We start from the raw sequence: 70709 nt of genomic DNA, 5'->3' as shown, positions 1-70709 counted from the left end.
AAATAAAGGTAAGGCGCCTGTCCGAGCGCAGTCTGGGCATGCAGTGCCAAAATGCTTGTATGACGGAGAGCAGGCAGGACCCTTACCTGCGACGCTGCCACCGTAAACATTCAAAATGCATTCGGATCGTTGTTCATCACACGTGTGGGTGATCCTGGGTGAGATTACTGGCCGGGTGCAAGAAGAGTACGGTGTACGCGGAAAGGGCCTTCGACGTTGGCAGCCGAGTAGCACCGCCCGCATGCCCCTCCAAGGCGCTGGAGTAAGGGTCCGCCACGACCCCCAGCCGTCCGGGTATACACGAATGACGGAAAGAGGCTGGCAACAGTAGATGCTGACCCATCCTTTGCCGGAGCAAAGTCGATGGCCGTCCCAGCGGCTGGATTCAGTGTCAGCCAAGACACTGGGCACGCACGTCTGGCCTGGCGTTAACACCCGAGATTTTACCGGCGTACATCGAAGGAAGGCATAGTGGGCCATCCAGAACAGGAGGCCATTACGTGTAGAACGAAGCACTGCAGCCCAACCGCGTTTATAACTGAAACGCCTTCGGTGGTATAGGGGAGGGAAAGTAGAAGGATGACAGAATGAGTGTGAGAAGCGCGGGGCAGAGAGCGCGACTTACGACGCATCCACCCGCGGGCTGCCGCGCGGATAATCCGGCAACGAAGCGCAAATAAGGTGGGCCATTCGAATAAGGATTGCCCGGTTGTGCTTGGGCCCCAAGAGAAGGTGGTACGCGGTCCCGCCAAGACGGCCCCCCGGCACGCCCGAGAGCTGCCTCGCGAGCGCGGCCGTAATATGGCATTCTGTCAGGTAATGTTCAAAAGAATCGCAGACCAGCCCACAGCTGCACAAATTATGGGGAGCGAGATTGAAGCGTTTAAGGTAATATGGGAAACGACCATGGCCAGTAATAATATGGGCGATGGATTTATGATGGGGGAAAAAGGCTGGGATAGATTTGATTGTAGGTATCAACAAAAATGTTGCCGTACTGGCATGCTCAGTGGCCCATTCGCGTTGCCAATCACTTTCCATCTGTCTATAGAATTTGGTCCTGATAGAACGGATAGAGAGAGGAGCACGGCGCGATACGCCGTATCTTGCGGCACTCGCTGCCGCCTCATCAGCCAATTCATTGCCTAGGACGCCTGAATGACCCCGTACGTGGTATAATTTAATATCTGTAAAAGCTGATAAGTGACTGAGCACTTTCTTAATGTTGACTACACGGGTATCAACGGACCGCAGTACCGCGATCGCTGAGAACAACGAGAGGCAATCAGAATACATCCGAACAGGCCTTATGCCTCGAAACTGTCACATAATTAAGTGCCTCGAGGAACGCAATGGCCTCCGCGCAGTACGCGCCAGCATCTTGTTCCACTTTAAATTTACCGATTTTTAAAAGTCTATTTCTAGGAGCCATTGCGACGTACGCAGCCCCTGCAGAAGTCTCGGAATATGAGCCGTCGGTGTAAATATGTAAAGCCTATTCAGTCGCAAGCCTGGCCACCTCCGCGCTGCTGAGTCGTTCAAAGGGACAGCGGTATCTATCGGCTGGGTGATCGAGCCAAGGATTGTAAGGAAAATCAACCATTTGAGGCACATAATATTCAGGACCATAGCAGGTGGGCCGTCGAAGCAGAAATAGGTGGAACTCGGCACGAAGCCGCTCCAACTCCAGAGGTGCCGCTCGCAATAAGACCTGTAAAGCCGATGTACGCGTTGTACGGTATGCGCCGGTCAGACTAATGAGGGGAACGCGGTGTAACGATATAATTTTGGCCTTTAAGAGGCTGTCAGGAAATTCTGGCCACCAGACCGGGGCCGCGTAGGTGATGACCGGAAGCACGACTTGTTTGTACAGAGTTCGAAGCGCTGTGGGAGTTATAGAATGATGCATGTGTATGTATGTCGTAATTTTAGGAGCCATTAGTTCCAATTTCTCACGGATATAATCCGCATGTTCTTTGAAGCCTAATCGTAAATCGAATACAATGCCAAGAATTTTGAGCTTTTCTTTCCGCTGCAACCGGTCATCACCCACAGCCACGCGAAGAGCACCCGTACTCATGGAGTTGCAGCCGTGGGGAAACGCTATGAAGAATGATTTGGCCGTGTTAACGTGGACGCGTGTCTCCCGCGCCCAGACACTTACGGAAGTCAGAACCGCCTCCGCCAATCTTTCGATTACCGCCCTGTTCTTATCCGGAATGGTGATTACGATGTCATCCGCATAGGCCTGTATTACGGCACCCTGTGGAACTGGAACGTCCAACAGGCCACGCACTACGATATTCCATAAGAGAGGGCTCAACGGGAAACCCTGAGGACTACACTGTAAACGGAAAGAACTCCGAGGTGGGAGTATAACGCTTGTCCTATAGCGACCCCCCGGTTAGGAGTTTATTATGCTCCGTATGATCGGAGTAGAATTTTTACTCAGTGCGAGCGGAATTTTAACGTGAAATTATGGGAGTTATGTTTTCTACCTTTTCTATCTTTCTTGCTTTGCAATGGACGGAGTTTTTTCGAGGTGCAACGGGAGTATAAAAGGAGGCATCACGTGACTTTGCGCGAACATCTTTACATACAGAGGCTGCTGGTCAAATTTCGAAATATGCAAACGAGACCGCGTCAAATTCGACGAAACAAGTCAATGAAAGCACATATATCATGACATACATAAACATTTCAGAAACGCCCAATGCAGAAATTTGAAACACATCCCACGTACACGCGATACTCAAGAAGCGACGGTGCCAGTTTATATAGCCACGATACTGTGTGCCTCGTAACCGCCTAGGGAGCAGCCGTGCTGTTTTGTTCATACGAGATGTGCGTCTCTGATATTAACAGAATACCCTAATCAACACAAAACTGTTAATTCAGAATAGCGAGAGAAAAAAGTTACTGGCGTAAATTTTCACAAATAGCAAGCCATTCTTTTAGTGCTGGAGCGACTTCGCACACTGCATGCGTTCGCGGCCAAAAAGTAGTGCGTTAGTTACAGTAAGCAAGAAAAATGTAAGTGCTTCAGCTTCATAGCAAAACTAAATTTTTGCGATATTTTGGTAGCGTAGCAACAAATTATTACGTGTGAGCATGACCCGCAGCAGCCGACGTAACACCGAAAAATGCGCAGTCATACATTTTATACACCGCACTACTTGCTCCGCGTCCGAGCAATATCTCTCGGTTGTGAAAAGGAGCTACATCGCTGATCTGTCGAGTGAATCCTTAAACTCGGAGCCAGCAGGCATGCGTCTAAATCAGTGTCTAGGATAGAGCGTAATGTTAATGCAATATCGGAAGCAACGACGTGACCAAAACCTACATGCGCGATAACAATTCGATGCACATCGCTCAATAAGAAGCTTTATTTACAGTACGCATACTGATGTCCTACCGTTTTTCTTCGGGTGAGAATATCCGTTCGCAGATACATAAAAACAGTTGCTTGCACTCCGATCTTTCTCACTGGCAACACAGCACCGCAACGAACTTCGGCTACGCCATTCATGTGCGACTAGCACGGATGTCGTCGCTCGAGCAGTGGCTGCTGTTGCCATTGCTACGCGGTCCTTTCAAACATTGCACCGGACGTTGTCAGCATGTACCCAAAAGGGCATAAAATTCGTATTTCGCGTAGTGAAGAACACAAGCCAGGGTCACGCAGCACGAAAACACAGTCAGAACTTGAGCCGACATCATGAGCCAGTGAGCAGCTTCGAGGTATACATAAGCCTTTTTCTGCACTTGAAAACGTTGCTCTTGCATTCATCGTTGTCAGCAAAGTGATCCACGCTAACGTACTTGAAGCTGAAAATGAGCGAGCTGCAGGCATGCCTATAACACTTTCTGGAAGGAAATACGGCAAACAAATTGACGAAACGCTGTCACGGAACGACACTTCGCACATGTAAACAAACCGTCAGCCATGAGCACTGCCGACTCCGCCGAATGCGCCCGGTCGCTGGCGAGGCGCACAGCCTCATGGGAAGCGCCACGTGACCAAATTCTTTCGGCGGAGGGGAGTTTTTTAAAACTCCCTGTCGGAGTTTTACGGGAGAACAAGATTTTTAAGCGGAGTAAAATCGCGTCATGTCGCCCTAATACTCCCGCAGCTAGCCAGCGGAGTGAAATGAGGGAATGGCGCTGTTTTGCTCCGATACATCGGAGTAAATAGTGGAGGAGGGGAGGTTTTAGGGCACATCACCTGTTAAAAACTCCCAGGTGGGTTTATTTTCGTTTACAGTGTACCGAGCGTATGCGGCGTAGACACCTCGCCAGAGCGTGAGCGATAAACCACGAATCTATCGTGAAGGAAACTCTTTAACAAACTAAAAAGGTTACGTGGACATCCATGTTTTTGTAAAAAATAAAGCACCAGCGGATGCCACACTGAGTCAAAAGCGCCCCTGAAACCACGATCAGAGCGGGTGCCTTCTGCAGTTTAAGGTGTAAGAGCCGCTCTTTCAGGGCATACAGGGCCAAGACGGCACTCCTCCCATGTGTGAAACCGAATTGATTAGGATGGATGAGGTCGTGGGAATAGAGGAAAAAATAAATGCGAGAATTGAGGAGCCGTTCTAGAATTTTGCCAAGAAGGGAATTCATGACGATGGGTCTGTAAGAGGAGGTCTGGTCGGGGGGCCGACCGGGTTTAGGAAGAAAGATAATACGGCCCTTCTTCCAAGAGTAAGGGAAATGACCCAATTGCAGAGCCGAATTAAAGAGAAACAGGAAGAAAGTTGGATGAAATTGAAAAATATTTTTGATCATGGGAAGAGTGACGCCATCAAGACCGGGGGCGGAACCGTCCCTGCCCTGCGCAATCGCGTGTTCGATTTCAGGAAGAGTAAAGGCCCTGTCCTCCGTGCGACTAACCGCGGCGCCGCTGGCGACCAGTCGAATGGCCGCGTGGAGAGGATTATCCTGTAGCGTGTCGTCCGCCGGGAACTGGGCTTGGAGGAGCAGAGCCGCTGACTGAAGTGTGTCCGTGGTCTTCGCACCGCTCGGGAGGGTAAGCGCAGGTAGATGTATTGGCGGCCGAAGTTTACGAAATGCGGTCTGAAAAGGTATGCCAAAGATATTCCTTTTCGAGCACTCTTGGCAATATCGCTTAACCGCACTCTCCTGTGCCTGGGCGATGTGTTTCCTGTATGTGCCCCGCGCCCGAGCAAACAGGGTCCGTAAATGGGCGCGCATGACCGGGTCACGTGCCTGCTGATAACGACGGCGCATGGCACGTACCTTATTTCTTTCCACACCAAGTTCCGAGGTCCATCAGGAGTGGGCCCCGGAACCAAACTTACCAAATCCGTGGGCCGGATTTGGTAAATCGAGAGTTACGGCGGATCAGATTGTTGTAGATAGTATAACATTTATTGATAATGAGCTCGAGGGCATCACCGGTGCGGAGGGCGGCGCACTGAACCTGCGAGAACCATATCATGTCCTGAAGGACCTGGAGGACACGGACGCGGCCTGCAAGCGTCAAACGCTTCAACGGAGGCGGCTGTTGCAAACTAAATCCTAATTCAATATGTTTGTGTTCTGCAAGGCTTTCTTCGGTACTAACGTCCCACTCAAAGTCTAAAGGTGCCATCGAAGAAGTCACCATGGTAAGGTAAATGCAACTGGCATTATAATGATTTTCAAATGTAGCTGCGGAGGTGGGGTCGTTTAATAGCTGTAACCCGTGCTGACACATCAGCTGAACCACGGCTGCGCCCCTACTGTCGCACCCGCCGCGGCCCTAGAGGGTATGTTTCGCATTAAAATCACCAGCTATTATTGCCATGCCCGAGCCAATCCGGACCAGGCATTCAGTGATGCTAAGTAGGGATCGATGTCGGTTTGCGGTGGTGCGTAGACTACGATAACTGTAAACGCGACGGAGTTACAGGAAAAGGTGACCGCTAGTACGTGCGTGGAAATAGTTACTGGGAAATAGTTAATAGCCGTGTGCAGCGCATAATATAGTCATTTTAGGGTTATGGGTTGCCTTGATTTGAAGAGTACTAGGAGGGACCCCAATAATTTCGTGCGCTCGTACATATGGGTCGCTAATTATTGCAAATGAGATATTCTTGGTTTCCATTGTCCGAATTAAAACCGCCATGGCGTGCTTTGTATGGTCCAGATTCGCCTGTATGAATTTGAGAGTTGGATTGAGGGCCATCATGAAAGGCGAAAGAAAACGCCGTGAACCTGTACAGGCGACAGCATGCACCCGCTGGAATTCCGGCGCGGTTCACCTCCCACACGTAGGCTGCCAACTCCTCTAAGATCCCATCGCCTCGACTGCAAAACGCAACCACCACACACTTGCCTTGGCATTGGACGGTTCCCCACGCACCGCCCCGCGGTGCGGTGCGCCCGGGAATAGCAATACGTTGCATCGCACAGGAGGGACGCGCAACGGGGCTCACGGAGGATGGTAAAGCATGCAGCTAGCTGAGCGAGAAACACGAGCGTACCACGTGCACCCCGCTCACACCCGGTAATAATGAATGAAACCTTTTGCAGACCGCGCCGACGGAGCGCGACCTGGGACGAAAGAAGCATATATAGACCGTGAACACCGCCGCGCCGCGAGCCATGCCCTCCCGTGCCGCCAACCCGGCTACGAGCCATAGTCTGTACCCGCGGTAATGCGCGCCACCCTCTCAGCCAGCGAGGGACAGCCGCGATCGCCGGCCGGATGTCCCGCCGATTCCCGGCCCGCGTTCCGACATACCGCGCAGCGCACCGCGGCGTCCCCCATGGGCACAGTGCATGCCTGGGCCAGGTGTGGCTCAGCACACTTTGTACAGAGGGCTTTCGAAGCGTCCAGTTTGTCAGGGCAAAACCGCCGAGAATGCCCATATGTAGCGCAATGTGTGCACAGGGATGCATGTAGATCCTCGACCACGCGTGCTGACGTCCAGCCAATATTAACACGGCCGCGACGCATGAATATGTGGAAAAGCGCAGGGGAACATTCAAGAACATGCGACTTGTTACCACTACGGTCCGTGAAAGTAGTTTTAAGAGTGCACGTGGCTGGATCAATGTTTAGGTCCGGGTTACGGTCTTTCATTTCCTGAATAAGCTGGTCTGGCGCAATCTCAGGGTCCGAGCCAATGAGTTTGATATGAGGTTTTCTTTTCTCAGGAATACGCATTAGTATGCTTGATCTGGTGACCGTGCCCTGATCAATCGCCTGCCGAAGATTCTCAATGGAAGCTCTGTCTTTAGCGATCACCGTAACACCGAAGCGTGTATTGCGCAGGGTAACTGCCCCGATACCCGCTGCGCCCGGCTCCGAAGTACATCCTTTGCAGGCGTGCGAGACTCACAAACAGGCGATAGGAAGGCGATGTGTCCACGCAAGTATGGGTCCTCCGCGACCACCTCACCGCCAGTCGAGTCCAGCGTGGAGGACGGGACGGCGGCCGCGCGGACACCGCCGCCTCCCGCCAACGGCCCCCGACCAGCGGGAACCTCCGCTCGCAGCAAAGGATCGCGGCAGATCCCCCGGCAACGCCGAGGACGCCACCCGGAGCCGGAGATCAGCAGCCTCTCGCCTCGCCAGGTCCAACTGCCGACGTACACTCTAAGAAAAAAAAGGACTAAAAGGGGTAGGGAGGTTAGTCCTTTTGGGGACGAACTGACGTCGGATGAACTGTTGCTCCCCATGCGCTTACTCCTTCGGGGACTAACAGTTGCCCCTGCCCGATGGTCCTCAAGGGAGTAACTGTAATTCGTTCCGATCTTCCGCAAAGGTGGAATTAATTAAATTCGGCATTTAAACCCTAATAAAAAAATTAGACCTGGAAAAAAAACGTGCCCGAGCAGGATTCGAACTCGCGTCCTCTCGGTCACAAGTCAGGTACTCTAACCACTGCACCACGCCGCTTGTTTTTTTTTTCTTTATTACATGGAAAAGAAAACTGAAGGTGTATTACAAAGTGGACACAACTACAGGCTTAAAACTCAGGCAAACACACACATGCATCCAACAAGTGCATCCAGTCTCGCGGAGGTTCCTGCACAGCGTACACACTTCTTACATACGCAGCACTTTCGCGAAAAAAGGATTTTGTAGTTCGCGGGCTTTCGGCATGGCGATCGCAGAGTCTACTTCTCCACAGGCTATATAAACCAAGTACAATGAACACCACGCCGCTTGCTTGAGAATGCAGGATATTTAGACAAGGTTAAGCATGGGAACGCAAGTGCGGCAATATAAAAGTGCCTCCGTATTTTGTGCAAGCTATGCAGTGAGAGTCTAACGTTGAGTGTATTTGCAACCATAAGCGACTGCGAAAAGAAATCATCCCGATTAATTTTAGGGTGATTTCAACAGGCATTACGCCATGTATACGTGTAGCGAGCTGAAACGGGGCACCGAAGACGACAGACAAGAGCAATTTCTCTGTCGCTTAGCGTGTGCCGTTTAAGCTACACATCGTTTCAGTTCGTAACCTCCTTGGAACGGAAGGAACTTAGGTACTGTTGACCAAGAAAATCTAGCCGTCTATCAATGACTTGCGCGTTTAATGTGTATCGCTCACTTATGGGGTGGGGTGCACACGAAGGGCATGCCTCTTCACATTCCCGTTTTAAGTTTCACGTAATCTTCTCACGAAGAGGCAAGGTGCTGCTTTGCGTGTAGTTCAATAGACAATGCACGAACTTCGAACCATTCACGATTTATAAACAATACCGTTTTCGCCGCATCGCTCCATGACACGGACGAAAACAGCGAAGTGCCTGGGGAGTAACTGTTGCCGTTCGTCCTCCCATTGCTCTCTTTCCGAGCAGAGACTAAGCACTTACTCTCCGAAATTTGCACACGGCACGCACATTCATGCAGTTAGTCCTTTGAGGGACGAAAGCGCCCTTTTTAGGACTAACGGCGCAGTTACTCCCGTTTTCCCCGGGATTTTTCTTAGAGCTATAGCTCCTCAACGACACCATCATTCTTCGCCACCGCTGCATGGAGCTCTGCACAAATCTGGACCATGCTATTAACCTCTGTGATGAGTTGCGCCCGTATGGGATTTGAAACTTTGGATTTTGCATGGAGAATGATTTCCTCAATGCGCCGCTGGTGCGTGGCCATTGCATCTAGACAAGAAAACCGTCTGTTTACATGTCCCGAGGTATGCGGGCTCATACCCGATTCTGCTGCCGCACCCATCGGCAATGAAGTGCCCGGTTCACCAGCCTTCAGTTCTTTGCCCCTCTCGTGCTTCTCCAAATCAATAACAACCTCCTCAAGAACCCTGTCTCCCAGAAGGGAGAAGCCTTCGGCCGCCGATTGGGGCGAGCCCCCCGAAACGGGGGCCCCGCCCTCGGCGAGCATGTCCTCGCCCAACGCTTGCGGCCGCGCCATCACCCGCTAGCAAAAGCGGGTATGAGCCATGGCCCAGTAAACTTTATTTCTGTTGGCGTCTAGTGAGCCACATACGGCGAACTGGACGTGGCAACCCTTTTGACGCCTTAGTCCGGTCACGCACTCTAATAAAAGGCCATACAAAAATTATTTTTGGAACCCGTCCTCGCGTTTACCTCAGCCCCTTCAAACGAGAAAAATATCCAGGACTGAAGTTTCCGCCTTCTTTGTTGCGCCGAGCTTGCGCTGGCGCTATCGAGTTATCATGTGGCGGGTGTACCGCCCCGGCCGACTGCTTCCCCGCTTATTCCCGAAAGCAAAAACAAAAATAAATGGTGGGGACCTGTACCTGCAGAAATGCATACCAGGTTTAAAGCCAATTAAAAGATAAATTAATAGGGGTTTTAAACCATATTCAACCCTATCCCTTTTAAACCGAAAGCGCATATTTTTGTGAAGAAAAGCCAATTAGAAAAATAAAATTGTGGGCAAAGGTAACGCGTTTGTGTCCTGAGGTGTCTCAGCGAGGGCAGAAGCCCTCGCGTCGGGCGTTTTAATGATTATGAATAAAGAGGCGGAGACGAGGTGGAAGTGACATGCCGTAAACGAAGAAAGAAAAGAGCCCCCCGTTTCCCCAACACAATGCAAGAAAGTGTTCAAAATGAAAAAGAAAGAGGAAAAAGGGGGAGGAAAGTACAGTCAGTATGGGATGTCACAGACATGAAAGTAAAAGAAAGAGGCAAGAAAGAAAAGGAATGGAAACAAAAAAGGAGCCGTAATACAGACGCGGCAGGCGGCGCGAAACACAAATGCCGTGACAGGTCCAAGTGTTCACAGCATACACAGTCTTACACGCGTTCAATTTCTACTGAGGGACAGTTCGATTCGGGACCCGCCCGTAAGGCACTCGCCGAGCGAACGCGCGCGACCGTACAGGGAAAGAAAACAAAAGAAAAGAAAGAAAAGCAGAAGAAGAATAAGTGAACACGAAAGTCGCGATTCACACAGAGTCTGCGTGACGGCACACTGTGTCCTTGTAACGGCCAACGCCTCGTGTGATCAAACGTGGACCCACCGACGGGCGGGCGACCTCTGGAATTGCGATGGGACCGGGAGCCGCGTCCGTGTAATGTGCAGGCGGGTCGCGAGCCTCTACTCGATGGCTGGCCAGAGTCCATTTCTCCATGAGGCCAAGCGAACGTACACGCAGTAATGCGCCACGTGATGGGCGGCCTCGGGATGGGCGACCGGGCCGGGAGCCGCGTAAGTCCACTGATCAGGCGGGCCGCAGAGAACTAGAAGGCAGGGCACAGTCTGTTCTTCCACGAGGCCGAGCGGAAGGAGACAGCAAGGCGCGACGTGATGCGACCTGATGACCGGCCCCGGGATAAGCGACCGGGCCGGGAGCCGCGTACGTCCAGAGTGCAGGCGGACCGCTGGTCTCTACTGCAGGCTGGGCACTGTCTGGTCCTCCACGAGGCCGATCGGACTTAAACACGAGAAGTATTAAACAGAAAAAGAATAAAGAGAAAAGCGGACAAAGAAAACACCGAAAGCACAGAAGACACTAAAAGAGAAAAGGAAATAAAACAACTACAGTCACGCGAGACGCATTGCACTCACAAAGCGTGCGCGCATTTGCCTTTCAGCCGGGGTCAAAGTGCACCAAGGAACACTGTTCACACGGCGCAGGCGACTCCAGGGACGACGGTCGTCGTCTTCAGTCTTGTGCCGGCAGCGTCGTACGCCTCACCCGCCCCTCGACCGGCGTCTTCGGGACGGGCTGACCGCATTTAGCTACGCGCGCACTCAGCCGCGTCGGGCGCGCCCCATCGCGTGCCAACGCGCGGGGGGAAAGCATTCCCGACGGCTGCAACGACTACTACAAGCGAAGACGTGGTAGACAACACCTGTGGCGCGCCCCAACAGCAGCCTGGAGCAGCAGACGCTGGAGGCGTTCCGCATGGCACAAACGGTGCGAGTGAGCCAATACGCCGCTGTCTACGTATGTGGCGTGATTGGACGCCACCTACCGCGCGGTGGACCCAATGGTGAAGCCGCCAGTGTGCCGGGGCGTGTCACGAGTCCCGAGAGGAGCGATTGAGCCAACACAGATTTGACCTCGTGCAAGGCGCGCCTCTGTGCCGTCTGCTACGTCGCTGAGCGAGTCAGCAGTGGGAGAAGACGTGGGAAGGCGTCGCCGAAAGCCCCTGCAAGTCGAAAGGGCGGATGCGCGCTCGGTACCCGGTTGGGCTCACTTTGATGCCGCCTGCGACTCGGTGAGGGCAAATAGCAGTGCCGCAGAACTCCAAAAAACACGGCGGAAGCGGCCGAAGCACGCAGGGGGTGCGGCGCAGAGGCGAGGAAGTGTCGTGGTATGCCCATGGTTAGCCGCTCGTCACCTGCGTGCGACGTCAGGCATGTGAGCGCTTATGATGTCGACGATCTGTTCCAACAGTGCCCGCATTCGTGCATTTTGTAACAACAGAGGCGTGAGTTGTTGTGCGGCACGCTGCGTCATCTCCCCTGTCGCCTCGCGCGTTAATGAACACTCGTTGAAGAAGTGTGCGGCGCTGTCGCACGCCTTCCCGCAGGGGCAGGTCGGTGTGCTCTGCAAGCCGAAGCGGGCTAAGTAGGAAGGGAACCTTCCGTGCGCTGTTAATAAAGTGGTCAGTTTGCGCGATGGCGGAAAAAACCGCGGGATGCAGAACGTCGTCGGGACCCACTTGTATAATTCGGTGTCCTTGTGGTCAGTCGACCAACGAGCGTGCCATCGCGCCATCGTCTCCTTGTGGAACGAGGCACGCACGACGCGAAACGTGAGATGCGTGCTTCTTAAAACCCCTCGTGCTGCCGCCGCATTCGCCGCCATGTCTGCCAATTCATTTCCGTACACGCCCTTGTGGGCGGGAACGTGATGGATAAGAAAAGGGGCGCTGTTCTCGAGGCGTTGTAGCTTCTCTTTAATGGCTTGAATTCGGGTGTCATTGGTGGTAGGGCGCGCAAGTGCCGTGAGCAGGGACAAGCTGTCAGAGTAAATATATAACGGTGGCGCTAGATCGTGCGAGAGCACGATCTAGCGAGCGTTTCTGCACAATATGCGCTTGACGCAACGCTCAGACGGTACCGCCGCACTGCAACTATCCGCTCACGCTGCGTCAACACCACCGCGGCTCCAGCCGAGCGAGATGTGAACGAGCCGTCTGTGTAGATGTGGGTGCCCGGACGTCTGGCGGCGCGCTCCGCCTCGTGTACTTGCAAGCGCTCAAAACCAAAGCCCCACGCCTCCGACGGATGTTCGCGCCAAACATCTCGCGGGAATAGTACATCAGCCGCCGCGTAGCTTGAACTTCCCAAAGTAACGGATCGTCGCCGTTAGAAGAGGTCGAACTCGGCGTTGAGGCGATCAAGTTCGAACTCCAGTGGCGGTTGGTCTAGTAGAACCTGCAGCGCCTCCGTGCGCGTGGTGCGGTACGCCCCGGTGAGCGCCAGTAGGAGCGTGCGCTGCACCGTGTTTATGCGCGCTCGAAGTCGACAGTCGGGTCGCGCACTCCACCACACGGGCGAAGCATACGCGATGGCCGGCAGCAGGACATGGCAATAGAGTTGCCTGCGGATCTTGGCATCGAGGGTCGCGTGCATGCGGACGAAAGTGATGGACTTCACAGCAAGCGTCACGGCCTTTCGTTGTAGATGTTCCGCGTGGTCAAAGAACGATAACCTTCTGTCGATCATAACGCCGAGAATTTTAACGGAATTCTTGAATGTTAGGCCTGTCTTGCTGTCATCGATCTTGATGGTCGGTTAACTTTTTTCCATGCCCCCCCTGCCGAAGGAAAAAACGACGCATTCAGTTTTGTCGTGGTTAAGACGGACCTTGGTGGTGGTGGTCCACGCCTTTATTTCAGTCAGGGCGGCCGTGGCTCTCGCCATGGTGTCGAGGCGATGTTTCCCCGGGATCAGAACCACCGTGTCGTCGGCGTACGCCTGAATGCGGACTCCCTCCGGCATTTCTACGCGCACCAGACCATCAATGACAACATTCCAAAGCAGGGGGGACAGAGGCGACCCCTGGGGGCTGCCTAATGTCGCTTCCGTCATAACGACGCCCGAGTGGCAGTGGAATTCGACCGTGCGGTCGTCGAGGAAAGTCCGCAGGAGGTCCACCAGGTTGCAGGGGCACTGGCGCTCCTTAACATAATTTAAAACAAGGGGGTGCCAAACACTGTCGAATGCTCCCTGGAAATCCAGGGAGATCAGCGTGACCGGCGTGCCCCGCGCTCTGTAATCGCTGATGTAGTGGCACAGAGACGTGAGTGCCTGGACTGCACTCTTACCGTGCACGAAGCCGAATTGGTTTTGGTAGACGTAATTCCCCGTGAGTAGGAAGTACAACGTGGCCGTTGTATGGTTGTTGTATGGCCGTGAGTCGGCCATACAACAAGCACTCCAGCACCTTTCCAAGGATTGAGGTCATGCAAATGGGCCGGTAACTCTGCGGCGAGTCTAGGGGTTTGCCGGGTTTTGCAATGAAAATGCCCCTGCCTTTCCGCCACGCCTTGGGGAAGTTCGCCGTATATGGCTAGCTAGAGACCAACAGAAATAAAGTTTACTGGGGCCCAGTTTACTGGGGCCCAGCCCCCAGAAGCGTTCCCGTCCCTGGGGGCTGCCTAATGTCACTTCCGTCATAACCACGCCCGAGTGGAATACAGCCCAGGGTGAGTGCTGTATTAAAAATGAAATACGAAACGCTGGTGGCACGTGCAGAGGGCGACCACAACGTCAGTCGTGAGTCCGTCCGGACCTGGGGCCGAGCTGTTTACAAGCTTGGCGAGCGTCGCCGCCAGCTCTCCGGCGGTGAATGGACGGTCTCGCACACGTGATTCGCAGGGCCGCGCGCTCTGCTCCCGTAACGCTTTGTGTTCTGGCAGGTCCGTGCGAGCGTCACCTTTGGCTATTAGGACATTTAAGAGCAGTGCGGCCGACTGTAGGACGCTTTCCGTCCGGCCGCCGTCCGGTGTTGTCAACGGCGGCAAAGGCGGTCGCCCTCTTTCCCTGCCGAAGGCCGCCCGGAATGGCGCCGAAAACAGCGACTTGCGGCTGCACTCGTCACACCGCTCGCGCGCCTCCGCCGCCTTCGCGTTTTAAATCCTCCGACGGAACTTGGCGAGCGCCTCGCAGTAACGTTGGCGATGGAACGAGCGCAACGCGTCGTCCCGACACCTTTGGAAACGGCGTCGCAAGGGCCGCGTTCGTTTCTTTTCAATCTGCAGGTCCGGCGTCCACCAACTCTTTCCCGGCCTGTGCGGTAGGATCGGCCTGAGATGCTTACGACGCGTTTTGTCTATGACCTCATACATCTTATTAATCGTCGCGTCGAGCGCCTGCGGCGAGCCGATGTTTGCTCCGCTATCCCGCGCGAACCATCGGAGGTCGCGCAGTTAGGCAACGAAGTTGAGCCGGCCGCACTTTGTCAAGCGTCTCCCTCGCTCGCTGGCGCTCTACAGCACGAGATCGATGGCGCGGTGCTCGGAAAAGGTGACGTCCGACGACACGCTCCACCGGTACCCTCGACGGACGAGCGCGGCGGTCGCCAGCGTCAAGTCGATCCAGCTCGCCGTGTAGATGTTGCAGTAGGTGGGGGGGGGGGGGGCTCCGCGTCATTCAATGCGATCAACTCTCGCGCCGCTGCGAACTCAATCACGCGAGAACCGCCGTTGTCATGGGCGCGCGGGCCCCACATGGCGTGCTTTGCATTGAGGTCGCCCATGATCAGGATCTCTGGCGTTTTGTGGTTTGTGGTTGTGATCAGGATCTCTGGCGTTTTGCGGCTCGGGAAGTGCTCCGCCTTTGAGAAGGCGGAGCACTTCCCGAGCCGGCGTCTGCGTCGACGCCACCGGCGTCAGAAAGGCGACGCGTCGTAGCCTTTCTGACGCGCGAAAGCGTGACCGGCGTGCCCCGCGCTCTGTAATCGCTGATATAGTGGCACAGAGATGTGAGTGCCGGCGTGAGTGCACAGAGATGTGAGTGCCGGAGTGCCATCGGAGGTCGCGCAGTTCGGCAACTTCGTTGCCGAACTGCGCGACCTCCGATGGTTCGCGCGGGATAGCGGAGCAAACATCGGCTCGCCGCAGGCGCTCGACGCGACGATTAATAAGATGTATGAGGTCATAGACAAAACGCGTCGTAAGCATCTCAGGCCGATCCTACCGCACAGGCCGGGAAAGAGTTGGTGGACGCCGGACCTGCAGATTGAAAAGAAACGAACGCGGCCCTTGCGACGCCGTTTCCAAAGGTGTCGGGACGACGCGTTGCGCTCGTTCCATCGCCAACGTTACTGCGAGGCGCTCGCCAAGTTCCGTCGGAGGATTTAAAACGCGAAGGCGGCGGAGGCGCGCGAGCGGTGTGACGAGTGCAGCCGCAAGTCGCTGTTTTCGGCGCCATTCCGGGCGGCCTTCGGCAGGGAAAGAGGGCGACCGCCTTTGCCGCCGTTGACAACACCGGACGGCGGCCGGACGGAAAGCGTCCTACAGTCGGCCGCACTGCTCTTAAATGTCCTAATAGCCAAAGGTGACGCTCGCACGGACCTGCCAGAACACAAAGCGTTACGGGAGCAGAGCGCGCGGCCCTGCGAATCACGTGTGCGAGACCGTCCATTAACCGCCGGAGAGCTGGCGGCGACGCTCGCCAAGCTTGTAAACAGCTCGGCCCCAGGTCCGGACGGACTCACGACTGACGTTGTGGTCGCCCTCTGCACGTACCACCAGCGTTTCGTATTTCATTTTTAATACAGCACTCACCCTGGGCTGTATTCCACTCGGGCGTGGTTATGACGGAAGCGACATTAGGCAGCCCCCAGGGACGGGAACGCTTCTGGGGGCTGGGCCCCAGTAAACTGGGCCCCAGTAAACTTTATTTCTGTTGGTCTCTAGCTAGCCATATACGGCGAACTTCCCCAAGGCGTGGCGGAAAGGCAGGGGCATTTTCATTGCAAAACCCGGCAAACCCCTAGACTCGCCGCAGAGTTACCGGCCCATTTGCATGACCTCAATCCTTGGAAAGGTGCTGGAGTGCTTGTTGTATGGCCGACTCACGGCCATACAACAACCATACAACGGCCACGTTGTACTTCCTACTCACGGGGAATTACGTCTACCAAAACCAATTCGGCTTCGTGCACGGTAAGAGTGCAGTCCAGGCACTCACGTCTCTGTGCCACTACATCAGCGATTACAGAGCGCGGGGCACGCCGGTCACGCTGATCTCCCTGGATTTCCAGGGAGCATTCGACAGTGTTTGGCACCCCCTTGTTTTAAATTATGTTAAGGAGCGCCAGTGCCCCTGCAACCTGGTGAACCTCCTGCGGACTTTCCTCGACGACCGCACGGTCGAATTCCACTGCCACTCGGGCGTCGTTATGACGGAAGCGACATTAGGCAGCCCACAGGGACGGGAACGCCTCTGGGGGCTGGGCCCCAGTAAACTGGGCCCCAGAAAATATTATTTCTGTTGGTCTCTAGCTAGCCAAATACGGCGAACTGGACGCGGCAGTGCTTTTGACACCTTCGTCCGGTCACGCACTCTAATAAACCCCCATACAACAATCCTTTTTGTAACCCGTCCTCGCGCTTAGGTCTGCCCCTTCAAACAAGAAAAATATCCGGGAGTGAAGTTTCCGCCTTGTTTGTTGGGCTGAGCTTGCCTTGGCGCTATACAATTATCCTATGGTGGGTGTTCCGCCCCCGTAAATGTTTCTGTTGGCCTCTAGTGAGCCATGTACAGTGAACTGGGCGCGACAGCGCTCTTTACACTTTCGTACGGTCAGGCACTCTAATAAAACGCCATACAAAAATTGTTTTTGGAAACCTTCCTCGCGTTTACCTCTGCCCCTTCAAACAAGAAGGGGCAGAGGTAAACTGGACTGAATTCCACCTTGTTGCCTTGTTGCCTTGTTGCGCTTAGCTTGCCCTGGCGCTATCGAGTTATCATGTGGCGGGTGTACAGCCCCCGTAATCTTTACCCGTAATCTGTTGGCCTCTAGTGAGCCATCTACGGTGAACACGACGTGGCAGCGCTTTTGACGCCTTAGTCCGGTCACACACTCTTATAAAACGCCATACAAAATTCCTTTTTGGAACCCGTCCTCGCGTTTAGCTCTGCCATTTCGAACAAGAAAAATATCCAGCACTGAAGTTCCTGCTGTGTTTGTTGGGCTGAGTTTCCCTGGCGCCATCCAATTATCATGTGGCGGGTTTACCGCCCCAGTAAACTTATTCTGTTCGCCTCTAGTGAACTGGACGTGCACGCTTTTGACTCTTTCGTATGGTCAGGCACTCTAATAAAACGCCATACAAAAGTCCTTTTTGGAACCCCTCCTCGTGTTTACCTCTGCCCCTTTAAACAAGAAAAATATCCAGGACTGAAGTTTCCGCCTTGTTTGTTCGGCTGAGCTTGCGCTGGCGCTATTGAATTACCAGGTGGCAGGTGTACCGCCCCTTTTCGAAGTCTGCTCCCTCAAATGAAATAAAAGAAAATAAAAGAAAAGAGGGAAAAGCCCGTTCCTACTAACGCAATAAGAGGCTTAAACCAATAAAAATAAATGAAGAGGGGCAAAAGCCCAAAGCGGAAATTTGGATAAAAAAGCCAATTGGAAAAATAAAAGGAGGGCACGGTAACTGCTAGTATCCCAAGGCGAGGTCAGCGAGGGCACAAGGGCCTCGCGTTGAGTGTTTATTGATGCCGCCAGAGAGAGGTAATGATGATGATCGGCATGCTGAGTGCCCAGGTAAAAGTGAAGATTGCAAGGAGGATGAAGACCCCGGTCAAGTTCCTAGGTCAGCCGGGGAGCACCAGAGCCGGGACGTGAAAACCTGAAAGTCTTAAAAACATAGATTAGAAATAGTGACAGGGACTGCCCAGGCAGTAGTCCCCGGGCAGCCACCGTCACCAAAACGCAATGAGCAGTCGTTTAGGGAAGAGTGATTAAAAGAGGTGACAGGGACTGCCCGAGCAGCACAAGCCCCCGGGCAGCCACCGTCACTAAAACCCAATAAGCAAGCGCTGATGGCCACTGAAGCCTCCATCCGAGACATTAACGCACCTGCACCAGGAGATGGACATGGGAGGTACATGAGAAAGAAAGGAAGGATAAGTAACAGGGAGCAACCACGAAGGCGTCGTGCAGAGGCCTGCGCCAGTGCCTAAGTACAGCCGCTGCGAAAGTGAGGAATAGGGGGAGCAGGAGAAAAGAACAAAAAAGGAAAAGAAATAAAGGAGCGGAGTGTGAAAAGGACATACACGGAAGGGGTAACAGATTGGGAATCCCTGCGCGCACCCTTGTCCGCACCGCCCGCGCAGGCAGTAGGGCCACCGCCAAAACAGCGAAAACCGCGACAGCGGGACGCGAGGAAACAGAGCACGGCGTAAGAATCAAAGGACACCGCCAGATCACGGAGACCATCCGGGTCCAGGCCGCACCATGGAGAGCAGGGGTGCTATGCAGGATGCCCCGAGTTTCTCGTTCACCCGAGTTTTGCCCGAGTTTGCTCGACGGCAGTCAGTGAACGGAGATAGCGCGCAACGGGCCGAAGGTGCAGGCAAAAAATATGTAGACAGAAAGTCGCGTATGACAACATGAGCGCACCCTGCGCGGCACGCTGCTTCCACGTTTCAAGCGCAGAAGGCTGCACAACGAAACGCGCCAGCGCCGCGTATTGTTATCAACGGATTATCGCAACTTAGCGATACCGTGACTGCCCCGCTGTCTGTCAGCACACTTGCCGTGAGCCGTTTGCCACGCCTTTCCCGGGCGCGTCAAGGGCGTGCCTCATCTTTCGGGCGCTATCTATCTATCCTCCATCGAATGCGAACGGGGTACATGCGGCGCATTCTTGCACCTACACTTTCACTCAAACGAATACGTTAAAATGCGACAAATAAAATAACGCACATTTTTATTTCTTTAGGTATCTGTTTTTCGTTTTCAATGCTAGAAATTTGTGATGATAAACGGAGATCGAGCAAATTATTAAATTTTGCTTATCTTGCCGTGAGTGGCGACAGGGAGGCGAAAGCTTAGAAGCGGTACATTGAAACGGGTCGCACGCACGAGGGCGTTCATACGGTGATAAGTCGCCTAGGGGCGCTGCAGTGCTATTCTCAATAAAGTCGGTCATGATCCATGGAGGGTCATGGCCACTCTTTCTCTATTAGGGGAATAGAAACGCAGCGCCGCGGTACGGCTGTTCATCGCAGGCGCTTCACTAGGCTATTAAGGCCCCCGCTTTACCAACTAAAAACGACACAACAGCTGTCGCTGTAAAATGGCGGTATGTTATTTTAGAGTGCGTAGTGTCGCAGTTCAGTGAAAATGTACCAGTTTATCTTTGTGCGCGAAGCCTTTGCGATACATTGCGAAACGTGCGTGCTTCCCCAGCGACAGAATTCATCGCTTGTCATCGCTTGCCCAGTGAAGGCGCCTCTGAGCGCACGTACGCAGTATATGAGTGTGTTGTGCAGTCGAAGGTGCTTGCGGATTACCTCTGCTGGAGCCAGCAGCGATCGCAGATGGATATCGTAACGACACCGCAGCACTCGCATTTTGGCAGGTGAGGACTCTTGTGTGCAGTTATGAAATCAGATTTCGAACGGAGAGATGTGTTGGAACTGTTGAGTGCGCAGTGCTTGTGATGAAGAAATGTCATTGCACTGGGCCTAGAAGAGCGAGCGATTCTCGGACGCTGATCGTGTTTACGACGTTGTGGCTCCGTTTCATCACCGATGACAGAGCAGCTATCTGAAACGACTGCTGCAATACGCCCTCCTCAGCATCGTCGTCCCCCTCGACGCCTTGCAAGCACCTACAGTGACGTGCCGATAATTATTTACTGTGCGCTACGCGCCGCAATGCAGGCAATGAAACCGTGTTGTGCGGCCATCTCAGCCCGAGAAGATGTGTGCCAGCGACAGTCAACGCTTTGTTTTCGATAGTGGTGCTCAGTACATCACCGATGACAGTGCGTTGTGCGTGTTTTATGTCGGCGGTCAAGATTGTTGATGCCTCTCAGCTCGACACCGCGTCGCTGTTGCCGGCGGATAAGTTGGGCGTGGCCCAACTGTAGTGGGTGCGCGCGCAATAGTTACATGCCTCGCGCGGGGCGTGACCTCTGGTTTTGATTGACAGGCGAACTCGTGCTAAACTCGTACATCGCGAAACCCCCTCCGAGTTCAACTCGGGAACATGGCGGCGGCAGCAGCAGCGGCAGCGGCATTGCATCCAGCGGCAGCAAGCGTCAGTATGACCGTCGGGACCCGTTCACCTGCATGACCGGCGGGGAGTTTCAGCGTCATTTTCGCCTGTCGAAGACATCAGTGTGCTGGCTGTGTGACGAGCGAGGCGAAGACTCTCGTCTGCGGTGACAGCGTGGCGGGCTTCATTCGCTCACCGTCTTAGAGCAAGTCATCTGTGCCCTCCGTTTCTACGGGACTGGGAGTTTTCAGGGAAGCGTCGGCGCCGAGCGTTACATCGGATGCCATCAAACTACTGTTAGCCACTGTGTCAGAGATGTGTCTGACGCGCTTATCGATGCGGCAGTGCGTAAGCGGTGGCTAGCTTTCCAGAATACTGCGGCGGAGCGGGCATATATAAAAGAATGCTTCCCACTTCGTGGGAACATTACGAACGTAGTCGGGTGTGTCGAAGGAACGTACGTAGGAATTAAGGCGCCTTCAATGTCAGCGTTACTGTGATTAACAGACTTTTTCGCTGGTTGATCACTTTTTGTCGATTGTTCTATTTATCTGTCAGGGTGCCTTCCAAATGGCTCACTTTCTTGGGAAACGGGTTAAGTATAAATAGATAAATGGATTGTGTGAAGTAACCTATGAATCCTAATCTCATAAAGAACTTGGGGTTCTTCATTGGTGAAGTTACTAAGTATGCACAATGCTGAATTTTGGTCATGCGTAATCTATCGGCCGCACTATGAAACAGCGAGGCATTGCACAATTTGTTACAGCGCGAGATGTGGATGTTGCGCCAAGCCGGTTGTGCCTATGCATTTGTGGCGAAATGAAAATGCATTGAGAATCTTAGTGTGTTGGCTTGCATGAAGAAAATACTTCAGATTGTTTGCTCTGTTCACTGTCGATGCATGTGCCAGAGGTTCAGTGCATCTTCTTTTTTTTTTGGGGGGGGGGGCGGCGTTATTTTGGATGGATAAATTGTATATTTTCGTCTCATAATGGGGCTCTAATTCTTAAGCATTAGAACAATGCACATCCGATACTCTGCAGAACTCTCTGTACGTGAAGATGTCATGAACCACCAAGGCATTATTACATATCGGGAGAAATGTGGTGCAGATGCCAATGAAAAGTGGGTCTTTAACCTACCATGATAAAAATAAAACTTGCAGAGCAAATAGACCATTTGTACAGCTTTAGAGCAATAACTACACAAAACGTGATATGCCCAAACGAGTAAACACTTGCCGCATTGCCAAAGTAGGCTGAGCGACATGCAGCATATGTTGGCATTGAACATGTCTCGTAACTGTTATTTTTATTGTAAGCCCTCGCTGTCACACCTTTCCCTCCAGCACTCCCTTTACTGAAACGTGGCACTGTCTTTCCATTGGTGTCATGATGATAATGGTAACGGCGGCAGCAAGGCTTGTTAATGCTTGCCTCTTTGATTCCTGTGAGTTTAGTGGTAAAGAATATGGCACGTTCATACATACAGCTGTGCTGCAAAATTTAACATTTGTGATTTTTTGGAGAACTAATTTGTGTTGGGAAATTTCAAAGATGTGCACCATTGTGGCCTAATAACTAGAGCATTGGTGAGGTTGAAGACGGTGTATTGCTATAGAAGCTTGAAGTTTAATTGCACAACAATTCGACGGGGCACAAAGAGAAATACACACAGCAGAATGCTTTGCTGTGTGTGTTACACTCCTTTGTGTGCCGTTGAATTGTTGTGCGATCCAACTTAAAATAGAGCATTGGGCTTCTTTGGTGCAGGACCGAGGAAGTGTGAGCTATTCGACAACATGCCAGTGCCTTGCCACACACTTATGGAAGTCGGAAGGTTTGCAAACAAAGCTTTGCTTTCAAATCCACCTGCTCATGTAATACAAGCGCTGATTGAAAGAACCATCACACAAAAATAATGGTGAAATCAATGGCCTGTGAAAAGTGTAATTTGTATATAGATACTGTTGACATAATAGGTGCCATACCGGTGCCATAATAGGTGCCATACCGGCCTCAAAATTGTACTGGACAGAGCAGTTTGTTTCCTATGTGAAGCTCGACCTCCCATGACATGCTGTGCAAATAACCAAGCTCAGTTTGTTTTGACGTGCTACACAACATTCAGTGTAATCTGTTTTTGATTCTAAAGAAGTGCCAAACACCACCTCTTTTTCAAGGACGTCATGGGAATATTTGGCGAGACCTTTTTCAGCCCCTCATAATGGAAGTGTGGCCAGCCAGCTTTGCTTGGATGCCTTTATAGATTTCTGCTCCTGATCATTGTGTGCTATCAAATTGCAGAAGCCTATGCAACTGGTGCAAGGCATTACGTGTTTCTATAGTCGGATACAACTTTAGGAGGCTGCGGAATCTGCACTTTAAGGCAGGTGAACACAAGCCTGCACCAATGGGCACGCACTCGAGACTGATATCGTGCCGCCAGACAGACTAATATTGCTCGTTGGAGAGGGACTATTTCTTTAGACGTGTAGGCAATCGGCTGCTGCGCTTTGGTCATCTGCGTGGGGCCTCTCCTGTCTTCTGAAGTTTTATCCAACTGTAAAGGATGCTGCTTTTCATACAACACAAAAGGACAAAGTGTACAATTATTTGGCCTATGAAATGGATACATCAGAAGTGTGCTATGCAAGGGCTTAAGATGTGTGAAATATGGTACATGCAATTATAAGACAATGTTAAAGAATATGTGGTATCGAACATGCATGTAATTTGTAAATGCATGGCACATTTGAATTGGGGAGTGTTGCAGTCATATGCACAGTCTATAGGTGATAGCATTATTAAGCTCCTGCTGTTTCCTTTCTTCATTGTGAATTACACACACCGTTCATCTTGTGGCTAATGAACACGCACTGTATTCTTGCACATAGAAAGAACAAACAGCATGATGACGTGTATGCTGCATTAGTGTATTTCTTATTTACATGGTCCAAGAGCGGCACAGGTTGTCTTACGTTTTTGCCTATTTTGTAGGGACACCAAGTGCTTGTTACAAGTCTCCTAATATGCACAGCACAATGTTTACTGCAATAATTTTATTCATGTTCTTGAATAATAAACAAAATATTAAACTGAAAGCTCCTTTATAAGGTGCCTTCTGTGGGCTCGACAGGAGAGCAGTGAGGGCACCGATACTACTGTTGCGGAGCAGCCCTCTGGACCTTTGCCACACTCTCAAGAGCACGTGCCTGGCGCTAGCCTACTGCCACCAGGCGGTTGAGTGGTTCCAGCAGCAGAATGTTTTGCTGCAAAAAAGTGTATTGGAATGAATCAGCCACGTACAAACCATTATTTACAAAGAAAAATGCTCGTTGCACTATTAGTACCAAGTGCCCTTAAATGTGGAAGCCTCTAGTGTAGTATGCATAGTAAAACAATGCGTTGGGACAACATTGCTTTATTTTTCAAAACTGGGGTTTTCTTTTTCAGAGCCAATTGTCATGTTGATTAGTGTGCCAGCAGCTGAGGTGGCCCTGCACCTTCACGAGTCTCTACTGTCAGCACCACAAACCTATTTTTGTTCGCTGCAAAACAAATGCCTCACCCTACAATCCCGTCTTATACGAGCTGATTGCATCCTATGCCTACAAACATCATATTCTTGTCCCATTACGCAATTTTCTACCATCCTTGGCTGTAGTTCTCTCTCCTTGACATTCATTCTGTAATGCTTATGTAATCACCTGATATGAATTGGCAACAAGTGATCGAATACGTGCATGGCCTGCCTGCCGATTCCTTTCTTTTTTAATCTCAACTAGCATATCAGTTGCCACGGTTTACTACGCCACTGTCTTCCTGCCTTAATGCTATCTGCAACAATTTTTGTTACTTCGCTTTCTACACAGTCCTTGACATCTCAAGTTTCTTTGTTAACCTCCAGGTTTATGTCCCATATTGCATAACCGGTGGAATGCAATGATTCTAGACTTTTTTCAAGGATATCGGTAACGTGGCGATCACGATTCGGTAATGCCTTCCATGTGCTGTTCAACCCATGAAATTTTTGTATAAGTTTCCTGCTTTATATCAGTACTTGCTATTGATATTTCACTTGGATAAAGATACTCTTCCATAAATTTTCTAGCTTAATGTCACTCATGAATTTCTGTTGCCTTACCAAGTTAGTGGAGGTTACCTTCATCTATTCCATATTTTCGCGGGCCCACTTGCACGTAAAAGCACGAACACTCATTGGTTCTCACTGCCTTCTTTAAACTGCTGGACATTCAGTTCGTTACTACGAAAGTGACTTAATCCGTGCACTCTTATTATGCTAAATATGAAACAGTAGAAATATACTTATCTGCAGTTTGTCGAAGTCTCCTTCACTGTGTTGGTAGCGAGATCCATCGTCGGTACCACCTCGTCGCTTCGTAGCTATATAGGATGTCTACCTTTTGCCCACACAATGTCGTGACGCTCGCAGTCACGCAGAGTGGAGGAACTCGGCGCACTCGCAGAAGCAGCACCGGACAAGTTGTTTCTTCAGCACTTCGCCGTGAACAGTAGGTGCGCGTTGCGATCTGTAAAATCGCCGAAGCTATTGGCAGTCTTACCGGGTGCACGGGAAGATTGCCCACCGAGGAACAGAACTATCCAAGAAATAGTGGCCTTCGTCGAGCCTGATCACTACATCGCGCACTGCAAGCTCGTTGTACGGGTTTGTTTACACTGGGCCTCCCTGATGCTTAGCCGCCATGCTTGCCCGGTGAATGGATGTGATGACGCCACTACAGCGCTCCCTCGTGGTATAATGCGAAGGGTACTAAATTACAAATTAGTCTAAGACGCATTCAGTGCACATCTCGTAAGATTCAAAATGCTTCTAAACCACGTTAAAGTAACTAATAATATTGTACTAAATGCATTTGTTTTACAACTTGCTTCTGCATGTAATGCACTCGGTGGAACGACAAACAAGTGAAAGAAGGCACGACCATGCACCGACGGTATGATCACGTGAGCCCCAGTTTGTCGACCGCCCAGAAGGCAACGCCCAAGAAATGATAGCCAGCCAGAGTGAATCTAGATAAACCAATGAAACTGGAGGCTTGTCGAAAGATAAACTGTGTCTCGGTACCATTCGTGCTTTCATTTTGGGGTGTCGCCAGAGCTCGTGAAGATCCCGAGTTTCGCCAAACTCGGCGCATCCTGCATAGCGCCCCAGGACACAAGTTAGTAGGAGAGCCTGGAAAGTGCATGGTGCCCGGACAACCCCACGGAGGCAGAGCCTCTGATCCGTCAAATCCGGGAGGCGTGAATATCCACCGTATGCAGCCAGTGCCCGCGGAAGCGGCGCCAACGGCCGTGCAAAACAGGGCACGCAAGAACGTCAGTGAAAGCAGTGGATGAGAAGAGCGAGCATGCGCCTCCTGGGCAATAGCCGGTAGCCACAGTATGGACGAGAAGCGTCAATCGCAAACCAAACCGAGAACGCCGGGGTCCTAGTAGCTGGACAAGGTGAGCCAGCCACGGCTCTAATGCCGGTCGTTCTCGTACATTGAGCGAAGTGACCTTTCGGTGAAGCGCCGTATAGGAGCAGAGGGCATGGGCGTGGGGTCAGCCACGAACCCCCAGCCGACGCTGCATAGGTAATACCATCAGAAAGGGTCCGTAGAAGAATGAGTGCCGGGGTCCAAGTCGCTGGATAGAAGGGGCCAGCCACAGCTCCCACACCGGCCACTCCGCAGCAAGCGGCTGTCCCAGTCGTTGGAACGCCCAGCGTTGCAACAAGGTTTTCCGTAACAGAGAGCGCATGGCCACGCCACTGTGCCCAACGCGATCACCATGCATCGACAGTAGGCACGTCCCGCGGGCTGTCCGGCACCGCCGAGCTCACCAAGCGTTCGATTCGGGTAAAAATGGCGCGATTTCTGGCGCTTTGAAGCAGGAGCGGGTAATCCGCAACCCGAATGGTCTCGCGTGAGGCAACGTCCAGGTGGCCCGCCAGCTCCCTCGTCAACGTACATTCAGTTAGATAATGCTGAAATGTTTCGGCCAGCATGCCACACGGGCAGAGCGCGGTGCGCGCAAGGCCAAACCGGTGCAAATAATAGGGGAAGCGGCCGTGGTCCGTTAGAATGTGAACTAAAGAGCGGGAAGGCGGGAAGAACGCAGGGATCTGTACGACGCTGGGCACCCAGTGCATGAGAGCCGTATCGGCATGGGCAGACCGCCACCTGAGGCCCCACTCACGTTGCATCTGAGCATAGAATTGGGTTTTAATGGCTCGGATGGAGGTGCGCAGTACGCGTGGGAGACCGTAGCGTGCAGCACTAGCGGCAGCGTCATCCGCCAGCTCGTTCCCCAAAACGTTGCGGTGTCCAGGCACATGATGCAGAGCAACGGAGAAGCGAGCTGAAAGACTCCGGAGGGCACGCTTGAGCTGCAGGACGCGCATGTCAGTGGAAGTGTAGGCAGAAAGCGCCGACAAAAGGGAGAGACAATCAGAATATACGTGGACGGCGGTAAACGATGTCGGCACGAATAGTAAGCAGTGCAATGCCTCTTGCAATGCAACTGCCTCTGCGCAGTAAGCACTGCTCGCACCCCGTACGCTAAATTTGGCTATGTGAAGAATGCGGTGTGGAGGGCGCATCACGACATACGCGGCGCCTGCAGAGATCTGTGTAAAGGAGCCATCCGTGTAGACGTGTAACGCAGGGCTGAGGGACTTGCTGAAAGCTTGGTGGGGAGTGAGCCGACTAAACGGAAACCTGAAATGATCGGCTGGGTGATCGGTCCACCGATCATAGGCGTACGCTATATTATCCGGGTGAAAATATAAAGGTCCGAAACACATCGGCTGTCGTAAAGTAAATAATCGAAACTCGGCCAGGGTTCTGTCCAATTCTAGTGTTAATGGTGGCGCCCGTGCAAGGATCTGCAGTGCCGCCGTTCGCGTAGTACGATACGCTCCCGTGAGAGCAAGCAGCGGAACCCGGTGTAATGATTCCACCTTGTCCCGTAGCTGGCTATCGGGGCAATCTGACCACCAGACCGGAGCAGCATAAGTGATGATGGGTAAAATGACCTGACGGTACAGCTTCTGGAGAGTCCCCGGTCGAAGGGAATAATGAAGGCGAAGATAAGCTAAAATTTTGTGAGTGGTGCGCTCTAATTTTTGCCTGACGTAGTTCGCGTGCGGTTGGAAACCTAATCGGGAATCGAATACCACCCCAAGAATTTTCAAGCTGTCCTTCTTTCGGAGGCGGCCCCCACTCATACACACCCTGAGCCCCTGCCCCGCAACCGAAGCTGTGCCGTGAGGGAACGCCACAAAAAAGGATTTGTCCACATTAATCGCGACCCGGACCTCTTGTGACCAAGCGTGCACGCGGTCCAAAATCCGGGCCGCCTTTCGTTCAATCTCTGCTCGGTTCACGCCAGGTACGACGATGACGGTATCGTCAGCGTTCGCCTGAGCGAACGCATCCCCAGGGAGATCCAACTCCAGGAGCTCGCGGATCACGACATTCCACAAAAGCGGGCTGATGGGGGAGCCCTGTGGACTCCCCAACGTAGGAGCAGCCGACACCTCTCCCGAAAGGGAACGGTACACAATCGTACGATCAGTTAAGAAGGAGCGGAGTAGGTTAAATAAGTTACGAGGGCAGCCGTTGCGCTGCATGTATGCGAGAACCTGCGGGTGCCAGACGGAGTCAAAGGCACATTTAAAATCGATGGCGATCAGGATAGCCGGCGTTTTGGACTGTTTCAAGACCTGGAGTCGGCGGCGGAGTTCGTACAAGGCCATGACGGCACTCCTTCCATGAGTAAAACCGAATTGATTGGCGTGGATAAGATGAGAGGAGTGAAGAAAGTAATAAAAGCGGGAATTTAGTAATCTTTCGAGAATTTTGCCAAATAAGGAATTCATGACAATAAGCCTGTAGGAGCCCGGAGAATCCTGAGGGCGCCCGGGTTTAGGGACGAAAACCACCCTGCCCTTCTTCCACTGTTCTGGAAAATGCCCCAATTTTAATGCCGAATTGAAAAGAAAGAGAAAGAAACCCGGGTTGTAGTGAAAAAGTAATTTGAGAATTGGAAGGGTAATGCCGTCAAGGCCCGGGGCCGATCCGGTCCGACCAATGTGTAGGGCATGTTCTATCTCAGACAGGGTGAACAATTTGTCGTCCCTTCTTGCGACAGCCGGGGCACTTGCAAGCGCGCGTAAGTCCCTGTGCAGAGCAGTATCTTGCGTCGAATCATCACGGGCAACCTGCGTGCGGAGCAGTAACGCCGCGGAATCCAGACTGTCTTTAGTACCCGCCGGCGAGCGCAAGGGCGGCAACACGATGGGGTGGCGGAGTTTTTCGAATGCCGACTTGAACGCTACGCCGAACATGCTTTTCCGCGAACTTTCTGTACAGACGTTTTTGGCCTCTAGTGAGCAATGTGAACGGTGAACTGCACGTGGCAGCGCTTTTGACGCCTTAGTCCGGTCGCGCACTGTTATAAAACGCCATACAAAATTCCTTTTGGAACCCGTCTACGCGGTTACCTCTGCCTCTTCAAGCAAGATAAATATCCAGGACTGAAGTTTCCGCCTTGTTTGTTGTGACGAGCTTGCGCTGGCGCTATTGAATTACCATGTGGCGGGTCTACAGTAAACTTTATTTCTGTTGGCCTTTAGCGAGCCATATACGGTGAACTGGCGTGGCAGCGCTTTTGACGCCTTAGTCCGGTCACGCACTCTAATAAAACGCCATATAAAATTCCTTTTTGGAACCCATCTACGCGGTTACCTCTGCCCCTTCAAGCAAGATAAATATCCAGGACTGAAGTTTCCGCCTTGTTTGTTGCGCCGAGCTTGCGCTGGCGCTATTGAACCCTCCACATGGTAATGTGGAGGGTGAACCGCCCCGGCCGACTACGCGGTTCACCCTCCACATTACCCCTTATTCCCGAAATCAAAGCAAAAATAAATGGTGGGGAAAACCTGTACCTGCAAAGATGCATACCACGTTTAAAGCCAATTGAAAATAAATGAAACGTGGTTGTCAGTTAATACCCAAAGCGCTCATTTTGTGATGAAAAGCCAATTGGAAAAATAAAAGTGTGCGGATAGGTAACGCGTTTGTGTCCTGAGGCGTCTCAGCGAGCTCAGAAGCCAGGCACGTACGCAGGGGGGTGGGGCCGGGCCCCCCCTCCCCGAGAACAAGTGGCATACCCCCCCCCCCCCCCCCTCCCCACCCACGCCACCACTCTTCTCACATTCCTAAGCGCCGCCAGATCAATGTTGAGACTTGGTCAGCAATATGCTGCCTTTTTCACTCCTTTAAATGGCGGTAGTTATCGGCATCTCTTGTAATGTGAAGGACAGTTTTCTCATAGATTCCGCATCCGTGCGATTAGCTCGAGATGCGTTCAGTTGTCACCACCTATCACGCGCCTATCTGTTGCTTTTGTTAGTTCAACCTTCTCTGTTTAGGCTGATCCTGGGACCAGGAAAGGGATGCAGCTGTTACTGAGCTGGTCTGTAGTCTCGTGGAACGAGTTACGGCCGGAGAAAACGCCTACTGCGCTTAACTTTTCCCTTTGTTTCATTATTTCTTTGAATTACGGCTCGCCGCTAGGCTGGCAGATGCCTGCAACCATATACACGTGATATGGGTTAGATAAGGTGGGAAATAAAATAATGTGAAAGCGCGTCCATCATGAAATCCTGCAATAACCCTTAAACCCATAAACAAGATGACTGTCGCCCGTTACCTCGTCTGTTTTTCCCTAATGGTATAGCACTTTTCGTGCAAAATTGGCAACTCGAAACAAAAATCGCAAGGAGTTGGGAAATTAAGCGATCTACTAAGGGAGAGAGCCAAGGCAACAACCAAACTCAACATCTTCTTACTTAAAAAGGAAGTAGAGAAAACGCTGCCGGAAGTGGAGAACATTTACTTGCTTTGAATGACGCTTCTACAGTTATCGGTCGAACCGCCTCACATAGCCAATTCTCTGCTGTGCTTATGTGGGTGTTTATCTAACCTTTCGCGGTGAGCGCAGTACATCTAGAATCGAAAGTCCTGCGCTCTACGCGGTTGTTTGGGACTGGCAGCCGCACAGCGTTACGCAATTCGCGGAACTGTCAAAACTGATCAACAAGGCGAAAATAACTGATATTCGAAACTGAGAAATACTGAAGCTGTAAAAAATGAACGCAGCCTGAAATCAGTAAAAAAGAAACCTGGCTTGGGGTAAACCACGATGTATACATTAAAAGATAAATAAAATTCATCAGCAATCTCGAAGATATAGTAAAAGCAGCGGAAAAATTCTGAGCTGACCTGTATACAGTACTCAGAGGAGACACGATACCTCACTTAGAAACAGTAATGAACAGGATACAGAAACTCTCCTATAACTAGCGATGAGGTCAGAAAGGCCCTGCAAGGAATGAAACGATGAAGAGCGGGAGGAGAAGGTGGAATAACAGTCGACTTAATCAAAGATGGAGGAGACATAATGCTTGGAAAACTGGCGGCTCTTTATACGAAGTGTCTATCGAGTGCAAGGGTCCCAGAAAACTGGAAGAATGCAGAAATCCACAAATCCAAAGCACTTTGGTCGACAGCACAGACTGTCAAAAACAGCAGTGGACTTGAGGAATTTCTCCAGGCAACGCATCGACATTCAACGCCTTTTCCAAGCCACTGTCCAGTTTCTTCAAAGGTCGTGCTCAGTCACGTTCCATGTAACGTCTACAGGAACATCACTGCTGGGTCTTGACGCCATCCAGCGCTCGGGGATACAAATCGACGGTACGTCTCTGACATGTCGTCTACCATCACTTCCCATCTCAGAGCCCCACAGGTGTGCCTCCGGGTTTTGGTCACCTTTCCAGTGGCGAGTTGGGTCTCGTCAACAACTTTGTGCACCGAATTCATCGGCAGCAAGATGCGAAACCAGTATCATCAAAGTTGTGCCAACTACCCCTGGCTCACCGTGACCAGGTCACAAATGAATTGCGACGTCTCGAGGACTGCGACGTCATCGAGCGCGTCGACGCTTCTGAGTGGGTGTCTCCACTCGTGGTGGTGCACAAGAAGGATGGAACCATGCGGCTCACGTGAGTGAGGCACAAGACTGTTCTTCTGAGGACTTTGGGGGTTGCGACACGATAACACGATGAGGACGCACGCGTCCTCATCGTGTCAAAAAACGGCCTCCGCGGCTTGACGATTATGTTTCCTGAAAGCAGAGCGTTTTGCCGTCTTCGCTGTGACATTTAGGAGGCAGTTCACATTTTTCGTTCACACAGGTAAAATGTGTTCCTTGTTGCGGTACAGTGAGTTTTGTGCCGTGTTCCTTGTTGAACTTTGAGTGACTGCCTGTGTTTTAGTGCCCAAGACTGGTGCGCGTGTATATGAACTTGGGCGGGGACGGATTGAATTTTTTGTGGACTTAAGTGCGTGCTTTGTGTGCAACTGGTGCACGTGTGTGAACATGGGGGGGAATGAACTGAAATCTTTGGACTTAAGTGCGCATCGTGTGTGCGCGTGTATGTTACTTTGTTTCCAGGGGGGGATGATGTAGTATAGTGTCGCCCCCTGTCCATCGCACATGTATGTTTTGTAATTGTTGAGCTAGATGGCGCACCCCCCTTCTGTCATGTGACGAGCATTGGACCAATTGGGAGGTGTCATCTGGCGTGTGAACCCTTTATTAGCAATAAACGGCCAAGGGTGGCTGAGTCTTCGTTCCGGTTTTCAACGGGAGCAGTTCGCTCCGCGTGTCCTATACTGCGCCGGCGTTAGCCGTGCGTTCGCTGGTCGGGGCCCCCCGCTTGCCTGCCGCTGCCGACACATCTTTTGGCGACGAAGATGGGATTCCCGCAACGGTTCCGACCGAAGCCCCGGGAAACCAACGAGCTTCGTATGTGAAGCGTCCCTTCCGTGTCTGCACGGCCGGCCAACGCCGCCGACGCACTTGGCGTCGCGAGGCTTCCGAGCCTAGGCCTACTCGCCCCCTTGTTCTTCCGTGCCCCATTCCTGCGGCGAGCTCCGGCTTGCCTCCTGCACTGTCCCCCTGTACGCTACCCGGCATGGCTTTTACGGCGAACCTTCCCGTTTTTCTTGAAGTGCCCGGCCCTCCGTATTCCCTGGTACCGCTGGAAAAAAATTTTTCAGGCCCACCTCGAAGCGGCCGGCGGCGGCGACTGGACGGACGCACGGCGAGCGTCTGCGCTCGTCAGCGCTCTCGGGCGTGAGGGACAACGGAAGCACTTTGCAGCCGAGGAGCAAGGCAGTTAACGAGCGCAGCCTCAGCTTCAAGCGAAGCAGCAATGCAGTCGACCGGCGCAGCGTCAACGTCAACTGATGCGGTCCCGCCAGCGTCAGAGTTTCCGATACTCTTGCAGCGGCTTGACCGGCTGTTCGCCGCGTCAACAAATGTCCTGGCGGAACGGCACGAATTCACCAGCCGAAAGCAGTTTGAAGGAGAAGGATTCCTGGAATTCGTGACCGCATTGAAGGAGCTGGCTCATGCTGGCTCATGGCGAAACCCTGTCCCTGGACAAGGGAGAAGAAATTGGAAGCCCTGCATCGAGCGAACCGCGCGTTCGACTCGGAGAAAATACAGAGAATCGAGGCAGCTCAACTTGGCGTTCCGTCGACGAGCCAAGATGGCCGACTTCTTCCGGGGAGCCGCCAAGATGGCCGACGTAGTCCGGGAGGCCATGAAGATGGTCGAATTCTTCCGAGAAGCCGCCAAGACGACGGACTTCTTCCGAGAAGCCGCCGGAGTGATGGCGCGTGGACGCCATCACTCCGGAAAAGAGGAAGAACGAACTGGGCTCGTGCTGTGAATCAAACCGGTCAGCGCTGCAACCGTTGTTGTAAATATAATCTGTAAATAGTTTCTCGTCTTACTGACTGGTCGGAGAGGCCGCCAAGAGGGCCGACATTTCGCACGTGGCTCCTCCGGGAACCGTGGTGCATGCGATTGGTGTGGTAGCACCAATCGCATGCCACATATAGGAATTGTCCCGCAAGGAACCGGCGGTGTGATGGCGCGTGGACGCCATCACTCCGGAAAAGAGGAAGAACGAACTGGGCTCGTGCTCAAACCGGCCTAACACACGTCGGGCCATTTTGCATCAGTATGCCGAAAAAAATTGGAGGACGCTTAAGCTTCGCCTTCAAGAGTGGGACGCGACAGCGTTCCCGTCGACCCGCCAAGGGGTATAAGACAATGCGCTACGGCACAGCGATCACTTACGATGCGCCCCGCATCGGACTTAGCGCCCACCTATCACGCGGTGAGCGTCGAGCAACGCAGCGTTCGCCGCGGCAACGAAACGTGCGCCTGAGCGAAAGAAACGAACCAAAGAACTCGGTGTCTCGGAGGGGAAACGATCTACGCCAGCCAAACGTCGTGATCGGCACGGGCAGAGAGATAGATAGTAATCTAAACCGGGAGCACGGCGAAGCGTCGTCAGGGGAGAGGGAGTCCCGCGACGCGCCTGGCAGCGGTCCCAATGCGCGCGCGGCGCGCCTCCTGTCGGGGCAGCGCCGTACATTGAGAGGAGGCGGTCTTCTGTGTTTGCCGCAAGATGGCTCTGCGTGTGCGGAAAGCGCAGAAGAAATGCAGCGGAAACGCACTTCGCAACTCGTGTAATTGTGACTTCTGTACGTTACATGTTCATAATTACCGATATACACCGCAGTATAACTTTCCACGGCTCGTTTCGAAGGCAACACCGCATTCACTAGAGGCGCGTTTGCACCGCTTGGAAGCATCGAACTCGTGGCTGAGTGGTAGCGTCTCCGTCTCACACTCCGGAGACCCGGGTTCGATTCCCACCGGGCCAATCTTGGAAGTTGCTTTTTATTTATGAAGCGCCTGCCGTGATTTATCGCTCACGGTCAACGCTGCCGACGCCGACGACACCGGCTTTTCTGCGACACGAGCTCCTTAACGCTATCGCGTTAAAACCCGTACTGTTCAGCACGTCTCTTCCGCAGAGACGCTGTCTTCAACTTCCGCAGGACAGCCGTCCGCGTCTGTCTTGACGGTGAGCACTTTGGAAGCTAAAAGGGATTTACAAATTCCGGTCGTAGTTAACGGCGTCCCCGTGCGACTGCCGGTGGATACGGGAGCGTCTGTCTCATTGATGACTGCTGGATCCAAATTAATCCACAAAAAAGGAGGCGTTAAAGAATTGAAAAATTATAAGCTTGCTTCCAGTATTATATAAAATATTTACCAAAATAATCTCCAATAGAATAAGGGCAACACTGGATTTTGTCAACCAAGGGAACAGGCTGGCTTCAGGAAGAGACACCTTACAATGGATCACATCCATGTCAAACTCAGGTTATCGCGAAATCCGCGGAGTACAATAACCCTCTCTACGTCGCTTATATAGATTACGAAAAGGCATTTCATTCAGTAGAGATACCAGCAGTCATAGAGGCACTACGTAATCAAGGAGTACGTAAATATTGCTACACGTGTGTGGTATTTGTTTGTTTGAACGAGGCGCGTGGACGCCATCACACCGGAAAAGAGGAAGAACGAACTGGGCTCGTGCTGTGAATCAAACCGGTCAGCGCTGCAGCCGTTGTTGTAAATATAATCTGTAAATAGTTTCTCGTCTTACTGACTGGTCCTTCGCGTAAGAATATCTACAGAGGTTCTACAGCTACCTTAATTCTATTCAAGAAAAGCAGGGAGATACCTATAGAGAAAGGGGTCAGACAGGGAGACAATTTCTCAAATGCTATTCACTGCGTGCTTGGAAGAAGTATTCAAGCACGCAGTGCTTGAATACTTCTTCTACTTCTACTTCTAATGCTTCTACACAGTGCTTGAATATCTCAGCAACCTTCGGTTTGCCGATGACATTGTTCTATTCAACAACAATGCAGACGAGTCTCACAAATGATTGCAGACCTTTACTGAGAAAGTGTAAGAGTGGGGTTGAATATCAATATGCAGAATGCAAAGATAATGATAAATAGTCGGGCAAAGGAACAAGACATCAGGATCTCCAGTCGGCCACTAGAGACTGTGAAGGAGTTCGTTTACCTAGGACAATTAATCACAGGGAACCCTGATCATGAGAATGAAATTCACAGAAAAATAAAGATAGTTTGGATCGCATACGGCAGACATTGCCAGCTCCTGACTGGAAGCTTACCATTATTATTGAAAAGTAAGGATTGCACCCAGTGCATTTTGCCAGTGCTGACATATGGGGCAGAGACTTGAGAGTGAAGGACCGTGCAAAGAGCGATCGAACGAAGATTGCTAGGCATAACGTTAAGAGAGGGAAAGAGAGCGGTTTGGATCAGAGAGCGAACGGGTATAGACGATATTCTAAATGACATCAAGAGAAAAAAATGTAGCTGGGCAGGTCATGTAATGTGCCGGTTAGATAACCGTTGGACCATTAGGGTTACAGAATGGGTGCTAAGAGAGGGAAGCACAGTAGAAGGCGGCAGAAAACCTTAATTGAAATTAAGGTTTTCGCGATGAAATTAGGAAATTCGCGGGTGCTATAGTTGGAATCGGTTGGCGACAGGACAGGGGTAATTGGAGATCGCAGGGAGAGGCCTTCGTTCTGCAGTGGACGAAGGCCGAGACATATGCACGGGGAACACGTCGAAATTCGGCCGACGGACGAAGATGGCGCTCAGGGGTTCCTCCTCTTCCGCGAAATATGAAAAATCTGGCGGTAGCTGCGGCCTCGCCCTTTTTGCGCATGGCGGATCGTTAATCGCCGCAATAGATATGTGGGCCTCGTCCATCCGCCGCGTTTGCGGCCATCAGCGCGCGCCTGGCGTGGTCGAGGTTTAAGTGCATGACGTAGGTTTCCGCAGGCAGCCGCGCACCGACGATCGATCGGGTGCTTCCGCGACGCTCGCCAGATGTCTGATGCGTCGCCATCCCCGCGCCCCCCGGCCCCACGGCACTCCCTTTACCTCGGGTCGCCGTAGCGGGTGCGCGCCCTGAGCCGCGCCACCTTTTCTAGAAGTATCGGACACTCGGGGAAACCGGTGGGGTGATTCTTTTCCCTGTTGCCCGCCTTATCGCATTTGGAGCAACACACCTCGGCGTCCCCCATCTTGACTTTACAAGTGACGGCTAGATGACAACCGTCGCACTTCATACATCGCGCCTGAGATGGGTCCGCTTTGTGGGGGCATGTCATTCGTCCGTGTCCGTAAGACGCGCAAAAGGTGCACGTGGGCACGTGCAGGTCCTCTCGTGCGCTAACCGATGTCCAACCCACCGTGAGTTTTGGACGCGATAGAATCTTCCGAAACCCTTCCGGGTCTACTTCTGCGACGTATGATCGCGATCCCGCCCTCTCTCCGAACGTAACACGAACCTTGCACTTGTCAAGGTCGAGGTCAAGACCGCGATTACGCTCGTTGAGCGTGCGTAAGAATTCATCTCGGCCGATATCGGGATCTACCCCCGTGAATTTAACGCAGGGGTTGTGCTGTTGGGCGACGCGCATTATGATGGCCGCGCGCGTGACCGAGTTCTCAGCTATGTTGTGTAGCCATGTTGCATTATTGTAAATACGGTCAGCCCGTACCTCGTTCGGTGTATCGTCACGTCCGTGATGTCTTTTCCGAGTGGGTCGACGTTGGCTTTGAGCAGCCGGAGGACGTCTCGCGCCGGCGTCGCTGTCGTCCCGACCGGCGTGAGAAAGGCGACATGTTTGTGTGTGGCACCGGGCTTCCCCGCCTCGGCGCCCACCGCCGCAGCAGCACCGGGTCCACCGCCAACCGCGCCGGTAGCGGACGCAAGGCCTGCCTTCAGCGCGGCCGCGTAATTCATGCGGTCCGCGGGTGCGCCCGCCGGGCCTCCCGCGCACGCAGGGATGGTAGGGCCACGAGCCGCGGGCCCCTGGCCAGCCGCCACGACCGTCGGAACGCCCAGGCCAGCCTCCATGACGGCCAGGCGCCTCTGCAGTTCAGCGGCCTCGCGACGCGCCTCGTTCAGCTGGCCCCGCAACGCGAGGGCCGCGCCGCGCTCCGTGGCCGTCTCCGCTCGCAGCTCCGTTTTAAATTCGGCGCAGATGCCGACCATCTCAAAGAGCCGCGTCAGGAAAAAGGTACGCGCCTCCACGGGCACGCGGTTGGCCGGGAGGTTGCAGAATGCGACGGCCTCGTCGATGATCGCGCGCAGCCGACCTCGCGCCGTAGAACCAGGGTCGCCGGGAACCGCCGCCGCCACGGCCGTGCCCTCCGACACGGATGAGAGGGCCTCCTCCTCCTCGTCACCACCCGCCGGTAGCCGGGCCTCGTTCTCGGTGGCTGGGAGCTGGTCGACCAGCTCACTGAAACGCGCGAGAACCGCGTCGCCGTCCTCTGAAAAATCAGAGCCCCGCGAGCGGGGCGACTCCCTGGCGGCCGAGGGCCGCGGGGGGGAGCGGGGCGGCGACGCGGTCTTGCCCTTGCGCGAGCTCGGCATGGCCAAGCTCAGGCTCAAAGGGTATGAGCCCTGGCCATTTTGTGCCCGGTGGCCGGCCGAACAAGGATTCACTCGAAAAACGAAAATAAAGCCCTTCCCCGCCCTGTTTTTGCGCCGAATCGAGTCCCTGCACGTTTAAAAATAACCCCTGCTAAAATTTAGAGATACCGAATGTGAAATACCTTGTTTTTGCAGCGAAATTCAAGAGCCCGATGGAACCGGCCGGCCAGACACTTGCACGAGCGCTCGTCAAGGCCGAAGGATGATCATGATGATCGCGATGATAACGATGATGATCGTGATGATGATGAAGATAATAATAATGATGATAATGGTTATCGTGATGATGATAGTGGTTATCGTGATGATGATGGTGGTGATCGTGATGATGATAATGGTGATCGTGATGATGATAATGGTGATCGTGATGATGATAATGATGATCGTGATGATGATAATGGTGATAATGATGATTATTATGGTCATGATGATGATAATGGTGATCGTGATGATTATGGTGATAATGTTGATAATGGTGATCGTGATGATGATGATAATGGTGATAATGATGATGATAGTGGCATCGTGATGATGATGATTGTGATAATGATGATGATAATGGTTATCGTGATGATGACAATGGTGATAATGATGATGATAGTGGTGATCGTGATGGTGATAATGATGATGATCATGGTTAGCGTGGTGATGATAATGGTGACAATGATGATGATAGTGGTGATCGTGATGATAATGATAATTGTGATAGTGATGATGATAATGGTGATCGTAATGATGATAATGGTGATCGTAATGATGATAATGGTGATCGTGATGATGATAATGGTTATCGTGATGATGATAGTGGTGATCGTGATGATGATAGTGGTGATCGTGATGATGATAATGGTTATAATGATGATGATAATGGTTATCGTGATGGTGATAATGATGATGATAATGATTATCGTGATGATGATAATGTTGATCGTGATGATGATAGTGTTGATGATGATGATAATGGTGATCTTGATGATGATAATGGTGATAGTGATGATAATAATGGTGATCGTGATGATGATAATGATCTTGATGATGATAATGGTGATAGCGATGATGATAATGGTTATCGTGATGATGATAATGGTGATAATGATGATAATAATATTATCGTGATGATGATAGTGGTGATAATGATGATCGTGATGATGACGATAATGGTGATAGTGATGATGATAATGGTGATCGTGATGATGATAATGGTGATAATGATGATGATAATGGTTATCGTGATGGTGATAATGGTGATCGTGATGATGATAATCGTGATAATGATGATGATAATGGTGATCGTGATGATGATAATGGTGATCGTGATGATGATAATGGTGATAATGATGATCGTGATGATGATGCTAATGGTGATCTTGATGATGATAATGGTGATCGCGATGATGATAATGGTTATAATGATGATGATGATGGTTATCGTGATGGTGATAATGATGATGATAATGAATATCGTGATGATGATAATGGTGATCGTGATGCTGATAGTGGTGATAATGATGATCGTGGTGATGATGATGATAATGGTGATCTTGATGATGATAATATGATAGTGATGATGATTATGGTGATCGTGATGATGATAATGATCTTGATGATGATAATGGTGATAGCGATGATGATAATGGTTATCGTGATGATGATAATGGTGATGATGATAATGGTGATAATGATGATAATAACGGTGATAATGATGATGATAATGGTTATCGTGATGGTGATAATGGTGATCGTGATGATGATGATAGTGATCGTGACGGTGATGATGATAATGGTGATCGTGATGATGATAACGGTGATCTGATGATGATGATCGCGATGATGATGATGGAGGGCCCCCCCGAAAAAAATCCTGGGTACGTGCCTGTCAGAAGCCCTCGCGTCGGGCATTCTAATGAATGTGAGTAAAGAGTCACAGACGAGGGGTGGCATGGACATGCCGTAAGCAAAAAGTCCCCTTTCCCCGGCAAGATGAAAAAGAAAAATGAAAAGAAAAGCAAAGAGGGCAAATTACCAGTCAATGCACGAAAACAGTCGGACAAGATGAAAAGAAGAAAAACAAAAGATGAAAAACGTTCCACAAAGGCGGCAAAAGGCATGAAAGCCTCGCGTCACAAGCGACCATGGTCAGTGACTCGGGTCCTCTCCCTGGGCCATCGGCATCTACCGTGCTTCTCGGTCGCTAGAATCTGCTGTACGGTGGGCCGTTTATGCGATCCAGCCGGTAGGCACCGCATACACCGACACTGGGCCTGAAAGCCACGCGTACGTGGTCGCCGCCTCGGGTCTTCGGACTGGGCCGGCGGCATCCACTGTGTCTCGGTCGAGCGGATCTGCTGTAGGTTGGGCCGTTTACGTGACCCACCCGGAAGGCACCATGCACACCAATGCCAGCTTTGTGGATTAACATAATGTGAACGTGACGCTACAGTCAACAGCCTCCGGATGCTCGAACTACCTTAAGGCCGTTCACATCTGCTGATAGCAGTGGTCGCAGCCTCTGCTATATGACTGTTCATGGTCCCGCAGCCTGGAGGCTCAGCAAAGTGAACACTCGATTTAGCATAACTGAGTGAAAGAGGTACAAGGTACAAAAGAAAAGAAAAAGAAGAACGAAAAACCAAGCACTGAAAGACGAAGAAAATTAAAGAAAGTGAAATAAAATAAAGCAAGACAGAAAATCAAACTACACACACTGCACTCGCACAGTGTTGTTGCGGAGTCGTCTCGTCCAGGCACACTGTCCGGCGAGGCATACCACCGGCGCGCCGAAGTCTGCGATGCCGTCGACGATCCGCTGCGGCAGCCGTCTTCCATGTACAGGCAGCCCTGGACGCCTCACTCGCCGCACGACCGGCGTCTTCGGGACGGGCTGACCGTATTTACCTACCTCTGAGCACTGGCGAAGCCCACCGCCACGCTCGATCACACGTCGCTTCGTTTGCGCCTCTAATCGCGACGAGCGGAACGCGCCCATTAGGTCGTCGAGCGCCCAACAGATCGCGAAGATCCCCGTGAACGCGCTCTCTCAGTCGCGTCCGGTGCGCCCCATCGCCAGCCGCGGCGCAGCAGGAACCAATCCGTGACCAGGGAGGGCGTTGGAGGCGTTTCCCATGTCCATGGGGCAGGGGCGAGCAGTCCCCTGGTCGTTAGCGCGTGCGCCCTTTCACCGAACGTGACGCGGACCTTGCATTTGTCGAGGTCGAGATCGAGCCCCTCGTTGCGCTCGTTGAGCGTGCGCAAGAAATCTTCCGGGAAGATGTCGGGATCAACTCCCGTGAACTTGACACAAGGGTTACGTGGCTGCGCGACGCGCATGAGGATTGCACCGTATTGCACCGACGCCGATTGCACCGATTGCACCGACGCGCACCGTATTGGCGGCTATTGCTTCTTCTAGGTTGGCTACAGATTGGTCGTTGTCCGTAAATAAGGTCAGCCCGTACCTGGTGTGATGAAGCGTCACGTCCCTGATGTTCCTGGCGTGCGGGTCCACGTTTGATTGCAGAAGGCGGAGCACATCCCTCGCCGGCGTCGCGGTCGTCGAAACCGGTGTTAGAAAGGCGACGTGCTTGTGCAGCGCGCCGGGCCTCCCCGCCTCGGCGTCCGCCGCCGCAGCACCACCGGGTCCGCCGCGGGCCCCGCCGCCAGAGGGCGCAAGGCCCGCCCTCAAAGCGGCCGCGTCCATGCGGCCGGCGGGCGACCCCGCCGAGCCGCCAGCGCCCGAGGGCGCAGGAACAACACCCGCGGGCGCGGCAGGACCGCGACCGGCAAGCCCCGAGCCAGCCACCGAGACCGCGTGTCCATCCAGCCGGGCCTCGGCGACCGCCAGGCGCCTCCGCAACTCGGCCGCCTCCCGCCGCGCCTCGGCGAGCTGGTCCTGCAATATGTAGGCCATTCCACCCTGCCTGGTCACCTCCGCCCTCAGGCCCAAGCAAACGGCGACCGCCTCCAAGACCTTGCCCATGAAGAAGGTCCGCGCCTCCACGGAGACTCGGTTGGCCGGCAGGTTGCCGTACACGAGGACCGCGTGCTCAATCGCCTGCAACCGCTCCTGCGCCCGGCGGCATCAGAAGATGCCGCCTCCACTGCCGTCACAGCAGATCGCGGCGAAGCCGAGGACAACACCGCATCCCTGTCTCCAACGGCAGCCGGGGGTTGATCGTCTTCCGGAGCCGGCAACTGGTCTACGAGATCGCAAAAGCGAGCGACGACCGCGTCGCCGTCCTCGGAAAAATCGGATCCCCGCAAGCGGGGCGACTCCTCAGCGGCCGGAGGCCGCGGGAGGGAGCGGGACGGCGACGCGTTCTTGTCCTTGCGCGTTTTGGGCATGTCCGGCGCTCAGCGGGTATGAGCCCACGCCATATTGGGCCCAATACCCGGTTACAAGGAGCGCGCGAATAAATACAAAAGGAACCCCTTTTAGCCCCACCCCCCGGCCCCGCGGCGCTCCTTCTACTTCGGGTCGCCGTAGTGGGTGCGCGCCCTGAGCCGCGCCACCTTTTCCAGGAGTACCGGACACTCGGCGAAACCGGTGGGGTGATTCGTTTCCCTGTGGCCCGCCTTATCGCACTCCGAACAACGCACCTCGGCGTCTCCCATCTTGACCTTACAAGTCACGGTCAAGTGGTGACCGCCGCACTTCATGCCGCGCGCCTTTGACGGATCCGCCTTGTGGGGGCATGTCATGCGCCCGTGTCCATGAGACGCGCAAAAAGTGCACGTGGGCACGTGCAAGTCTTCTCGTGCCCGAACCGAAGTCCACCCCACCGTGAGCTTTGGACGCGATAGGATCTTCTGGAACCCTTCCGGGTCTACTTCCGCTACGTACGATCGCGAGCCCGCCCTCTCCCCGAACGTGACGCGGACCTTACACTTGTCAAGGTCGAGGTCGAGACCGCGATTACGTTCGTTGAGCGTGCGCAAGAATTCATCGGGGCCGATATCGGGATCTACCCCTGTGAACTTGATACAGGGGTTGCGCTGTTGGGCGACGCGCATTATGATAGCCGCGCGCGTGACTGAATTCGCAGCCATCGCCTGCTCTAGGTTGTGTAGCGATTTGGGATTGAGTAATACTTGTTGGGGGGCTAGTTGGTGCATGTTTCCAGAAGAGGGTTATAGCGCCGAAAAAACACAACACAGAGCGAGCGAGACGGGACAGGCGATTGTTCGTAAATACGGTCAGCCCGTACCTTGTGTGGTGGAGCGTCGCGTCCGTGATGTGTTTGGCGAGCGGGTCCACGTTGGTTTTCAGTATCCGTAGAACGTCTCGCGCCGGCGTCGCGGTCGCCCCCACCGGCGAGAGGAAGGCGACGTGTTTGTGTGGGGCACCGGCTCTCCCCGCCTCGGTGCACACCGTCGCAGGAACACCGGGTCCGCCGTCAGCAGCGCCGGCAGCGGGCGCGATGCCCGCCTTCAACGCGGCCGCGTTGAAGGCGGGTTCATGCGGCCCGCGGGCGCGCCCACCGGGCCGCCGGCGCCCGAAGGCGCGGTCGGTGCTGCAACTCGGCCGCATGCAACCGAAGCGGCGAAGTCACCGGCCGTCCGGCGCATGACGTCGGCTCAGAGTGCGCGCCCATTGGTGGATACTCGTGTGCATCTGCCTCGGAGGAGTGAACGCCCCCTTTTTTGTAAAGTTGTATCCGACTATAGGTCGCCGGGAAGCGCCGCCGCTGCGGCCGTGCACACGGAGACAGAGGAGAGGGCTTCCTCGTCCTCGCCACCGCCAGCCGGTGGTCGTCTCTTGTCCTCTGCAACCGGGAGCTGATCGACCAGATCATAAAAGCGCTCAATAACCGCGTCGCCGTCCTCCGCAAAGTCAGACCCCCGCGAGCGGGGGTCTGACTCCGGTCAAGGGCGTGCGCGAGATGTTCAAATACGTCGTCCATCGTCCTGTGGGGCGGCGCGTACGCGGCCACGACCGTAATCGCGATATCGCGCGACGAGCATTCCACCGCGACCACCAGTCTCGACACGTGTGTCGGGAACACGTCGAAAGGCGGCCGGCGCACGACGATCGCACACAGCGGGCCGTCGGCCGCCGCGTACGACTGGTAGTGCGGTGGAAGCTTGAGGAGCTGGCCCTGCTGCGTGTATGGATCCATGACGGCCGCGAGCGCGTGCCCTCGCGCGCCATGTGGTCCGTCAGCAGCGCCGTCGCGCGGCGGACGTGATCGAGCGTCAGCTGACATATCTGGATCGCGCCGCCGGCCCCCTCCGCTCCCCCAGGGCCACGGCTCCCCCCCTCACGCGGCCGCCCGCGCCGCTCTATCGCGGGGGGCCGTAGTTGGTGCGGGCCCTGGGGCGAGCCACCCGCTCCATGCGGATGGGGCACTTGGGGAATCCCGCGGGGTAGGACGCTTCGCGGCCGGCCTTTCTGCACTCGTTGCAGCAAACCTCCGGCTGCCCCATCCGCACGCGGCACGTCACGGCCAGGTGGTTGCCGCAACACTTCATACAGACCGCCTTCGTGGCGTCCGCCTTGTGCGGGCACGTCGTTCTACCGTGCCCGTAGGAGGCGCAGAACGTGCACGTTGGCACGTGCAAATCCTCCACCGCCCGCACCGCCGTCCAGCCTACAGACAACCGGGGCCGCTGCATGATGCGCTCGAACGCGGGCGGGTCCACCTCCGCGACGTAGGCGCACGTACCCGACCGCTCCCTGTACGTCACGCGCACCTTGCATGCGTCGACGTCCAGGTCGAGGCCCGGGTTCCTCTCATTGAGAACGCGAATAAATTCGTCCGGCGCGACGTCCGGGTCGACCCCGCTAAATTTAACATGCGGGTTTCACTTCTCGCCGACGCGAACTAGCAACGAGGAGCGCGTGACCGAATTATCCGCGATGGCCGCCTTCAGGTTGTCGATAGATTCGCGCGCGTGCGAAAAAACCGTCAGGCCATACCTCGTGTGCCGCAGCGTGACCTCCCCGATGTTCTTGGCGGTCGGGTCGATGTTGGTCTTGAGCAAGCGGAGGGCGTCCCGCGCCGGTGTCGTCGTCGGAACCGTGGGCGTGAGGAACGCCACGTACTCGAAAGTCGGCGCCGCCCGCTCGCCCCCGCCGCGAGCGACGCCTTCAGCGCCGCAGCGTAGCTGACGGCGCCCGCCGCCGCGGCAGGAACACCAGGGCCCGAGCCGGCAGCCGCCGCGGACGCGCGGAGATGGCGTCCCGCACCCCCCGGACCGGGCGCCATGACGATGGAGCCGTTGAGGCGGCCCTCGGCGACGATGACCCGCCGCTGCAGCGCCGCCACCTCCCGGCGCGCCTCGACCAATTCGCCACGCAGGGCGACGGCCGCGCCCCGCTCCACCGACACGTCCGACCGCAGGTCCGAGTACATACGGACGACCTCGCCGAGCCGGGCCGCGATGAGGGCGCGCGCCGCGACGGGTACCTTGTTTGCGGCGTTCCCTAAGTAGGTCGTGATCTCTTCCTCGATCTCCTGCAGGCAAGCCTGCCCCCGCTCGCCGCGGTCACCCGCGAGCGCGGGAGACGCCACCGCGGTCGTCTGGGACACCGAGGACAGTCGGTCTTCTTCGTCACCCGCCGCAGGCGGCGCGGTCCGGTCCGTGGGCTCCTCCTGGAACGCTATGGCCGCGAGGATCTCGTCGCCGGCATCGGAAAAATCCGATTTCGGCGACGCACCCGCGCTGGCCGTCGCAAGCGGAGACGGCGAGACCGTATGCATGGTCTCTGGCAGTATTGGGCATGGCCGGGCTCAGGCTTAAAGGGTATGAGCCATGGATATGTTGTGCCCGATGGCCGGCCGAACAAGAAATCACCCAAAAATCGAAAATAAAACCCTTCCCCGCCCGATTTTCACAACGAATGAGGTGCCTACACGTTTAAAAATAACCCCTGCTAAAATTTGGAAGTGCCAAATGCGAAATACCTTGTTTTTGAAGCAAAAAGCGAGAGCCCGATGCGGCCGGCCAGCCGAACCCTTGCACGCGCGGCGCTCGTGCTCGCGCTATTGAATTACCATGTGGTGGGTGTACCGCCCCGGCCGACTGCTTCCCCGCTTATTCCTGAAATCAAAGGCAAAAATAAAGGGTGGGGAGAACCTGTCCCTGCAAAAATGCATACCAGGTTTAAAGCCAATTAAAAATAAATGAAAAGGCGTTTTGAATTAATACCCAAAGCGCATGTTTTTGGGAAGAAAAGCCAATTGGAAAAATAAAATTGTGGGCTAACGGTAACGCGTATGTGTCCCGAGGCGTCTCAGCGAGGGCAGAAGCGCTCGCGCCGGGCATTTAGGGTGCGATCTTGTACGCGTTCCAAAATAGAACGGAGGCGGTTCGTTCCACCGAGCCAAATACGATTCGTCAATTTGAACCGTGCCGAACGCCATGACGTCAAGTGTGACGTGTTATCTGCTGTAAATCATTCTCTGTCGTCTGCTATCGGACGAACGGAACGGAACATACCGCCTATTTCGCGACGTAAAGAACGAACCGCCTCCGTTCTATTTTGGAACGCGTACAAGATCGCACCCTTAATGATCGTGAATAATGAGGCTGAGACGAGGTGGCATGGGCATGCCATAAATGAAGGTAATAGAGAAGAAAAGTAGTAGAAAAGAACGTGAAAAAATTGGAGGACGCTTAAGCTTCGCCTTCAAGAGTGGGACGCGACAGCGTCCCGTCGACCCGCCAAGGGGTATATGACAATGCGCTACGGCACAGCAATCACTTACGATGCGCCCCGCATCGGACTTAGCGCCCACCTATCACGCGGTGAGCGTCGAGCAACGCAGCGTTGGGCGCGGCAACGAAACGTGCGCCTGAGCGAACGAAACGAACCAAAGAACTCGGTGTCTCGGAGGGGAAACGATCTACGCCAGCCAAACGTCGTGATCGGCACGGGCAGAGAGATAGATAGTAATCTAAACCGGAAGCACGGCGAAGCGTCGTCAGGGGAGAGGGAGTCCCGCGACGCGCCTGGCAGCGGTCCCAATGCGCGCGCGGCGCGCCTCCTGTCGGGGCAGCGCCGTACATTGAGAGGAGGGGGTCTTCTGTGTTTGCCGCAAGATGGCTCTGCGTGTGCGGAAAGCGCAGAAGAAATGCAGCGGAAACGCACTTCGCAACTCGTGTAATTGTGACTTCTGTACGTTACATGTTCATAATTACCGATATACACCGCAGTATAACTTTCTACGGCTCGTTTCGAAGGCAACACCGCATTCACTAGAGGCGCGTTTGCACCGCTTGGAAGCAACGAACTCGTGGCTGAGTGGTAGCGTCTCCGTCTCACACTCCGGAGACCTGGGTTCGATTCCCACCGGGCCAATCTTGGAAGTTGCTTTTTATGTATGAAGCGCCTGCCGTGATTTATCGCTCACGGTCAACGCCGCCGACGCCGACACCGACGCCGACGACACCGGCTTTTCTGCGACACGAGCTCCTTAACGCTATCGCGTTAAAAGGTGAAAGTGACGACAGTCGGTGTACAAGTGTTCGTCGAGGCCGGCGATCGCCTCCGTCCGCAGTCGGGTACGCCATCGCGCCCCCGAGAGGGCGCGCAACACGCGGCGGCTCGGCACTTGCGATTCCGAGTGCCAGGAACACCCCCGGCGTCAGTCTCTCTCGTCCGTGCGGCGGTACACCGCACCCAGAGGTTGAGCCAGTCCGTCGGTCGACGAGGGCCGCGGCGGACTTCGGGGGTGTTTCCCGGCGTCACTACCGACTCGAGGTGGCGACTCCAGCCGCCAGGTACGTATGTCCTCACGCAGACCAGGGCCACGCGGACGACGCCTTCGCCACCCGAACGCGACGAGTCGGGTCCGCCGCGCGGAAGAGGCGCCACAGATCCCAGGGGACGCATCCTGGCGACGCGCACGTAAGAGGACCTGGCGTCTGGTGGCAGGGACGCCCCCGGCGTCATTGCTCACTGGAGTTGATCTTCCGATGCGTATCTACTGATGACGTCACGTCCTGTCTCAGCTCCGAGGTCTTCGGGGGCGCCTCCCGGCGCAAGAGGAACACTTAAACAGATCGCGTCTCCCAAAGGAAGGAACACTTATACAGATCGCGTCTCCCGAGTTCGTGGACGGTGCCTTGAGTCTGTGCACTGGTGGGATATTATCTACTGTACGGCTCGGGCGCGCGGATCTGCTGTGAAGCAAAACGTTTTCGCCACCCTTCCCGAAGCCACCGCACTCATCAAGACATGCAAACAGGGTTATCTCAGTTCAACGAGAAAAGTACTACTGATAGAGTTCAGGGAAAACCTGTTAAAAATGAATATCACACGGAATGTTTGTGTCTGTCACGTCCATCGGGTCGCTCGCTCAGGCATCCATCATATCATTGCACCCTAAATCCTCCGGATGGTACAACAGGCAGTGGGCCGTTCACATCAATGAAGGAAAGGGCCGCTTGAAAATCAAACACTTGAAATTAAAGGAAGTTAAATGCGATGGAATAGAGCGATATAGATATGAACACTATTTACACTGCACTTATATAGCGTCCTCGCGGTGTCTTTTCGTCCAGGCACAAAGTGCGGCGAGTCACACCATTGGCGCGTCTGATTCTTCGAAAGTCTGTCGCCGTTCTTTGCCACGTTCTGGCGGCTCTCTTGTACACGCGCACACCTGGCTATCGGCGTCTTCTGAACGGGTTAACCGCATTCACCAACACGCATCCGCGTCCGACGCGCTCCGTCGCGGCTCGGTTGTGTTGCTCTGCCTAAACCTACGAGCACCGCGCCCCTCCTTGCGTCGGGCGCCCAATGGAATAACCCGACGAGCGCAAATGTGTCCTCTCTGTCATTGCTGTCGACTGCCCGCACGATGGGGACGAGCAATCAGGAAGCCGGCATTGCGCCCGGCGCACCTCTACATCACTCCCATTGCGGGTGAGGCCAATTGCGGCGCGCCACCGGCCCCCACCTCGGGCACGCTGTGGCGGAGCCAATCGGCCGCGCGGCGCTCCGACTACGCCGATTCGCCGTAATTGGTGCGCGCTCTGAGGCGCGCCACCCGTCCCACGAGCACGGGACAATCTGGAAATCCTGTCAGATGGGGCGCGCCGCTGAGGCCCGCCCTGTCACATTCGGAGCATCGCACCTCGGCATCGCCCATTTTTACTTTGCAAGTGGCGGCTAGGTGGTTGCAGCCGCACTTCGTGCATCGCGCTTTGGTCGCGTCCGCTTTGTGAGGGCACGTCGTGCGCCCGTGCCCATACGTCGCGCAATACGTACACGTGGGCACGTGCAGGTCTTCGCGGGCTCGCACCGCCGTCCATCCTACTGTCAACCGCGGTCGCGTCATGACTTTCGTGAACCCCTCCGGGTCCATTTCCGCAACGTAAGTCCGCGTACCCGCCTCCAAACGTGACTCGGACCTTACAACTATCGAGATCGAGGTCAAGGCCCTCATTGCGCTCGTTCAGCTCGCGCATGAAGTCGTCCGGGCCGATGTCGGGATCCACTCCGGTAAATTTAATGCAAGGATTACGTGGTTCACTAAATCGCATTATGATTGATCTTTGCGTGACCGGATTGCTGTTTATCGCTGCCCCTAGGTTAGTTAAAGACAGGCCGTTGTTAGTGAATGCGGTCAATCCGTACCTCGTTTGACGGAACGTCACGTCTCTGATGTTCTTGGCTTTGGGGTCTATCTTGTTCTTTAACAGGCGGAGCACGTCCCGCGCCGGCGTCTCGGTTTGCGACAGCGGTGTCAAGAAAGCGACGCACTTGTGCCGCACGCCGAGGGTCCCGGCGCCCGTCGTCGCAGCGCCAGCGGGTCCGCCGCGGGCCGCGCCGGTCGAGGGCGCGAGGCCCGCCCGCAGAGCGGACGCGTAGTCCATTCGTCCGGCGGGGGCCCCCACCGAGCCGCCGGCGCCCGAGGGCGCGGGAACTGCACCCGCGGACGCCGCAGGGCCGCAACCAGCAGGCCCCGGGCCGGCCATCGAAATCGCCATCGCCAGCCGGGCCTCGGTGGCCGCCAGTCGCCCATGCAGCTCGGCCGCCTCCCGCCGCGCCTCGGCGAGTTGTTCCCGCAATTCGCGGGCCCTGCCTCCCTCCTTGGCCGCCTCGTTCCGCACCGCCGCGCAGTCTGCGGTCGCCTGCAAGATCTTGGTTGTTAAGAAGCACCTTGACTCCACCGAGACCCGGTTGGACGGCCGGTTGATCCACTCGAGGGCCTCTCGCTCGATCACGTACATCGGGCCAGACGCTGTCACGGCAGGGCGTGTAGCCACTGCCGTGACAGCGGACTTCTCGGAAACCGTGGACATCGCCTCGTCCTTGTCTGTACCGGCGGCCCGGGGTTGGTCTTCGTCCTCGGGCGGCAACTGATCGACGAGTGCACAGAAACGCGCGAGAGCCGCGTCGCCGTCCTCCGAAAGAACCGGATCCCGCGAGCGGGGCGACTCCCCGGCGGCTGTGGGCCGCGGGGGGGAGTGGGACGGCGACGCGTTCTTGCCTCTGCGCGTCGTGGGCCTGGCCAGGCTCAAAAGGTATGAGCCATGGCCATGGCCCGATGGCTGGCCGAACAAGAAAACGCGTAGAATTCGAGAAAGAAACCCTTGCCCGCCCGGTTTTCGTAGCGAATGAGGTCCCTAGTTGTTAAAAAGCAACCCCTGCTATAATGTAGCCATGACCAATCGGAAATACCTTATTTTTGAAGAAAAAACCAGGAGCCCGATTCCGCCGGCCAGCCAACCACTTGCACGAGCGCGCGTGCAAGTGTACCGCCCCAGTAAACTTTATTTCTGTTGGCCTGTAGTGAGCCACATACGGTGCACTGGACGTGGCAGCGCTTTTGACGCCTTAGTCCGGTCACGCACTCTTATAAAACGCCGTACAAAAGTCCTTTTTGGAACCCGCTCTCGCGTTTACCTCAGCCCCTTCAAGAGAGAGAGAGAAGAAACTTTATTAATGAATGGCTGGCAATTTCGTTGTGGTGGCCTCAGGTGGCGGTTCCAAGTCCTTGGACTCGGGCGGCATCTTTGGCTTGCCGGACGGCCCAGAGTTGGTCTGCCAACTCTGAACATTTGAGAGCCGCCTCCCAGCGGCTGCGGCGCCGATGGAGAAGGTCCCCGGCGGCACCCGCACCTGAGGCGGCGTCGGGGAGAAGCGAGCTCGAGGCTTCCCGTACTGTGGTAACGGCCGCGTTTACGGACGCGTCGCGAACGGATGTGGTCCCATTATCGTGGTTGCCGGCACATTCCCCTAGCATATGTCGCAGCGTTGCTCGCTGTCCGCAAGCTTTACAGGCATCTGTTCGATATAAACCAGGGTAGAAGTGATGTAGGACCGCGGGGCTAGGGTAGCTGTGCGTCTGGAGCAAGCGTAAAGTTACGGCCTCATTCCTGTTTAACTTGTCGTGTGGTGGCGGGAATGTGCGTCTTTGGAGTCTGTAGTGTTGGGTGAGATCTCTGAACGTGGTCAGGCGATCGCCCCACGCCCATTGTGATTCTTGTTGCTGTGTTTCTGTTGTAGTGTCCCGATCCGGCATCTCCGATGCCCCGCTCTCGGGGGCGGAGGCGGCCACATAATCAGCGGCGGCTCGGCGTGTGAGTCCTCGAGCCGTGGCGTGGGCCGCCTCGTTGCCCGCGAGCGGGACATCGGTGTGTGCCGGGGTCCAGAGGAGGAAGACTGTAGAATTTTGTGGTTGCGAGGGCGATGACGAGCCGCCGTCGTCACAAATTTGGAGTATGCGGACCGCTTCCCGCGAGACGCGACCGCGCGCGAAGCCGCGGATTGCCGCCTGCGAGTCGCTGATCACGATCGCAGCGCTAGGCACCGTGGCCAGTGCTATACGGCTATTGCGCCTTCTTCGGCCGCCTCCGTGTGTCCTGTGGTCACTGTAGCGCTCGCGAGGCACTTACCCGTGCGGTCTACAACCGCACCTTCAAACAACAAAAATATCTAGGACTGAGGTTTCCGCCTTGTTTGTTGCGCCGAGCTTGCGCTGGCACTATTCAATTACCATGTGGCGGGTGTACCGCCCCTTTTCGAAGTCTGCTCCCTCATATAAAAGAAAATAAATGAATGGAGGGAAAAGCCCGTTCCTACTGATGCAATAACAGGCTTAAACCAATCAAAAATAAATTAAATGGGGCCAATAGCCCGAAGCGCAAATTTTTTATAGAAAAGCCAATTGGAAAAAGAAAGGTTGGGTACGGTAACAGCTAATATCCCAAGGCGAGGTCAGCGAGGGCACAGGGTCCTCGCGTAGAGCGTTCATTGATTTCTCATGTGAAAAGTTAATAATGATGATCCGCATGCGGAGTGCCCTTGTAGGGAAAGAGGTAAGATGACAGGGATGGTGAAAAAGCCGGCCATGTCCCTGGATCGGCCGGTTGGCTCCAAAACCGGTACGTGAAAAGCTGAAAATAGACTTGAGAGCACTGATTAGAAGTGGTGACAATGACTGCCCGGTCAACACTAAGCGTCGGGCAGCCACCGTCACCAAAACCCAAAGAGCGAGCTATAATGGCCCACTTAAGCCTCCATCCGAGATATGTAGATGTATGGCAGAGCAGAAGGAAGCAAAAGTATATGTAACACACGGAACAATTGTCAATGCGGCGTGCAGATGCCTGCTCCTGTGCCAAAGTAAATCCGCTGCTAAAGTGAGGAATGTGAGGAGCAGAACAAAGAACAGAATTGTTGGTAATGGAGAACGCTAAAATGAAGAAAAACGGAGAAGAGGAATGGTATGAAGAGACGGAGGACGGAAAGAAATAAAGAAACGAATTAGGAAAACTACGTGAACAGAACGGTTGGCAAGGTTTGTAATCACCCGGCGGGCACCTAGGTCCGCACCGTGCTTGCATGAGTGCTGCACCCAAAACCGCAGCGGCGGCACGCCAGGAAACATAAATCGGGGCTTGGCGTATTAAAGGAGCCAATGGACATGGCCAGGTCACCGAGACCACCCGGATTCTGACCGCTGCATTTAGCCCGAGACAGAAGTGACCAATAGTATGTCGAAAGTGCTGGGCGCCCGGACGACAGCACGGAGGCAGAGCCTCCGATGTCCCGGGATCACAGTGGCGCGAGTGTCCACAGCACGCAGCTGGTGCCCGCGAGAGCGCCGCCAAATGTCCGCATAAGGCAGGGTATGCAGTAAGGTCTATAAATACAGAGGAGCAGATGTGCATGCTGAGCACAATCCGGCAGCTACAGTATAGTGCTGGTAGCAGTCAATCCAAAAAGCCAAACAGAGAACACTGGGGTCCTAGTAGCTGGACGTTTTGAGCCAGCCACGGCTCCAACGCCGGACGTTCTCGCACGTTTAGAGCTTTGACCATCCGGTTAAGCTCCGTATAGGAGCTGAATGCATGGGCATGGGATCAGCCACGAGCCCCCAGCCGACGCTGCGTAGTTGGTGCCTTCAGAAAGGGGAGGAGAACAAGCACCGAATCAGGGAGTGCCGGGGTCCAAGTCGCTGGATACAAGGGGGCCAGCCACGGCGCCCACCCAGGCCGCTCCGCAGCGTTCGGCTGTCCCAGTCGCTGGAACGCCCAGCGGTTCAGCAGTGGCCGCGGTGCAGCCACGAATCTTGGCCAAAAAGCATTTACCATGCATCCACTGGAGGCACATCCCGCGGGCAATCCGGCACTGCCGCGCTGACCAAGCGTTCTATGCGGGTAAGGATGGCTCGATTGCGGGCGCTTTTCAACAGCACCGGGTAATCCGCAACCCGAATGGTCTCACGTGAGGGACCGTCCAGTTGGCCCGCTAGCTCCCTCGTCAACGGACAATCAGTCAGGTAATGGTGAAATGTTTCGGCAGGCATGCCACACGGACAGAGCGCGGTGCGCGCAAGGCCAAACCTGTACAAATAGTAGGGGATGCGGCCGTGTTCTGTGAGAATATGAATTAACGAGCGGGATGGCGGGAAGAACTCAAGAATCTGCACGACGCTGGGCACCCAGTGAATTAAAGCTGTATCGTCATTGGCAGAACGCCACTTGAGGCCCCACTCACGTTGGTTGCATCTGAGCGTAGAGTTGGTATTTAATAGCTCGGATGGAGGTGCTCAGTACGCGCGGGAGGCCGTAAAGTGTAGCACTAGCGGCAGCATCATCCGCCAACTCGTTTCCCGAAATGTTACGGTGCTCGGGCACATGGTGCAGGGCAATGGAAAAGCGAGCTGATAGACGCCGGAGGCCACGCTTAATCTGCACTACCCGCATGTCGGTAGAAGTAAAGGCAGAGAGGACCGACAAAAGAGAAAGGCAATCGGAGTATACATTAACCACGGGAAACGATGTGGATAAGAACATTAAGTAGTCCAATGCTTCTTGTAATGCAACCGCTTCTGCGCAATACGCACTGCTCGCCCCGCGTATGCTAAATTTCCCTATGCGAAGATCGTGTTGGTGAGTGTTCATCACTACATACGCGGCTCCTGCAGAAAACTGCGTATAGGATCCATCAGTGTATATGTCCAATGCAGGGCTAAGTGACTTGCTTATGGCTGCGCTGGGTGTGAGCCGGCTAAACAGATACCTGAATCGATCCGCCGGGTGATCGGTCCACCGATCATATCCGTATGCGATGTTCGCCGGATGAAAATACAGAGGTCCAAAACACATAGGCTGGCGTAAGGTAAATAATCTAAACTCGGCAATTATTCTGTCCAACTATCCAAGGGCGGCGCCCAGGCAAGGATTTGCAGTGCCGCTGTTCGCGTGGTGCGATACGCGCCCGTGAGGGCAAGCAATGGAACTCGTTGTAAGGATTGCACCTTGTCCCTAACCTGGCTATCGGGGCATTCAGACCACCACGCCGGTGCAGTATACGTGATGATTGGCAGAATGATTTGGCGATACAGCTTCTGTAGAGTACCCGGTGGAAGGGAGTAGTGCAGGCGAAAATAAGCTAAAACTTTGTGGGTGGTTCGTTCCAATTTTTGTCTAATGTAATCCGCGTGAGTTTAAAAACCTAATCGCGAATCAAACATTACACCGAGAATTTTCAAGCTGTTTTTTTTACGGAGACGTCCCTCGGCCATACACACCTGGAGCCCGTGCCCCGCAACCGAAGCAGTGCCGTGAGGGAACGCCACAAAAAAAGACTTGTCTACATTAATGGCGACCCTTATTTCCTGAGACCATGCTTGCACGCGTTGCAGAATCCGGGCCGCCTTTCTTTCAATGTCCACTCGATTCGCACCCGGTACAACAATGACGGTCTCGTCAGCGTACGCTTGAGCGAACGCGTCCCCTGGGAGATCCAACTCCAGGAGCCCTCGGACCACCACTGTTCTGTGCGCGTCGCGAATGCACGGCCAGACTTTTCTTTCAAGAGGGAAGCGGGCCTCCCTTACTTTTATGGCTTTCTCTTTCACTGGCCCCCCGCGGACTCCAAGCTGTGCGCGAGAGAAAGGACCCCGCTCCCTCCGTTCGGTTCCTGAAAGAAACCCAGTGACGACGCTTCGGGGTGGTCGGCTGTTGTTTCCCGTGCCTGGGGGCGGCGACGGGGATGGAAACCACAGTTGGAAAAGCGCGGGACGGGCAGACTCGCCCCACCAGCCCTAGAGACCGGACCACTTTTTTACGGGGCTAAAACTGAACGTTTTGTGTATTTTTAACTGGCTTTTTTGACCTTCTCAGTGTAATTAAAGTTTGTTTTAAATGTTCAACTGCGTTCGACCCGTTATCTAGCTGGACAGCGGACGCTTTGATACCGTCAAGTGCGATCCGCGAGGCCAGCATAGTAAAAAAGTGAAGTCGACTGCCATCGGCCGCCAACTCAACGTCCGCTGCAGTGGAATACGTCGCACGGCAAGACCTCCGGTTTGACCATGACATCCGCCTACTGCAAGGACACGGCATCGCCTACAAGTTGAGCAGCTGACGGCACACAGGGCAACGACAAGGTGGGCTCGTTTCAAATTTCATCGCGCAGCTTAGCAGGCTTCACGGCATACGTCCGCTTTGAGTGAGATACGTCGTGAAGCACGCACGCCAAAATGGATTAGGACAAGCTGACGCCTGAAACGTCTCAAATTATGACAGCTGAGCATGAAGCTTCCACGGCAAATATTCGACCACAAAGAGCAACTACGTTTTCCATGAAAGCCAAAGAAACGTATGAAACGAGCCGCGAAGAGCACTGCCGGAGAATAGACGCTGCCTGGAAGAATGTGGAGACAGCTATTTTCAAAGTGTCATGTGCAAAAGAGGAAGACGTTAACAACGCCGCAACGCAGCTTCGCGCAAGCTATGAGCGCTACGAACACGTCGCAGCCAGATACTCTACCTTCCTCGCCAGAACGAGCAGATCTGAAACCCAGGAGGAATTGGAACTTCAAAAAGCAATCGACGCAGATCGTTATGTGACTGTGAGCGACAAATTACGTGAGGCTTCGGAACGAGAACGCGACCGCTTACAAGAGGTAACGTCGCAGCACTCTCTATCGGCCCACTCAAGCGTTTCTTCGAGGTCACGACGATCGGGCTCGTCAACAATCAGCCTAGCCGCCGTACAAGCACGCGCACAAGCTGAAGCCGTCCGGGCCAGAGCAGAGTTTGGTCGCAGAGAGGCCGCGATGCGTATTGAAAAGGCAAGGATTGAGGCTGAATTGGATATTTTGCAGCACGAAAAAGAAGCGGCAGCTGCAAACGCACAGGCGAATGCGCTCGAGGCAGCCGTGGAGCAGGATGTCGGGGAGCGCATGCGCACGCTCCCTCCTGTGGACCGAACGCTGCAGACTAGGAGTTATATCGATGAGCAGCAAGCCCTACGCAACTCTGCGCTCGCGTTTACTGAGGAGGCCGTTACCAACTCAAGCGACGACGTAAACAATGCTCGCACGTCACCGAGGGCCAACACAGCTGCGAATAATTCGATGTGTCTGCGAGCTGATGAACGTCCACCTGACTACCATGCTGCCCCTAACAACCCAAGTTTTAAGCATGCTGGAGCGACGAGTCGTCCTATGGACTTACGAGTTGAACCGCAGCCGCTTGTGCACGCCCCGGCACACAACAGTTCAAGCTCAGAGCTAGCCGATGTCCTCAAATTCCTGTGCCGCAAGGACCTTGTTTCAAGCGGTCTTATCAAGTTTGATGATCGACCTGAGAACTTTCGCGCTTGGAAATCATCGTTTAAAGGTGTCGTCAGAGATCTAGGTCTTTCGGCCCAGGAAGAGCTGGACCTTCTCATCAAATGGCTCGGCCCTGAATCGTCAAATCAGGCTCGGAGATTGAAATCGGTGCACGTGGATGACTTTTCAACGGGCTTGAACGTTGTGTGGAAACGGCTCGACGACGTCTTCGGGCGCCCTGAGGCAATTGAGGATGCACTACTGAAGCGGCTGGAAGACTTCCCGAAGATAGCTTACCGGGAAAATACCAGACTCCAGGAACTTGGCGACCTCCTGCTAGAACTCGAGGCTGCGAAAACTGACCCGTATCTCGCCGGTCTTGGCTATTTGGATACCGCAAGAGGGGTCAACAAAATTGTTTCGAAGTTGCCATCAGGACTTCAAGAAAATTGGATGTCGGCGGGGTCGAAATACAAAAAAGATCATGACACTGCATTTCCACCCTTTTCTTTCTTTAGCAAATTTGTTAGAGATCAGGCCAGCATGAGGAACGACCCGAGTTTCATCTTGCATGCACAAAATGCGCCGTCTGAATTCAATCAGAGGAAGCAGGACAATGCTACCAAGACCACGCGGCAAAGATCGTCTGTGTCAGCGAGAAAAACAGAAGTGGATCCTGCTTCTACCAAAATTAATCGAGATGCCACTGCTAACGAACAGCAACCGGAATCGAAGGACTTTAAAAGGTGGTGTCCATATCACAAGAAATCTCACCCTTTGGAAAGGTGTCGCGCCTTCCGTGAGAAAACTTTGGAAGAGCGGCAATCTTTCATAAAGAAGCAAGGGATCTGCCTACGATGCTGCTCATCCAAGAACCACATGCAGTGGCAATGTCAGGCAGTTGTGATATGCCTCATATGCGACAGCGCCGACCACGCCACAGCGCTTCACCCAGCACCGCCAACCTCAGAGCCGTCAAGGGCTAGTGGGTCTGATGACAGTACCACAGATGACTCAGAAAGAAGAGTCACATCTAGGCGTACTGAAGTGGCAAACGCTGACAACAGCACAAGGTCGTGTGCCAAAATCTGCCTCGTAGAGGTCACCCATGAGACTCAGCCTGAGAAGACAGTTAGAGCGTACGCGATTCTTGACGACCAGAGTAATCGCTCGTTGGTTAGGCCAGAACTCCTCAACGATTTCGGAGTGAAGGGGACGCCTACGAAATACACGCTCCGCACTTGCTCCGGCAGTACTGAAGTGGTTGGAAGAGTCGCTCATGGTTTTTTCGTGCAGAGCATGTCAGGCGAAGTCAAGTTTCCTCTTCCACCTCTCCTCGAGTGCAAGGCAATTCCAGAAAACAGAGAGGAAATTCCGACACCTGACGCTGCAATGCACTACTCGCACTTGAAGTCAGTAGCAAATCACATTCCGCCTCTCGAGGAGGCTGGAATACTGCTCCTTCTTGGCCGGGACATCCTAAGAGCTCACAAGGTTCGTCAGACAATCAACGGACCCCACGACGCGCCGTATGCTCAGAAGCTCGACCTCGGATGGGTCATTGTCGGTGACGTTTGCGTTGGTCGAACGCGGAAAACGGGCAGCGTCAATGTGTTCAAGACCCATGTGCTGGACAGTGGGCGACCATCTCTTTTTGAGCCATGCCCAAGACATTTCTTTGTTAGGGAGGCGCCGATTCTCTACTCTGCGGATAAGGTCTCAAAAGATTTACGATTGGCAGCAACATTGGATGACAACCTGGCCCCGAATCTTTTCGAGACAACAGAGTTTGACAACCAGCGTGCTCTCTCCATGGAAGACAAGACATTCCTCAAGATAATGAACAGTGAATTCACCCAAGACAAATTAAACAATTGGGTCGCCCCTCTCCCCTTTCGCTCACCGAGAAGTCGGCTTCCGAACAACAGAGAACAAGCTCTGTCTCGTCTGCTCTCGCTACGGCGTACCCTACGAAAAAATCCTGAAACAAGGGAACGTTTCGTGAACTTCATGAACGAGCTCTTCATCAAGGGTCATGCAGAGGAAGCTCCACCACTTCACGTAGACGAAGAATGTTGGTATCTGCCCATATTCGGCGTTCAGCACCCCCAGAAGCCTGATCAAATCCGAGTCGTATTTGACTCCAGCGCTCAGTATGAAGGGGTATCTCTGAACAAGGTTCTCCTGACCGGCCCTGACCTGACGAATAACCTCGTGGGGATTTTGATACGCTTCCGGCAAGAACCAGTTGCGGTTACAGCGGACGTCCAGCAAATGTTCTACAGTTTCATGGTTCGCGAGGACCATCAGAACTACCTGAGGTTCCTGTGGTTTAAGGGCAACGATATCTCCAGAGAAATCATAGAGTGCCGAATGAAGGTTCACGTTTTCGGCAACAGCCCATCGCCAGCTGTTTCAACGTATGGCCTTCGACGGACTGCCCAACAAGCTGCCCCACGATTTGGCGAAGATGCCAGGAAGTTCGTTGAAAGAGATTTCTACGTCGATGATGCACTTAAGTCTCTTCCGAGCGAAGAAGATGCCATTAGTCTGCTGCAAAGAACACAGAAAATGCTTGCAACGGCTAACATAAGGCTGCACAAGATAGCTTCGAATAGGCAGAATGTGCTGAATGCATTTCCTCGAGAGGACCACGCCCAGGGACTGAAGAACCTCGACTTCGGCACAGACGCGTCGCTTACGCAAAGAAGTCTCGGTCTACTGTGGGACATAGACGACGACAGCTTCGTCTTCAGGGCTCCTCGTCAGGACAGGCCATATACGCGGCGAGGAGTGCTGTCGACCGTCAACAGCCTTTACGATCCACTAGGGTTTGTGGCTCCAATAACGGTTCAAGGCAAGTACCTTCTCCGTGACCTCGTGACGAAGGGTTATGACTGGGACACACCGCTTTCGGACGAGAAAAAGCAGAGATGGGACGAGTGGAAGAACTCTCTCCAGACACTACAGCACCTTCACGTGCGAAGAACGTATGCGCCAGTCTCGACGCTTGAAGCCGAAAGCAGGGACATTCATGTATTTTCAGACGCGTCCACAAGGGCCGTCGCAGCTGTGGCATACCTACGCGTGACTGACAAGCAAGGAAACAGACACGTCGGATTTGTCATGGGAAAGGCCAAGCTTGCTCCACAGCCAGAACACACCATCCCAAGGCTTGAGTTGTGTGCAGCAGTGCTTGCTGTAGAGATGACCGATTCTATACTGCGAGAATTCGACTTCCAGCCGAACTCGGTCACGTTCTACACGGATAGCAAAGTGGTCTTGGGTTACATATACAACGAAACAAGAAGGTTCTACGTGTATGTGGCCAACAGGGTGCAGCGGATACGTAGCAGCACGCAACCTGAACAATGGAAATACGTTCACACAGACGAAAATCCAGCAGACCACGCCACTAGAGCGATTCCAGCAGCACAGCTTAAGAGCACGAACTGGCTGTCCGGACCTGATTTTCTCTCACGACGAGAAGAGGAAGCACGGTCGTCGAGCTTCATCCTCTTAAATCCTGATGAAGACAAAGAAATACGCCCTGAAGTCTGCACTCTGGCGACGGAGGTGAACAAACGACAGCGACTCGGAGCTGAACGCTTTCATAGACTCTCGAACTGGAAATCTCTCACTCGTGCTGTAGCAAGTCTGATCCAGGTTGCCCATCGCGCAAAGAACGCATCACAAGGAGAGGTAGCTCCCGTTGAGGCGCTCTCCAAAGCCAGGCTCGTCATCATTCGCGCAGTACAGCAGGACGCATTTAATGAAGAGATATGCTGTATCCAGAGAGGAGAGCAGGTTCACAAGACAAGCTCGCTTCGAAGGCTTGACCCATTCTTAGACGCCAACGGCTTGATCCGCGTCGGCGGCCGCTTGAACAGAAGCGACCTTCCAGACGATGAGACACACCCTCTCTTATTGCCAGGTCGGCACCATGTGGCGACGCTTCTCGTGCGCCACCACCATGAATGCGTGCAACACCAGGGCCGACACTTCACAGAAGGAGCCGTACGAGCTGCTGGGTATTGGATCGTCGGAGGTAAAAGGTGCATCTCATCCGTGCTGCAAGCATGCATTTCATGCAAGAAGCTGCGAGGGCGCTTTCACGACCAGAAGATGGCTGACCTTCCGGCAGATCGAATCAGCACAGATCCTCCTTTCACGAATGTTGGAATCGATGTTTTCGGTCCCTGGGCGATTGCCTCTCGCCGAACGAGAGGTGGTGTTGCAAACAGCAAGCGCTGGGCAGTCATGTTCACTTGCTTAAGCATTCGAGCAGTGCACATTGAGCTGATCGAATCAATGGATACGTCGAGTTTCATTAATGCCTTCCGAAGGTTCCTAGCAGTGCGAGGGCCCGTCAAGCTAATACGCCCTGACTGCGGGACCAATTTTATCGGAGCTTGCAGAGAACTTGGAATCAGCACAGAGGGCATTCATCGCTCACAAATAGGCAAGTTCCTCAGCGGAAACGGCTGCAAATGGATATTCAATCCACCGCACGCGTCCCATATGGGCGGTGCGTGGGAGCGGATGATAGGCATTGCACGTCGCATTCTTGACTCAATGCTCATGCAGTCACGTCATCAACGACTCACGCATGACATTCTTGCAACCTTTTTGGCAGAAGTTGCGGCCATCATTAATGCCAGGCCCATAACTCCTACTTCGTCTGACCCCGAAGATCCCACAATCCTAACTCCGGCGACACTCTTAACCCAAAAACACGGAAGCGCATCTGTAACAACTGGGCAGTTAGATACAAGCAACCTCTACAAACGGCATTGGCGTCTCGTGCAAAACCTGGCTGACGAGTTCTGGAAGCGCTGGCGCATAACGTATGTCACTACTTTGCAACAACGCCGAAAATGGCAAGCAACAAAACCCGACCTCAAAGAAGGCGACGTCGTTCTACTCAGGGATAAAGAAGCAACCCGCAACGACTGGCCCGTCGGAGTGATTACACGAAGCCTGCCCAGCGCAGATGGAAGGGTGCGCAAGGTCGAGCTGAAAACAGCCAAAGACGGGGTTGTGAAAACATTCTTCCGGCCAACAACAGAAGTTGTGCGTTTGCTGTGACCGTGATATAGTGGTGGCGTCTTAACAACGGAAGACACCAGACGGGGAGTGTTCTGTGCGCGTCGCGAATGCACGGCCAGACTTTTCTTTCAAGAGGGAAGCGGGCCTCCCTTACTTTTATGGCTTTCTCTTTCACTGGCCCCCCGCGGACTCCAAGCTGTGCGCGAGAGAAAGGACCCCGCTCCCTCCGTTCGGTTCCTGAAAGAAACCCAGTGACGACGCTTCGGGGTGGTCGGCTGTTGTTTCCCGTGCCTGGGGGCGGCGACGGGGATGGAAACCACAGTTGGAAAAGCGCGGGACGGGCAGACTCGCCCCACCAGCCCTAGAGACCGGACCACTTTTTTACGGGGCTAAAACTGAACGTTTTGTGTATTTTTAACTGGCTTTTTTGACCTTCTCAGTGTAATTAAAGTTTGTTTTAAATGTTCAACTGCGTTCGACCCGTTATCTAGCTGGACAGCGGACGCTTTGATCCCGTCAAGTGCGATCCGCGAGGCCAGCATAACCACATTCCACAAAAGCGGACTGATGGGGGACCCCTGGGGACTCCCCAACGTTGGCGTTGCAGACACTTCTCCCGAATGCGAACGATACACAATGGTTCGATCTGTTAAAAATGAGCGGAGTAAATTAAATAGGTTACGTGGGCAACCATTGCGCTGCATGTATGAGAGTACTTGCGGGTGCCAGACCGAATCGAAGGCACATTTAAAATCGATGGCAATCAGAATAGCCGGCGTTTTAGATTGCTTGAGGACTTGGAGTCCGCGGCGCAATTCGTAGAGGGCCATGACGGCACTCCTTCCATGTGTAAAGCCGGATTGATTTGCGTGAATGAGGTGAGAGGAATGTAAGAAGTAATAGAAGTGAGAATTTAATGATCTTTCAAGAATTTTGACGAATAATGAATTCATTACAATAAGCCTGTAGGAGCCCGGAGAATCAGGAGGTCGTCCGGGTTTAGGGATAAAAACCACCCTGCCCTTCTTCCACGTATCAGGAAAATGCCCCAATTTTAATGCCGGAGTAAAAATAAATACAAAGAAACCCGAGTGATATGGAAAAGTAATGTTAGTATGGGAAGGGTAATGCCGTCAAGGCCCGGGGCCGAACCGCTCCGACCAATGTGAAGGGCATATTGAATCTCAGGCAGGGTGAACGGTTTATCGTCCCTTCTGGCGACAGCCGGGGCACCTGCAACTGCTCGTAATTCCCTGTGCCGAGCTGTGTCCTGCGCAGAATCATTCATCACAGGCGACCTGCGTGCGGAGCAGTAATGCTGCGGAATCGAGCCCGTCTTTGGTCATTGTACCCTACGGCGTGCGTAGGGGCGGCAACACGATGGGGTGGCGGAGTTTATCAAATGCCGACTTAAACGCTACGCCGAACATGTATTTCCGTGAACTTTCCGTACAAAAGTTCTTGAGTGCTTGAGACTTGGCTACCTCAAATAATCTTCTGTAGGTGACGCGCGCACCCACAAATGCTAATCGGAATTCGTTGCGGAGGGACGGGTCTCGAGCCTTTTGATAGCGTCTGCGCAAGGCGCGAACACGGTTGCGTTCGACGGTTAGTTGCGGCGACCACCACGCGTTGGCCTTGTGCGGCCCCCGTTTCGGCACCTGCAAGTTGCTCTTGTAATGGCTGTCGTGCAATAAGTAAAACTTCCTGATGATGTGGTCAAGGGCCTGGCTAGTGTGCACCGTCAGCCTTTGTACCGTTGCGAACCAAGGCTCGTTTATGAGCCAACGTGTTAGACGTGAGCGGCCCGCGAACGTTAACTTTTTCCTGAGCATGATTGGCGTTCCCTCGAACGAGAATACGATGTGGCGGTGCTCTGAAAGTGTCTCCTCTTCCGCCGTTTGCCACATGTACCCTCTGTTGGCCATGTTGGCACTGGCCAAGGTGATGTCTACCCGACTCTCCGTGTAATGGTTTTCGTACGTAGCTGCCGACTCGGGATCGTTTTGGATATACAGATCATGTGCACAGATCAGCTGCATCACCGCTGCACCCCGGCCATCGCAGCCGCCACGACCCCAGTTGACATGTTTAGCGTTAAAATCGCCCGCTATTATTACGTTATCCTCCTGGGTGCGTGTTAAACAATCAGACACGGTATCGAGAAATGGGGCTATGTCTACATGCGGCGGCGCGTACAGTCCGAGCAAGAGAAATGTTATAAAGGGCGTTGACTGTTTCACCGCAACGATATTGATGCTGGTCATGACGGGAAAACAATCGAAACCCGACCCGTCCCCGAAAATAACTATGCGGGGACTGTCGGGCTCCAGAATAGGCGGAATCGTACCCGCCCTGATGTAGGGATCACAAGCGACGGCAAATGTGATGCCCTGCGTGTGCATGGCTCGGACCAGCACCATTGTCGCCGCCTTCGCATGATCCAAATTCGCCTGAATGAATTTCAGATTATTGCCTGTGATCAGTTAAAAGTCGTGCTGAAAGCTGATTATTGACAGTATCGGTAATTAATCCGAGTGCCCTTACCTATAGCGCCCTCCCATGCGTCCCCGCACCCACTAATCAACACCCCGCCGCATGCGACCACGCCGTCTGCGCGCACCCCACCACTGGATCCAGCTCCTGTGCAGAGGGTCCGCAGCGCCCCAACCCCAAGAGGGGAACGCTGCGGACCCCACTCCACTTCAGTGCCGTAGTCAGTACGGGCTTTCAATCTTGCGACCCGCTCTGCCGGCGTCGGGCAGCCAATATCGCCCGTCGGGTGTCCCGCAGATTCCTTTCCCGCCGCCCGACACGCCGCACAGGCCACCGCCGCATCCGCCATGCGCACAGTGCAATTTTCTGCCAGGTGATTACTGGCACATTTCGTACATGTCGCCCTAGACGCGACGTCTTTGACGGGGCAAAAGCGGCGCGTGTGCCCATACGACGCGCAGAACGTACACAATGAGACATAGAGGTCTTCAACTGCACGCGTTGCGGTCCACCCGACACAAATTCTGTCCTTTTGCATGAGTTTCCGAAAATCTGCCGGGTTTACCTCAACGATGTGGGTCATATTACCGCCACGCTCTTGAAACGATAGTAATACTTTACTTGCGGCAGTGTCCAATTCGAACCCGGGATTGCGGGCGTTAATAGCTTCAACGAGGTTCGTCGAGGATACCTCAGGGTCGACGCCAGTGAGCTTAACATGTGGTTTTCGTTTCTCTGGAATGCGCATGGTCATAGCCGTACGCGTTATCGGGCTCCCATTAACTGCCGTTTGTAAACGGTCAAGAGTAGTTGTCTCCTTAGCAATGACCGTAACTCCTAGACGAGTCTCGCGCAGAGTTAATTCACCTAGTCCCGCACTACGAGGGTCTATGATGTCTTTAGCTGGAGAATTGGTGGGACTTACCGGAGTCAGAAATGCCACGTGTCCCTGCACCCATTGCCGTGAGGTCGCCATGCTTGTCGTAGTCCCGTGACCATCAGGCGCCCCCGAGGCATGCCCAGGCCCCGGCGCCCCCGCCGACGTGACCGGGCAATCGACTCGGTCGGCCACCGCCGCGGCGTACGAGCGGCCGGGTCCCGACATACCCGCAACGACCGCCTGTATCCGGGATTCCATGGCCTCCTGCCTGGCCTGGGCGAGCTGCCGGCGGAGTTCCTGCATCTCACCATCTCTTTGTGCCGCCGCCGCCTGGAAATCTGCACAGTTCTTGACAATTGCATTTAACTCTGTAATGATCTGAGCCCGAACCAGATTAGTAATTTTTCTCTTGTCGTCGAAAAGGATTTCTTCAACGGGCCGCTGACGCGAGGCAATCTCATCCCACTTCTCGGTGAACCTGAAATTCGCAGCCGGGTTGATCGGGTTTGCCGTTAAATTAGCAGGAATTGTAGCCCCGGTAGTGTGTTTATTTCTTAAGTCGACGCCTGCCGTCGCGCCCCTCGGTACTGCGACACCCTGCCCGGCGATATTAATCAGCTCATCGCCATCTTGCGAAAAGATACTGGCACCCGATCCTGGCGAACTACCGACACTCGGCGGCCTGTTCCCCCGGGGCGATTCCCCGCGCGCCTGTATAACTGTCTACCCAGACAGTTATACGTCCCGAACATGTCCCTGGTGTAGCAACCACACAGCGACACTCGCGCACATAACACACGAATGCACCGACCGTCCGGGCGACGCAATTTCGCCACGAGTCACAACACACACACTCACTACGTGGTCTTGGGAGGCGAGACTCTCCGAACTGGACCAAAGAGCCAACTGGCGACCCTCGACCAGGCCCGGCGAGCCGCGATCGCCAGTGGAGCCCTGTCAGAGGGAACCACCCAGGAATAAACCGCGCAACGGTTTCTGCAATAATAAAGTTTCTCCTCCTCCTCCTTCAGCCGCGACATGGGCTCATACCCGCCTGGGGGCAGCCATATTGGCTTCCCCGCCTACAGCCGGGAAATGCTGACGGAAAATAAAGGCAAATGGACGGTTTATTCCCCCTCCCGCGCGTCGACTGGGGTCCCTGGGGGTTCCGAAACAGCCCACGATAAGCGAATAAGTCGTAAGACGAAAAGTGCTCACGTTATTGCCGAAAAAACGGAGCCCGATGCAGCCGGCCAGGCAAGCACTTGCACGAGCGCTCGTGTATCGCCCCGGCCGACTACTTCCCCGTCATTCCTGAAATCAAAGGCAAAAATAAAGGGTGGGGAGAACCTGTCCCTGCAAAAATGCATACCAGGTTTAAAGCCAATTAAAAATAAATGAAAAGGGGTTGTGAATTAATACCCAAAGCGCATGTTTTTGTGGAGAAAAGCCAATTGGAAAAATAAAATTTTGGGCTAACGGTAACGCCTTTTGTGTCCTGAGGTGTATCAGCGAGGGCAGAAGCCCCCACGCCGGGCATTTAATGATCGTGAATAATGAGCCTGAGACGAGGTAGCATGGGCATGCCATAAATGAAGGAAATAGAAAAGAAAAGTAGAAGAAAATAAAGTGAAAAGGTGAAAGTGACGACAGTCTCGGGTACGCCATCGCGCCCCCGAGAGGGCGCGCAACACGCGGCGGCTCGGCACTTGCGATGCCGAGTGCCTGGAACACCCCCGGCGTCAGTCTCTCGCGTCCGTGCGGCGGTACACCGCACCCAGAGGTGGAGCCAGTCCGTCGGTCGACGAGGGCCGCGGCGGACTTCGGGGGTGTTTCCCGGCGTCACACCCGACTCGAGGTGGCGACTCCAGCCGCCAGGTACGTCCCCACGCAGACCGGGGCCATGCGGACGACGCCTTCGCCACCCGGACGCGACGAGTCGGGTCCGCCGCGCGGCAGAGGCGCCACAGATCCCAGGGGACGCATCCTGGCGTCGCGCACGTAAGAGGACCTGGCGTCTGGCGGCAGGGACGCCCCCGGCGTCTTTGCTCACTGGAGTTGATCTTCCGATGCGTATCTACTGATTACGTCACGTCCTGTCTCAGCTACGAGGTCTTCGGGGGCGCCTCCCGGCGCAAGAGGAACACTTAAACAGATCGCGTCTCCCGAGTTCGGGGACGGTGCCTTGAGTCTGTGCACTGGTGGGATTTTATCTACTGTACGGCTCGGGCGCGCGGATCTGCTGTGAAGCAAAACGTTTTTGGCACCCTCAAACCGACGTATGGCCCGTGCCCATACGTCGCGCAATACGTACACGTGGGCACGTGCAGGTCTTCGCGGGCTCGCACCGTCGTCCATCCTACTGTCAACCGCGGTCGCGTCATGACTTTCGTGAACCCCTCCGGGTCCATTTCCGCAACGTAAGTCCGCGTACCCGCCTCCAAACGTGACTCGGACCTTACAACTATCGAGATCGAGGTCAAGGCCCTCGTTGCGCTCGTTCAGCTCGCGCATGAAGTCGTCCGGGCCGATGTCGGGATCCACTCCGGTAAATTTAATGCAAGGATTACGTGGTTCACCAAAGCGCATTATGATTGATCTTTGCGTGACGGGATTGCTGTTTATCGCTAACCCTAGGTTAGTTAAAGACTGGCCGTTGTTAGTGAATGCGGTCAATCCGTACCTCGTTTGACGGAACGTCACGTCTCTGATGTTCTTGGCTTTGGGGTCTATCTTGTTCTTTAACAGGCGGAGCACGTCCCGCGCCGGCGTCTCGGTCTGCGACAGCGGTGTCAAGAAAGCGACGCACTTGTGCCGCACGCCGAGGGTCCCGGCGCCCGTCGTCGCAGCGCCAGCGGGTCCGCCGCGGGCCGCGCCGGTCGAGGGCGCGAGGCCCGCCCGCAGAGCGTACGCGTAGTCCATTCGTCCGGCGGGCGCCCCCACCGAGCCGCCGGCGCCCGAGGGCGCGGGAACTGCACCCGCAGACGTGGCAGGGCCGCAACCAGCAGGCCCCGGGTCGGCCATCGAAATCGCCATCGCCAGCCGGGCCTCGGTGGCCGCCAGTCGCCCATGCAGCTCGGCCGCCTCCCGCCGCGCCTCGGCGAGTTGTTCCCGCAATTCGCGGGCCCTACCTCCCTCCTTGGCCGCCTCGTTCCGCACCGCCGCGCAGGCTGCGGTCGCCTGCAAGATCTTGGTTGTTAAGAAGCACCTTGACTCCACCGAGACCCGGTTGGACGGCCGGTTGATCCACTCGAGGGCCTCTCGCTCGATCACGTACATCCGGTCCATCGCCTGGGCCGCGTCGTCGTCCTCTGGAAGTGCCGCCGCCACTGCCGTGACAGCGGACTGCGCGGAAACCGTGGACATGGCCTCGTCCTTGTCTGTACCGGCGGCCCGGGGTTGGTCTTCGTCCGCGGGCGGCAACTGATCTCCTCGCGTTTACTTCTGCCCCTTCAAACAAGAAAAATATCCAGCACTGAAGTTTCCGCCTTGTTTGTGGGCTTAGCTTGCGCTGGCGCTATTGGATTACCATGTGGGGGTTGTACCGCCCCGGCCGACTACTTCCCTGTCATTCCTGAAATCAAAGGCAAAAATAAAGGGTGGGGAGAACCTGTCCCTGCAAAAAAATGCATACCAGGTTTAAAGCCAATTAAAAATAAATGAAAAGGGGTGTGAAATAACACCCAAAGCGCATGTTTTTGTGGAGAAAAGCCAATTGGAAAAATAAAATTGTGGGCTAACGGTAACGCGTTTGGTGTCCTGAGGTGTATCAGCGAGGGCAGAAGCCCCCGCGCCGGGCATTTAATGAACGTGAGTGATGAGGCTGAGACGGGGTGGCAGGGGCATGCCAAAAATGAAGAAAATGTAAAAGAAAGGAAAAGAAAGTAAAGTGGACAGGTGAAAGTGTCTCTGTACAAGAGTTCGTCGATGCCGGCGATCGCCTCCGGCCGCAGTCAGGTACGCCAGCGCGCCCCTGAGAGGGCGCGCAACACGCGGCGACTCGGAACTCGCGATGCCGAGTGCCGGGAACACCCCCGGCGTCAGTCCCTCGCGTCCGTGCTGCGGTACACCGCACCCAGTGGTGGAACCAGTTCGTCGGTCGGCGAGGGCACGCAGCGGACTTCGGGGGTGTTTCCCGGCGTCACACCCGACTGGAGGTGGCGACTCCAGCCGCCAGGTGCATCCCCACGCAGGCCGGGGCCATCCGGATAACGCCTTCGCCACCCGTATGCGACGAATCGGGTCCGCCGCGCGGCAGAGGCGCCACAGCTCCCAAGGGACGCATCCTGGGGTCGCACTTGTACGAATCCTGGCGTCGGGCGTCAGGGACGCCCCCGGCTTCGAAGGTCACGGGACAGGAGCAGCCGTGGCGCACCTACTAGCCTCGGCCCGTCCGGCCGCTTCACTTCTCACATCGGGGGCGCCTCCCGGCGCGAACAATAAAGAAAAAGGAAAAATAAAAAGGTAGGAAGGGAAGGGGACTGGTGCCTGTCAAAAGGGGCCGGGACTCCGAGCGACGAGTACGGCAACAACTCCAGGCGCCGCCGGACACGCCGTCGAGGCGCCCCAGAGGGCGCGCGTCTCCCGGCGGTTTGGCGCCTCCGATGCCGAGTGCCAGGAACACCCCCGGTAGCAGTGGTCCGTCGTCGGAGCATGGGGACGGCGCACCTATAAGCATTGCCGTGCCGGTGGTCGGCGGGGCCGCCGCGAACTTCGGGGGCCTTGCCCGGCGGCACACACGACTCGGGGTGGTCGCCCCAGCATCCAGGCACGTCCCCTCGCCGTCCAAGCTCGCAGGAAGAGGTGGCGGGCGTCAGGGACGCCCCCGGCTTCGGTGCACACAGTCGCACCACGGCCGGCAGCACACCCAGCAGCTGCAACACGTCGAGGGCGCGGCAGTCCTCGGGGGCGCCTCCCGGCGCGAGCCGTTAAAGAGTTAGGGAGAAAGAAAAACCGAAGGTATGCGGGCAATCACACATGTCGCCCGGCGCTCGCCAACGAGCGCGCAGTGCGCTCCGGGCCGGCCCAAGAGTCAGGAACGCCCCCACAGCACGCCAAAGAGCGTGCGTCCCTTGCAGACACAGGGTCCGCCTCTGTA

At 54.4% G+C, this 70709-nt stretch overlaps 3 protein-coding genes across 5 annotated transcripts; all 3 read right to left on the bottom strand.

Moving 5' to 3' along the window:
* Positions 1 to 18008: 18008 nt before the first annotated feature.
* LOC135914125 (uncharacterized) lies at positions 18009 to 39169 on the bottom strand. 3 transcript variants are annotated; one of them, XM_065446880.1, is made up of 2 exons: positions 37224 to 39169; positions 18009 to 18272 (listed from the first exon to the last, which is right to left on the bottom strand). In XM_065446880.1, the coding sequence occupies exons 1-2, from the start codon at positions 38102 to 38104 to the stop codon at positions 18230 to 18232; spliced, it is 924 nt and encodes a 307-aa protein (XP_065302952.1). In that variant the 5' UTR covers positions 38105 to 39169; the 3' UTR covers positions 18009 to 18229. The 3 variants fall into 3 exon arrangements, with proteins under 3 accessions (XP_065302952.1, XP_070384973.1, XP_065302951.1); XM_070528872.1 differs by having other exon boundaries at positions 18009 to 18264; XM_065446879.2 differs by lacking the exon at positions 18009 to 18272 and adding an exon at positions 24992 to 25197.
* An 865-nt stretch (positions 39170 to 40034) lies between these two features.
* Positions 40035 to 43547, bottom strand: LOC135914146 (uncharacterized). The gene is made up of 2 exons (XM_065446896.1): positions 43369 to 43547; positions 40035 to 42227 (listed from the first exon to the last, which is right to left on the bottom strand). Exon 2 carries the CDS (start codon positions 42138 to 42140, stop codon positions 41469 to 41471), a length of 672 nt encoding a protein of 223 aa, XP_065302968.1. The 5' UTR covers positions 42141 to 42227; positions 43369 to 43547; the 3' UTR covers positions 40035 to 41468.
* Positions 43548 to 44044: 497 nt separating this feature from the next.
* LOC139051852 (uncharacterized) lies at positions 44045 to 50588 on the bottom strand. Its single transcript, XM_070528880.1, has 2 exons — positions 49749 to 50588; positions 44045 to 45764 (listed from the first exon to the last, which is right to left on the bottom strand). Exons 1-2 carry the CDS (start codon positions 50414 to 50416, stop codon positions 45716 to 45718), a joined length of 717 nt encoding a protein of 238 aa, XP_070384981.1. The 5' UTR covers positions 50417 to 50588; the 3' UTR covers positions 44045 to 45715.
* Between the last annotated feature and the right edge of the window lie 20121 nt (positions 50589 to 70709).

The sequence above is a fragment of the Dermacentor albipictus genome, unplaced genomic scaffold (assembly GCF_038994185.2).
Source record: "Dermacentor albipictus isolate Rhodes 1998 colony unplaced genomic scaffold, USDA_Dalb.pri_finalv2 scaffold_15, whole genome shotgun sequence".
Classification (NCBI taxonomy): domain Eukaryota; kingdom Metazoa; phylum Arthropoda; class Arachnida; order Ixodida; family Ixodidae; genus Dermacentor; species Dermacentor albipictus.
This window is presented reverse-complemented; position numbering and strand designations above follow the sequence as displayed.

Excerpts from the sequence above, each read along its gene's own strand:
- LOC135914125 (XM_065446879.2), bottom strand. The coding sequence starts at position 38,104 with ATGCCGAGCTCGCGCAAGGGCAAGACCGCGTCGCCGCCCCGCTCCCCC. Across the intron at positions 25,198-37,223 it reads GTGACGATACACCGAACGAG|ATCGCAACGCGCACCTACTG; the intron begins GTACGGGCTGAC and ends GCGATTTTACAG.
- LOC135914146 (XM_065446896.1), bottom strand. The coding sequence starts at position 42,140 with ATGGGCAAGGTCTTGGAGGCGGTCGCCGTTTGCTTGGGCCTGAGGGCG.
- LOC139051852 (XM_070528880.1), bottom strand. The coding sequence starts at position 50,416 with ATGTCCACGGTTTCCGAGAAGTCCGCTGTCACGGCAGTGGCTACACGC. Across the intron at positions 45,765-49,748 it reads GTGACGTTCCGTCAAACGAG|CGTTCCAGGAGGAGCCCACG; the intron begins GTACGGATTGAC and ends TCGCGGCCATAG.